General features: G+C 44.3%; 6 protein-coding genes across 10 annotated transcripts; 4 read left to right on the plus strand and 2 right to left on the minus strand.

Annotated features, from left to right (window-relative positions):
* Window positions 1–4,953: 4,953 nt before the first annotated feature.
* Window positions 4,954–12,209, minus strand: napab (N-ethylmaleimide-sensitive factor attachment protein, alpha b). Of its 2 annotated transcripts, none has more exons than XM_080512352.1 (11): window positions 12,007–12,209; window positions 9,795–9,874; window positions 9,555–9,671; window positions 9,296–9,342; window positions 9,128–9,205; window positions 8,776–8,831; window positions 8,536–8,620; window positions 8,347–8,451; window positions 8,200–8,268; window positions 7,180–7,230; window positions 4,954–6,133 (listed from the first exon to the last, which is right to left on the minus strand). In XM_080512352.1, exons 1-11 carry the CDS (start codon window positions 12,102–12,104, stop codon window positions 6,032–6,034), a joined length of 888 nt encoding a protein of 295 aa, XP_080368478.1. In that variant the 5' UTR covers window positions 12,105–12,209; the 3' UTR covers window positions 4,954–6,031. The 2 variants fall into 2 exon arrangements, with proteins under 2 accessions (XP_080368478.1, XP_080368477.1); XM_080512351.1 differs by having other exon boundaries at window positions 9,795–9,898.
* Window positions 12,210–16,446: 4,237 nt separating this feature from the next.
* bicra (BRD4 interacting chromatin remodeling complex associated protein) lies at window positions 16,447–29,308 on the plus strand. Of its 2 annotated transcripts, none has more exons than XM_080509103.1 (13): window positions 16,447–16,593; window positions 17,987–18,032; window positions 18,140–18,185; window positions 19,020–21,098; window positions 22,770–23,393; window positions 23,507–23,711; window positions 24,069–24,166; window positions 24,924–25,058; window positions 25,155–25,204; window positions 25,294–25,442; window positions 25,534–25,628; window positions 25,728–25,833; window positions 26,327–29,308. In XM_080509103.1, the coding sequence occupies exons 2-13, from the start codon at window positions 17,992–17,994 to the stop codon at window positions 28,099–28,101; spliced, it is 5,403 nt and encodes a 1,800-aa protein (XP_080365229.1). In that variant the 5' UTR covers window positions 16,447–16,593; window positions 17,987–17,991; the 3' UTR covers window positions 28,102–29,308. The 2 variants fall into 2 exon arrangements, with proteins under 2 accessions (XP_080365229.1, XP_080365230.1); XM_080509104.1 differs by having other exon boundaries at window positions 25,731–25,833.
* A 547-nt stretch (window positions 29,309–29,855) lies between these two features.
* ehd2b (EH-domain containing 2b) lies at window positions 29,856–37,429 on the plus strand. 3 transcript variants are annotated; one of them, XM_080512766.1, is made up of 8 exons: window positions 29,856–30,033; window positions 30,199–30,288; window positions 31,312–31,790; window positions 32,275–32,451; window positions 33,443–33,558; window positions 35,207–35,619; window positions 35,743–35,907; window positions 36,061–37,429. In XM_080512766.1, the coding sequence occupies exons 3-8, from the start codon at window positions 31,570–31,572 to the stop codon at window positions 36,607–36,609; spliced, it is 1,641 nt and encodes a 546-aa protein (XP_080368892.1). In that variant the 5' UTR covers window positions 29,856–30,033; window positions 30,199–30,288; window positions 31,312–31,569; the 3' UTR covers window positions 36,610–37,429. The 3 variants fall into 3 exon arrangements, with proteins under 3 accessions (XP_080368892.1, XP_080368893.1, XP_080368894.1); XM_080512768.1 differs by having other exon boundaries at window positions 29,857–30,033; window positions 33,443–33,540; XM_080512767.1 differs by having other exon boundaries at window positions 29,856–30,288.
* Window positions 37,430–41,992: 4,563 nt separating this feature from the next.
* nup88 (nucleoporin 88) lies at window positions 41,993–44,695 on the minus strand (the record flags this gene model as incomplete). Its single annotated transcript, XM_080512753.1, has 1 exon — window positions 41,993–44,695. The coding sequence occupies one exon, from the start codon at window positions 44,693–44,695 to the stop codon at window positions 42,539–42,541; it is 2,157 nt and encodes a 718-aa protein (XP_080368879.1). The 3' UTR covers window positions 41,993–42,538.
* A 1,148-nt stretch (window positions 44,696–45,843) lies between these two features.
* On the plus strand, window positions 45,844–49,061 carry psmd8 (proteasome 26S subunit, non-ATPase 8). Its single transcript, XM_080512795.1, has 7 exons — window positions 45,844–45,969; window positions 46,582–46,654; window positions 46,786–46,888; window positions 46,978–47,143; window positions 47,675–47,775; window positions 48,042–48,153; window positions 48,393–49,061. The coding sequence occupies exons 1-7, from the start codon at window positions 45,865–45,867 to the stop codon at window positions 48,528–48,530; spliced, it is 798 nt and encodes a 265-aa protein (XP_080368921.1). The 5' UTR covers window positions 45,844–45,864; the 3' UTR covers window positions 48,531–49,061.
* Window positions 49,062–59,839: 10,778 nt separating this feature from the next.
* On the plus strand, window positions 59,840–69,642 carry spred3 (sprouty related EVH1 domain containing 3; the record flags this gene model as incomplete). Its single annotated transcript, XM_080505593.1, has 6 exons — window positions 59,840–59,865; window positions 60,364–60,529; window positions 63,098–63,266; window positions 63,350–63,411; window positions 67,585–67,743; window positions 68,638–69,642. The coding sequence occupies 6 exons, from the start codon at window positions 59,840–59,842 to the stop codon at window positions 69,640–69,642; spliced, it is 1,587 nt and encodes a 528-aa protein (XP_080361719.1).
* Window positions 69,643–69,656: the final 14 nt, after the last annotated feature.

Here is a 69,656-nt window from a genome sequence, read left to right on the forward strand (position 1 = left end):
TGTGATAGAAGATTTAGATTTAGATGAGACCCGTGTTTTCCCAAGGGGGGAAACATTTGAAATACTGTCATTGGGTTGAATATTATCCTCCTGGTCAGCGTCTGGTTGCATCTCATCCTGGATTACAGACTCTTTGTCACGATGTTTTGGAGCATCCTTCAACCATTTATTCACATCACACATGAACATTTCATTAACCTTAGCTTTCTGTTCAAACCATGTTTGTTGCCTTTCATACTCTTCTTCAGGCAGTGGCATTTCCAACAATGTGTTGTGAGTTTCAGCAGCAGCATCACACAACTTGCAAAACTCCTTTAAAAGATTTTCAACACTGCTCCTTGTATCAGTTGTTATTTCGACAGATAACAGATTATCAATCTGCAGCTTTATTTTGGATGCTTGGTTTAAGCTTAATTTCCGGTTCTTTTGTAGATTTTCCAGAAGCAGTGAAAAACCTTTTGGAGTTAATTTTCGTTCTCTTTTTTCAACGTCACCTTTTGCAGTTGCCACATCATTTTTTGCAGTTGACTCCTCAGACATAACCTTTTTAACGTCAGCATTTTCCTCCATTTCCACATGGAAAATACGTCAACATGTGACGTCAACAGTAGAAGAATAGCATTCATTCACAGGTGATAATTATTCTCCTCCATTGTTCCATTGTCCAGTTTCCTTAAATCACTCAAACAGGCTCAGTTGCTTTTGGTCATGCAGTTTTATTGTCTGCGGTGATTCCTTTACCTTTCTCATCTGGTTCTGTCTGGTTACGAGGGGGGAGGGGTTGCAAGATCCAAGGCCTCCTGATCCAAGCAGCATCCTCCTTCCAATATTGCCTTTTTCTTGATTCCAAGGCAAACCTCCTTATTTGTCCTTCATCCAGGGCAAACAGTTTTACTTTATGTTGTGACTATCCAAAAAACCAAAACTTTATAGTCACATGAAATGGTGGTTGAGAAGGTGCTTGACTCAACTCCAGAGAAAAAATAAAAATGAAGATTTGCAGGTTGTCTCTTTGGGTGAGGTTCCCATTTATTGTAACAAAATTATAGAGGTAAATAACAAAACAGAAATTACCAGGTTTCTCGGTTCCTCTGGATCTAGGTAAAACTGTGTGTTTTCCCCACCACCATTCAACTCAAACTAATTACTTCCCTGATCTTAAGCAGCTGGGCACCTGCTGCTGGCAAGGAAACACAACAGAAACAACACCACCCCTTGTGGTTAAAAGTAAAATACATGCACAACAAAAAAGAATGGCTCCTACACCTATTCTGAATGTGTTGCTGAGCGCTCCTCCTTTGCCAAGCTGTAACATGTTAGTTTTCTCACACAGCAGAATGCCACTGATGTCACAAGTTTTGAAAGAGCGTGTTGTCCCCGTGCAGACTGCACAAAGAGCCGTTGCTTGCGAATTGAATATCCATTTTTCCTTGACAAGCCACACATTTGTGAAATATGGTTCACAGAGTTGTGAAACGTGTTTGAGAGAGATATTGTTTTTGTGTGTACATAGGAAAAGCGTGGGATATTTGACTGCAGCTCATGGAAAATGGGGGCAAAAAACAAATATCTTCAGTGTAATTGTTCAGGTATTTGTACTGCACTTGCGTATCTATTTTATGTCAGAACACTTTGCATCTCCTCCCTGATGTGTGTGGAAACAAATATTTGTACTTTCTACTCCTTACATTCTTGAAACTTGGTCTGTCATTTGTTTTAAACTCTTTTAGGGTGATCTACAGTTACAGTGAAAGTTTGGAAGCAGTGGAAGTTAAAACGTCCTGTTTCCATTTCAAAAGTAAAAAAAAATAAATCACCTAACATTAAAGTTTTTAACGGAATCGATGTGTTGTATGAACCCTCAAACAGGTTACAATCATTGTTGGTGTCATCATCAGTAATGACTAAGCTGTTGTATCCACACTGACAAACATTAACTTGTGATTGCAAAAAGCTATAGTGATGAGTGTGTCAGTTGTTCCTCCTAACCTCCAACCACCTGAATGAGACTTTTATTTCCCCCATTGAAAATGTAGTCACTGTAGTTTTGTGGATATCGTCAAATATGGTCATTGTGAAAAAGGTGAAGCAATTCCTCAAAACTTGCACAAACTGCATCCCACTGAGCAAAAAGTGGTCCACATCCAGAAGACCTCCTCAGGAGCCACAATGAAAGTTAGGTTTTTTTTAGACGTCTTTTTTGGACATTGCATATTCACGTCTTGTCTGGACATCAGATGGACTTCAATTAAAATATGTTTCATAAGAACGAGGACAGGTCAAAAGTCTATCACAGGACACACACAGGTGTAATTTAGCATTGTCAGGCATTTACTCTCATATGCACGTTTTCTGACTGTGGGAGGAAACCAGACTCACACAAGCAAAACTCCATAAATAGTTCCAGCTGGATTTGAAACACACAGGCCCGCCCCTCCCTACACGCAGAACACGCGCTGTGCGTAGGGCCCCGCGATCCATGGGGGGCCCCATTTTGCGCAAGTGAATTGAATTTCCCTCGGGATCAATAAAGTATCATCATACTCTGCAAATGCGCAAAGGATGCGCATGCATTTTGCCGAGAGGCGCGCGTAGAGCACCGCCACCAAGTCAGCCCGAGGCAGGAGAGAGAGAGAGAGAGAGAGAGACAGAGAGAGAGAGAGAGAGAGAGAGAAAAGAGACGCAATGATTGAAAGCGCGAAGCGTCACCATCTGACCAATCAGCGGTCAGATGGGCCGGCAGGCAGTTGTTTACAGGTAGAGAGTAGAGAGAGAGAGATGGCTTCCAAACGTCAATACAATAATAATAGTAATTGTTATTATTATTATTATTATTGGAAGGGGGCCCCCAAAATAAAATCCTGCTTAGGGCCCCCACTTGGCCAGGGGCGGCCCTGATCAGCATTATCAATTGATGTGGTCAGTTGTGTCATTGGAGCAATGGCTAGATCTATTGTCTTATATTCAGAAGGTTGATTCAGAAGCAAATTAATGAAAATAATGATTTATCACACCTGTTTTCAAATTCCAATAAAAAAAGATTCTTTATAGGTTTATGCCTGATTTCACTTCAGTGCAATACTAGATATAGTCCTTTACCAGAACCAGTAATATCAAAGAATATTACTGTAGAAATTTGGAGAAAAGTAATGTCAAACTTAGATCTGTTGGTCGAAAATAATGGTCTTGCCTTCATTAATTTGCTCCAAGTTTAAAAGTATTTTTCTCCGAATTCCTACAGTGATATTCTTTGATGCTGCTTGTAGTAGTAAAGGAGTATGTCTAGTACTGCCTGAAGTGGAATCAGGCATAAACCTATTAAGGATTCCATTTTATTGCAATTTGAAAATAGATGAGACCATCATTTTCGATCAACACATCCAAGTTTAAGAGTACTTTTCTCCAAATGTATAGAGTAATATTCTTTCATATTTCTTGTAGTAACAAAGGAGTATGCCTAGTATTGCACTGAAGTGAAATTGGGTGTAAACCTATGAAGGATTCCGTTTTATTACATTTTGAAATCAGACCATCTGTCTTTCTGTCAGCATTGCGGCCGTACGCTGGCCTGTGTTTTACCGTAAATGTGTTAATAAAAGCGCAGTTAAAATTGAGTGCCGGCTCACTTGACGGCAGTTTAATAACGCGTGGCCACGACTTATTTATCTCGTTCCCACGCCTTAATAACGCGTGGCCACGCGTTATTACACAGTAATATTTGTTTCACCAATGTCACCAGAGGGGCTCCGTAGTATTCACCAGATGAAAGGTGATCAAAGTGGCGAGTTTCTCCGTGGAGACTTGAAAAGTTCAATGTCTTGTGACCAAAACAATAATAAACGGTCATCACTCAGACATTAAACTTCACATGCGGTCTCCTCTTGCCTGTCATGATCTACTTCCCTCATCACTTTAATGACAAATCAATAATTATGCAGGCAGTTGAACTTAACAGAGAGCTTGTGACCTGTCTCTTTTAACCGATTCTGGGTGTCTTGGATGTCCATCATTTTTATAATGTCCATCATTTGTCAACTCGTTTTCGCTGCCAGATAGACGCCTAGATTATGGCTTGTTAAAACGTCTATTTTCGACTAGTTCTGGCTGTAAAATAGTCGTTTTAGACGTCAATGGACGTTGCTTGCTCAGCACCATTTGTAAATCACTCATGGCAGCTGTAAACAGTCACACGACAGAATGTGGACTTTATCAAACGTTTGCGAGGCAATACAATTGACTATGACATGTTCAACAATCATCTATATGTCAGAGTATTTTTTAAAAATAATATATATATATATATATATATATATATATATATATATATATATATATATATATATTCTCCTCTCAAAAGCAGGAGGGGTTACGGGAAGCCGCCTCTTTCATATGAGCCACAGGTGACCCTGGGAAATACAGCAGCCCTGCTGCCGGGGCGCACGAAGATGCAGCAGCTCTCTCTGGTGTTTAATTAGGAGCAAACTCATCTTGTATAAACAACAAGAGGAGGAAAACTCCCCCGTGGTAATCTCTCACCAAACAGAGCCACGGTGAACTGGGAGCACGAGCGCGCGCAACACGGGGACACTGACTGGCACTCACGCTGTGCGTAAATACGGCACGCATCCATGCGCGTACGCACACGCACACGCGCCGCTCTAAAAGCTCTGCGAGCACATGAAACCGGGTTCGAATTGTAAGGAGACAATACTCACAGGATCAATGGGCGTTAAAGTGAGAGGAAACAGGTGGTGAGGTTTCCACGAGCCTTCATGTCCTCCCGGCAGGTGCGTAAAACCGCATCACTTCGCTCCCAACCACATGTTTTCCTTTAAAGCGACCGACGCACGGGAGAGCGAGCAGCCAGCTGATGATGTGAGCCGCTCAGCAGCAGCGGGAGTAATGAGAGGAGGAGCTCTGGTTCATTGCGCACACACACAGACACGAGACAGGTGAGGTGGAGGCCACGCCCAGGATGCTTTATTCAAACTCTATTTGACAGGAAACATCACAAATTATTCAAGACCAATGTTGTCTGCTAAGACCAAAGAGTCATCAGGAGGGTAACAATGAGCACAGTGTTCAGATCAGTAAAGCTCGTTCCTTACTTTCTTCAATGTATTGCATCAATGTATTGCATCTCTTGGCTTTTAAAAATAGGATTTTCTTTTATTATTAACAGCCTGTGTACTATATGACGTAAAAACACAACTGGAAACAGTAACAAAAAGAAAAGGAGACACTCGTACACAAAGAAAAAGAACTGCTGCTTGGGGTTTCTCACTCATACCCACTTTTCATCTTCTTTCCTTGGAATAAAAGCACTTTAAATGGAAGTCACACAACCAAATTAATTACCAACGCTTACAAAAGCATGATTTCAAATCATCCAATCTAGCTGTTCACATCCTGAGAATCTATCAGTATATAAGGCAGAGGAGAGGGGTGTGTTTTGCTTAAATATACTGAAACTCTTGGCCTCTCTGTGGCTGAGATGAAGAGCTGTTTTTAAATAGCGGAGCCCTGATATGATCGGCTCGAGCACTCCGAACACCCAAAAACAAAACAATAAAGCCCAACGCGAGTGCTTCAGTCAATATTGGCTTTGTGGTTAGTTTAATTTAATGCACATTCTGGGAAAAGATACTTTATAAGTGTTAGTAAATCTGCATCTTGTAACTCATCTCACAATGCACAAAACACATCCCTTATTCTGCTAACGTGCTGGTGTGACTGTTCAGTACGTCTTATCAAGAGGCTGAATCAAAACAACATACGGACAACAAAGGGTGTGTGTGCCACATGCACTCAGGAAGGTAGTGTTCATCCCTATAGAGACCGTCACTTATTGAGGGTTGAGTTGACGGGGAAGAAAAGAAATACTGAAGGTGGCAGATCAGAAGACACAGTATCTGAGAAGGTAAATAGGGAAAATCAAGGTTGCTATCATGGAGGTGAGAGGCTCAAGGAAGAAAAAAATAAAATAAAGGAGGAAGCAAATTGTTTGCCAAGGGTGAGGAGGGAGGGCGATTCAGCGCAGGTCACTCTCGTCTTCTTGTATGGTTTTCTTGATGCGGAGGAGCATGGTGGTGAGCCACTGGTCCAACCGAGATATGGTGTCAAACTCCTTCACCTGAGGGTTCAGACACAGCCACGGATGATTTAGGGAATAAAACTGAAAAAACAGTCACTTTAAAAGCAGGAAATAAAAGGTAAAAACACACCAACCCTGACATACTTGATAATTGGCCTTTTTTGTTTTCTGCCTCCATCCCGCCTTGCCCCGTCTCCTCCTCCACAGCAACCACCAACTATTCACCAGTGAAGGGACCGATCCAGTAACGGTATCAGGTCCGATATGCATGGAATTAATAGATCGGATATCTGAGTGACGGAGCCGATCCAAATCCACCCCACTGCACCATGAAGACTGCAGTCATAATGTTGATGTTGATTGTTTTTCTACAATTATTTAATATATATATATAGTGTTTGAAAACCTTAAAGTTGCTTCTGCAACAACCCGACGTGAGTTATGCTATCCAGGGTAAGACTTTTTAATTTTTCTTGGGATAGTTAAGGTTTGTTCATTGTTTTCCTGCAGTTCTTGAATCTTTCATCTGAAAACCTTACTGTTGCTGTTGCCACCTGTTCTGTGTTTTCTAGTCGACAGAGGCCAAGTAACTTTGTTTAGAAAATAAATTCAAATTCAGGTGTAAAAGGGGATTAAATAGGTTTACACTTCATCCTGGTCCCTTTTGGGCTTGTAAAGCCAGATTGGCACAAAACAGATTGTGTCGCCTGTTCTACTTCCAGTTTGCTCATTTGAATGTTTTCCTTTTAGTTGTTTTTTTTGCTTTTTAGAAACAGGAGCTGGGTTGTTTACTACAGCCTCATGTAACCTCACACATTATACCAATAACAATATTTGCCATCTATTCTTTTTTTTTTTTTTGTCACCTTGAAATCATGATTCTGTCTTTCAGTTGGCGTCACTGTCTCGTCTCTGACCTTCCTTGCTCTTCTTCCTCCTCGCCATTTTAATCCCACCACCGATTACAACGCCACGTTAACTGATCATTTGACAGGAAACTAAAGCGAGTGGATGCAGATGACCGACAGCCGATGATGTTTAGAACTCACTGACCGATCTGCAGGCAAGAGGAAGCCTTGACTCACCGAATCAGTGTAGGCGTCCACGTTCTGTTCTTCATACGCGTCAAGAAGTTTCTAGTGAGATAAACAACGGTGTGTGAAAAGCAGAAATGTAGCTTATGGGCATGTAATGGTGATGACAGTCCATCACAGTGAGAGGATCTGAAGTTGATCAAACAAAGAGGAGAAGGTGTCATGGGCGGTTCTCTCGCTTGTCAGTTTCTGCTGCAGCACATTGATTTTACACATTTTCTTATTTTTGTAAACAGGTTGTGTTGAGATTGGTGCTGTGAAAAATATTCATGTTAATTTAAATAACTTATTTAAAACATTTTACTCGTTGAAAAGCTTCACTTGTAGGAAGTGAACGTCATTAGCACACTTTGTAAAGCTGAATTTAACGACCACAGAAGTGATTCTGCAGCAAAACAGCAGGGTGCCATGTTGACTGACCAGGAGCCGCCAAACTGCTAAAGCTGGAGGAAAGACTTGCAGGTAAACCTTAAAAAAATAGGTTTTGAATTTAAATATAGCCTCTGTGTGTTGAGTTGACATTAATTCCTTGGTTTTCCATGGAGTAATATGCATGACAAGCTTCAGTCTTAAATATAAAAAAGTGATATTAATCACCATTGATTAAAGAAAATTGTGTGACTAGTTGATTTTTTTTTTTAATCGATTGTCAGCACTCGTTGGGATGCATTTTCTCACTAATGTATTCAGGTGCAACACTTTACTCCGGCGTCCACATTGGTGATTATGCTTTTTGTTTTTGGTGTGTGTGTGTTATATGGTAAACTGATCATCACGTTACACAAGATCAATTTAAATCTGTATTTTTTTTTTTTTTTTTTTTTAATGAAAAATCCAACTAACAAAAAAGTGCAGATAAATCTAAAGCCGACGTAAGATGGGAGTAGAAGTGACGTCTTCAGTCTGTGGAGTGAAGCTGCTCTCATGAAGCCTCTGTGACAAATGTGGGACTACTTGTCTTAAAAGATTTTTTTTTTTTTAGCCAGCCAAACTAACAACAGCACAGCTTACCTTCACCAACTTGCATTCTCTCGAGTCTGAAAAAGCTGGGAACATCTCTTCATACTTCTGCACGGCAAGCTGAACAAACACAGGGCGCATATTAAGCAACGGGGCTCGTGTTCACGGTGCTCTATGCAAACACGGGCTGCGGCTCACTTTTGCATTCAGCATGTCGACGCAGAAGTGGCACAGCGCCGCCTTGAAGAAATGATCCTTGGCACTGTATTTCAGCAGCGTGCTGTCCATGGCGTGGGTCCCAACCTGAGAAGCACAGAGTGCGGTTTGCGCGTTGATTGGTTGTTGTTCCTCTAACAGCTGGAGACGCGCCGGTGAAGAGGACCTCACCTGTTCGTAGATCTCGATGGCTTTCGGGTACTGCTCCAGCTGAGCTGCGTAGGTGGCGACTTTGAGAAGGCACTTGTTTGCTGAACTGGGGGGAGGAATTAAATATTGATGACCTCAAACCTCCAGTAACAAAATGAGATATAAAAATCAAGACAAAATGAATTCAAAGCCTTTTGATACAACCGAGAATACAAGACATTGGCCACTAATGGCAAGAGAAAATATATTGAAAATATTTACCTTGTGGATTCTTCACCTTTGTAATAGTCTCCTGCCTGCTCATAATGAGCAATGGCCTGAAAGAAACATTAAAATGTAATTATCAACTAAAACTCAATGACAGTATTAATTCTCCTGACAGTCACTGCTCTTAGATTGTCATAATTTGATCGGTCGAATTGTTCCCCCTTGCTTTCTCTATTTTTAAAATGGTTTATTTGTCACTGTTGTTTTTTTGTTCTGGGGGAGGGGGGGGGGGGGTGTTTTGACATATGCCGTTATATTTGACACAATATTGATATTTGAATTATGATTATTTGTAATAATTATCTCTGTACTGGAGGAAAAAAGTCTTTGAACGGGTTATCGTCACCTTGTCAATGTCCACCAGCTCTGTCTCGTATATTTCAGCAATGGAGATGTGATGTTTGGCTGCGATGGTGAAGCGACCCTGAAACAAAGGAAACACAGGTTAGCAGATCAGTAAGAAAGTAAGAAGATTCATTGATTTAAAGCAACTGTGAACGACTCGAGAACTCACCATATCGGTGTAGATCTCAATCGCTCTGTTGAGGCAGTTTATCGCCTCTGTCGGAAAGAGAAAAAAAAGAACATGCATTTTCAAAGCGCGTCTGTAACTATTAGATGAACTCAAGCTGAAAAGACGCACAAATTATGGGGCAGTGCTACAACCTGCAAGTCCTTTCATACTGTGTTTCGGTGCTTAAAGCACCTTGTAAAACAGGCATTTCAAGGGACCTCCAATACTGACAGACCCTGAGGAGAGGAACATTAACCACCTTGCGGATCTGCTTTCTTGAAGGCGTTTCCAGCGTCTATGAAATTAGTTGCTGCATCGTGTTTGCTCTGCATCTGCAGGTGGAGGTGGGCGGCCTGGGAGAACGCGTTTCCTGCAGCTGAGAAGACGAAAAAATAAATCAATAAACGGCCGGTGGGGGACTCAAAGTCTCACCAGATACAAACGGGAATAAAAGTCAAACAGTTCATCTTTTCCAAAAAAAAAAAAAAAATCCTCTTACCACACCAATTTTTGGCCATCTTAAACATGTTGGCTGCCCTCACGTAGATGTCACAAGCCTCTTCCACCTTGGAGGAACCCCTGCGTTTCAGCACACGTTGTTTACTTAGAGGAAGATGATCAAGCAGACGAATGCACAGTGATGTAAAGTGTAGAGTCAGTGAGTCCACACCGACATCTGCTGCACCTTGCTAAAACCCTGAACAACGATTCCAAAAACTAAACCGAAATGTGAACAACGGGTGGTCCAAATTTTTTTTATTTAATTTATTAATCGAATTTGTAGCTAAAAACTATTTTTATTTTGCAAATTTGAGTTTGGTGAAAGTCAGTGTCTCACATGTTTTATCACATATCAATGGCACGCAAGACCATTTTACACTGATTTCACTGTAATAATTAAATAAGGCACTGGTTAAACTTTATTACTATTTATCAGAGAAAGTAGGACAACCATGACAGAGACTGGACAATAATATTATGATTTAAAATGCAAGTTCAGTCACTAAATCTGGACATATATTAGTAACAAATCAGACCAGTTTTAAATGCACCAATACATCTTCCAACCACAGATGGGAAATAACTAAGAGCAACTACTTTTGTTACTGTACTTGATTATTTTTCAGTCACTTTTTTTGCTTTGAGTGTCAATATTTCTGCTCCTTATAAACTCAAAGCTGGTTTGTTACTTAAGTAAGTAGAATGTATATATATAGCGCTTAACTTGGGCTTCTTGTGTTTCATAATAAATATGACCAGTTCAAACTGGACCACACGGTGTCGTGCTCAGCACTCTCGCTTCACAGGAAGAATATATGCACTTCAAGGCCTTTCTGTGTAGAACTGCCATACAACATATGGCAGTTGTGCCTTTATTATTATTGTACATATCTGTCCCTTTATATTTGTATATCTTCATTTAAAGAAAAGAAGTCAAGGGCAATGTCATCAAACATTGTATAATGACAATAAAACTATTCTGATTCTGAAATGGCATATTCTCTACGTGTGTGCATGGGATTTGTCTTGTTAAAAAAAAAAAGAGTTAAAAAAAAGCATGTGTTTCAAGTAATGGATAACTTTAATTTGTTTGTATGTGTGTGAATGTGAGTCTGTGTTACAGTGAGTTTGTCTGACAGTGTTCACTCACTCAGCTGGGATTGGATCCAGCCCAGGTGAGCCTGTACAAGTATGGAAGCGTAAAGAAAATGGATAGAAGATTTAAACTGACGATAAAGAAAATCTTGAGGAACTCAAGACACTTTTACAAGTTTTTAAAGTATTGCTAATTCTCGAATGTTGTCTTAAAGTCAATTTACCTGTTACACCTGCAGTTTCACACTGTAGCCTTGTTTCATAGCTATTACTTTGTCAATATCACACTTGTTTTCTTATTCATCGATGAGATTCATAGTTCTGTTATTACTCAAATGATTGTATTATTGTTACAACCATGGGCAGCATGTATATTCTCCACCCTTTTTTGAAAATACCTACATTTCAGAACCAGATTTCATTGAAGTAAACCCCAGTCTTCATGACATTATTATTCTGTACTTCAGGATTCTGCTGCCAACTCGACCACAGCTTTATTCCATAGTCATGTCGCTGCAGTGTCTTGCACACAAAAACCATAGCCCAGGGGCATGCAGGTGAGCTCCTCTGTTAATAACCTCACTTGAAGAGTAAAATGTGCTTTTATTAGAGTTGCACTTCTGCACTGCCAGTTTTATCACACCGTCGCTTTGTGATGCAACTTGAACAAACTGTACCATTCTGCTAAAACGTACTGACGTGATTGGATCCAGTGTGATCTGGCAAAATGTCCTCAATAGATGGCGCTACGGGAGCTCCAACTTGCACTCCGGCCAGTGGAAACGTTGCAGTTTTGATTACTACATATCAGTGAGAAATTATCGTGGGAATGGAGACACTGGCTTGCTTTCAGCCTGCACGACTGTTTACAGATCTGTGTTTACACAATAATAGTGAGGTATGAGCTACGTGTCGAGAGTAGGGGGGAAAATGACATCACAACTTTGACGTCAACTATAGAGCAAATCAGTCTGTGTTGGACGTTTATTTGTAGTTTTTGACTTCGATGTCGGTAGGTCCCCGGTCAGATCGCCACCTTCCGCGTCGTTGGCCCAGAGCTTGGGCAAAAAAATTAGCTAAACATTGAGTCGCCGTTAGCCAACTGACACACTCACCCGAATAGCGCTCCGAAAAACGACTGCGACGACTTCATTTTCTTGTCAGCCTCGGCCATCAAAGCCGCGGCTTCTTTCTCTTTCCCGCTGTTGTCCATTATTGCTTCACTTCTTGGACGAGCTTGGAGTAAATACGAAAGTCAACAAAGTTGCTAACAGGCGCTAGCAGCGGCTGTGGACCCGTCACATCAGCAGCTCCCGCGTCACGTGACACAGGAACTAGGAAGTACGTTGGCTGCATTCAGGGCTCTTTGGAATTATGAACACTCACTGTGGTGGATTCAGGTACAGTGGGAACAGGACAAAGCATCAAGACTCAGCTTTCTACCGCTGTCTGAATTTTGGCCACAAAAATGCATAAAGGGGGGGTCATTTATTTGTTAAAGAAATTAAGAACAGGAAGGAGGAGCACACCTCAAACCATATTGAAGAGTAGACTACAAGTTAGGCTTACACTGAGCACAAGAACTGTCAAATGAAGTCAGAGCTAATCTTTTTAGATACTCAATCCATTTGGTCCAGCTGCTGTAAAAGTTATATTTTCCTACCTTGGGGGAATTTTTCAACCCCCCCATTCTATAAATGTCATACACCATGTCAATCCATTCATCAATGGTGAGTGGTTCTATCTTTAACCAAATTTCCTAATGGACTTCTTACTAGCTGTTTAAAAAAAACCACACTTTTATTTATTTATTTGTTTGTTTGTTTGTTTATTTGTTTATGTGTTTGTTTGTTTGTTTTGTTTATTTATTGGGGGAAGACTCGTTGTTGTTTGTCTTTGTCGTTCCATGTGCCTAACATTAAATCTCCCACACACAATATAAAAGATTAGAATGGGATAACTGCACCAGAATCTTTTTTAAACAAAACAAAACAATTAGGCATATTTTTAAAGGCTTTATTGAGCTATCTTTGGGTTTGTTCTTTGACTAAGTGTCACCATTCATCCATCCATCCCCGATGCAGGTTTATTCAAATCAGATGGATAGAGATGATTATGGGTGTTGCACTAAAAGCATTTCAATTATACCTAAGGAAAACAACCACACATACCCTCACATTCACACCGAGTGGCCAATTTGAATTATTGCTATTGTCAAACATGTTTTGGAATTGTGGAAGGAAATGGTATTAGTCTTTTAAACAAACAAAGGGAGTAATGGCTTGAAGGACTCATACCAGGAATATTCCCATTATGAGGCAAGTGCATTAAGCACAACACACTGTGTCACTCAATATCACCAATTAGTAATTCTGTTTGCAGCCAGCAGTGAAAGCATGTGAACACCAACAACATACATCACATACAACACATTCACCACTTGTGACAAACGGAGTCAACCAATAACCTAACATGAATGTTTTGGGAGGAACTCAGTGTCCAAAAGAACAAGTGTATCATGGAGGCTCCATATAAAATGGACTTGACTCGAGTTCAAATGGGAACCTTTTTACTGGAAATAGACAGAACACATTATTTAACTCCAGGGGTGCTACCATTGTTTTCATATAATATGCTACAATAGAATATCTATCAGGTTTGTGTCATCACATAATCAATACAATAGGGTCTGAAAATTATACAGTGAGATTTGAGAATAATGCAAATCCCCCTACTTGTATATGCAATGATTGTAAAGAAGTATTTTGACTGAATAATAAGGGCCTGACTAATAAATATGCTAGATCAATGCATTGAAGAAATGACAATGGCCTATAATTTTGTTAGATTGATCACTTGATGGATTAATAGGTTCCTGACAAATGTATCAATTAATTGTTATATGAACAAGTTCTCTAATTTCTTTAACAGCTTAATCAATGGGTTGTTGTTGATCTGTGCAGATGATAATTATTGATTTTGAGATATTCATTTAGCCAACCACCCTTTGCTTAATCGCAGAGGCTTTAGTGTACCTGCAAGTTTCACTGTATCTTTAAGTAAATACAAGCAGTTATTTAGTTTTCCAAACAGAATGATGGGAATTATTTCTCTTGTAATTAACCTACATTGTTAAATACTATGTCTATCCTTTAAACATTGCTCTTTTCAATGATGTGCTTGAAGTTTATGTTCAGGTTAGAAAACCATTCAAAATTTGTTATGTCTACTTTTAATTACATTAACAATACAATTTCTTCTATGCTGATATGTTTTACCCCATATCAATGCACATGCATTCAGTGAGATTCAAATGTACCCAAAAAGCCAAATATACTTCTGGCATTAATCTATATTTTCTCATCACAGTTTGACACTCTGCACTTTTTAATGTCTATGATTGTTCTCTTGTGTGAAATACTGTATATTATTCAATTATTATGTCAATTTTAAAACACTACAAACACTATAATGTAGGAATGTTAAAAAAATGTTATGGTTATTAGCTTGTTTACATGTTATTGTGAATGTTGTTAATGTTTTTCATATGCATTATTATTGTTTATATTCTTTCCCTTTGCAAATCTACATTATAAGTTATTTACAATGGCTTTCTGTATCCACTTATATAAATAAAGATTTTATTTTGTGGTATGTGCCTAAATTATGATGCAGGCAATACAGATGTAAGAAGTCCTAAATGATAATCGTGCCTTTTCTAAGTGATCTGCAAATTGTCAAGGTTTCTCGTTCAAATGTACATTTTTGGATGTCATGGTTGCAGAATTTCATTTAAGAATCTCAATCAATTATGAGTTAAGAAAATGCAACATATTATATTTCTCAGATTTCATTATGTCCACATGTCAATTTAATTATTTGCCCTATTTGTAGATACTGGACATACAGGCAGATAGATAGATAGATAGATAGATAGATAGATAGATAGATAGATAGATAGATAGATAGATAGATAGATAGATAGATAGATAGATAGATAGATAGATAGATAGATAGAGATAGCAGGGCCAGAACAGGTCCCCATCTTTCTCTTTTGCAGTCCCTCGGACTTTATTTTCAAGACAGCAAATGACATATGTAGAGTGTTTTTCTTTTATTACAATAAATGATGAAACTAGAAAGGCCTTGCAATAGTTTTCTGTAATCATCCAGTTGTTGAAATATTTCGTTTTCGGTGTTTTTCACCGAGAAAAGCGCGGCCTGAAAAATGGGAAGAGCAGCCAATTATCACTGAAGATATCGACTGTGGAATCCGAGGTTTGTTTCAAACTCCATTGGCGCACACAGCATGTTGACGGAGTCGCCTTCTGTTATCGACGAGGAAACGAACACAAGGCGCCGCTTTGAGTCAGGCAGAGCGGAAGCCTCCTGTTTCCTGCCTCTGGTCGGGTCCTCTACAGCAGCCCGTGCGAGGCTGTCCTGGAGACCCCGCGCTGCCTGCACCTCTATCGTCTCGGGTGAGTTTGTTACAACGTCGCTAATTCTCAATAAATCCGCAAAACTGTAACAAAGCTGCAATAACCGCACACTGCGCGCAAACCGCAAACTGCACAGCTAACGCAATCGACACCACACGCTGCCGCAAGGCCCGGCAAACGTGCTCGTTTTCTGCCGAATTCCCAAGCATACCCCCCTCATCCAAGAGTATTCCAACATTAACTCATATTTTGCTTGCAAGGAGCGATAGCTAGCTGCGCAGCTGCGTTTACACTTCCAGGCACAAACAATGGCGCTTCGTCTCAGCCGAATGGCGATGTCAGCGTCGGGTGCGGGTGTTAAATTCGTATCGCTCGGTGGTTTGTTTTGAATGTCAAAGGCTCAAGCTAGCTGCACGTCTCAATATTGTTGATAGCCGCTCGGGCTTAGCAGGTTAGCCTGCTAGGCTAACGAAAGTCAATCCAGATGCATCAAAATATTCGAAAATGGAGTCACAGCGCGATTTTGAAATCAATCGTTTTAATAAATTGGAGTCGCAAGTGGGCCGTGTAGCCGCTGGATGCACTGTATTGAAAGGAATGGGCGAAATGTGCATGCAGGGGTGTTTAAAAACACCAGCTAGCATGTAGCCAGCCGCTTGCAGCGTCTCCATTCATATCCTGCGCACTGGCTCCGCTTCGGACCGAGTAATGGCTCCGATCCGCTGCCTGGCTTTACCGAGCTGCGGGCGGGGAGACGCTGTCCTCGCTGCGCCCGCATTGTGTCTGTCCTTTTAAACCGCGGTGGTTTTTATTTCGTGTTTGTGCGCGCTCGGGAGTGATGCCCACTGTTGTTGTGACTTGTGGTAAATCAGGTGAGAGTCCGAACTGGAAATCTTTACAGGCGCTGCGAAAACCGCGCGTTTTCAGTTTGTTGTCAAATCTCCTCCGGTGTTTCTCGGTTTGATGCCCGGAGGACTGGCGAACAGCGTCTGTGCTTCTTGTTAATTGGGATAAATGTGAAAACACGATGTACTTCTATCTGTGATCAATCGTGGTTTTTGTTTTAACTTTGCTGTAATCATGTTTAGATTTCACATGTATCGCACATATTTTAAATGCAGTTGTTCAAGACAAATGGTCTTCGATAGATGCTTTTTTGAATTCTCGCTCGACATAGGTGTACCAGAGCAGAGGATGATGTAATGTTTTGAGTCATTACCGGTAATTGAAAGTTGAAAAAACAACAATGGGATTTGGAGATTGGTGAGTGCTTATTATTGCTTTGTTTGGGAATTTTCTGTATTTGATCTCTGAAGACAATTTCGAGAAGAAAAAAAATCTATCATTATAGTCAAGAATAGTCCAGTTTAAAGCAACTTTAAACATTACTTAACTAAGTAGCATCCCCTTTCTGATCAACCCAATTAACACATTGTTTCCATGTATTGCGGTGTACTTTATAATAAAAACTATATTTTGCACCATTTAATGGAAAGCAAATTAAACACCAGTATGATAATGTCCAGATGGGATTGTGAGGGCTGACAATATCTGTCATAGAGCTTTTTTGTAAAGATGTATTAAATGTAATTAGATATATTTGACATTAAGTGATCATTAACTCATTTTATTTATGTATTCAACCATCAATTACCCTGATGAGTGAATAACAACAAATTCCTATTTGCAATAACAACCTGGCATAGGGCAAGAAGATGTGGAAGAAGCTAAAAGAGTTAAGATTACCAACTGATCATGTGTTCAAATATAATTATTTTGGGGAGAAAATCTGATGAACTATAACTAAACACGTAAATCAAGCAAGAAGGAGTGAGCTGGTCAGGAAGCATTCGTCAGTGCAAATGTTCCACGATCGGATCGATACCTCAGTTCAGACTTGGAGGTGAAATTGTGCCGTTTTAATGGTTTTTGAAAGTATTTCCAGCTTTTGGGGCCGCTGATTAGCATAAAGACCTTGAATAGTTTGTAGAGCATCTCAAAGCATCATGCGATGTGTCAAACTCCAATCAGACGAAAGTCGCAATACTATTGTTGAGTATTGTAACTTGCGACATGACTTGTCATAAATAACCTTAAAGTAAAACATGTTATATATAACTTATTTCTAAGTGACAGTGCTCTTTCTCCTCTTGGACTGATTTTCAACCCTATGAAACTGCACCATTTGTTTTCCATTTTCATATAATTGATCACATGCATTTCTGCAGGTCTCGCCAGCAGCATTTCAGAAGCTTTTCACTAGGTATAACGTAATGTTGCTATCATGAGATGAAACGCAACAGGGCTTCTTCTGACTTGCCAATAATGTTTGCGTGCAGAATATGATGCCATGCTTAGGTTATGGAAAGATACAGTTTGTTGCAGTTCAGTTCATGTTTGCAAAATGTAAATTAAATCACTCGATTGTGATCTATTGTTAAGCTCTGGCATTAATGTAAATACGGTTGTAAAAAGTCTCACATTTGTGGCAAGGAAGTGTGTTTATAATATAAATCTAGTTCAGTACCAAGTGTACCTGAAAATATGTTTTTCCAGGAGTATTGTTTTTCTTCTGTTGTGTTGTTATGCTATATGATGAATAAATTGATGATCGTCGTCATTAGACTTTAAAAAACAAACTCCTTATCTCTAACAGTTGTCATGGATGATGAAGACGGCAGGTGCCTTCTAGATGTAATTTGGTAAGTCATGACTGACATTGTTCAATATCTCTTAAAATGTTAAGAAAAAGAATTCGGGCATCCGTCTCGTCCTGCTGTTTTATGAATCAGTGTTTTTCTCCCGACAGTGACCCAGAAGCTCTCAATGACTTTCTTCATGGATCTGAGACCCATGTGAGTACAAGTGTGGGGAAAAAGCAGTGAATTGGTAATTGATGGGATGGGACTTTAATGTGTTTTAGTAAGCGCTCACATCAGTTAGAATTTGTGTGGCTTTGGATTTAAGTCACGCTCAGATTACATGTTGCTGCATCCTGAAGCCTGCATCCCTCACCGCTTTCATTTACCCTTTTAACTGCTTTCTCTACTTATTGATTGCCTCTGCTTTTTGATTGCACTCATTGTGGATTCAGCCTGTCCTCCCTTTTTTATTAGACTAATTCACAGAATGACAAATGCTAATACTAACGCCTCCCTACTCTGTGGTTCCTATCATTTTGCCCCTCTGTCGCTTATCTTTTTAACTGGTTCTTTACGATCTGGATTGTCTGGACTGTGTTCTGTCCCCTCCTTGCCCTCCTCTGTTTGATGGTTGGTTTGTATGTTTGTCTGTCCTGGTGACTTTTGCCTGCTTGTTTGGGTGCTTTTGGTTTCTGTCTGTCCTATCCTGGGTGGGTGTGTCTGTAGTTGGACACTGACGACCTTTTGGATGGTTCGAGTGACCCCTCCAGCTCGTTCTTCTCTACTACTGGGGTGAGTAAAATCCCCCAATCCTCTTCCTTCTGTTTTCTATCCGTCTGTGTAGCATGCATCTCCAAGTCCCCCCCCCCCTTCCTTTCTACTAACAGATCTACACTTTACAAGCTTTAATTTGCTGCGATTTCACACAAGATGTCCTCGTGGGGTTTCCTGTCTGCAGTTCTCTTTCAACACTCTATGGGAGGATCAGAAACTTAACATCACGCGGTTTTGTTTTCTTCTGATTTATATTCATCCATTTTCTCAAAGGGCCATGTTCCAGAGGTTCAGCCGGCGGTCCAGTTGTCGGCCAACGAGTCGACAGGTCTCCCCAGAGTCAGCGTTGACCTGGACTTCCTGGAGGATGATGATATCCTGGGAGGATCTCCAGGCGGAGAAGGTGGGAGCAATGGCATTGGGACAAATCACGAGCCATGTGACATCCTGCAGCAGAGCCTGGCTGAAGCCAACATCACAGAGCAAAGCCTACAGGAGGCCGAGGCCGAGCTGGACCTCGGCTCCTTTGGAATTCCAGGCCTCACACAGGTGGTCCAGACGCTGCCTGATGCCAGCCTATCCGGGGCCGGAGGCACCACGGTTGGCGTAGGCATCGGTGTCGGGGGGACAGCAGCGATTTTCCCTGGGTCGGCCCCGAGCACCACTGTGACCCCCCCAAATGCGACAGCTGACATGCTGGGCTCGGTGCTCGCTCAGCAGGGCCTTCAGATCCAACCGCAAGTCATGAACAAGGCCATTAGTGTTCAGCCATTTATGCAGCCCGTGGGCCTGGGAAATGTGACACTTCAACCCATTTCGAGTATCCAAGCTCTTTCAAACGGAGGTCAGTCTGGACATTTGGGGATCGGACAGATTCAGGTTGTAGGTCAGCCTACAGTCATGACTATCAATCAGTCTGGCCAACCAATCCTGGCTAAGGCCATGGGTGGTTACCAGCTGCACCAGTCTGGGCCAGAGGTTTCAGGAGCTGGTTCTCAGGCTGGGCTGGGAGGCTCGGCAGGTGGACTTTTGATCCAAAGTAACAAGGGCACTTTGGGATCCCCAGCTTTAAATGGGCCTGCTGTTTGTGTCAGCAGCACAAACAACAGCAGCAGTGGTGGTACAATGAGTGCTTCTGCCGGACTCGTGGGCTTTGGCAGCACCCCTGTAAGTTCAGGAATCGGACCGCAGACGCAAACCCATGGCCAAATCATGCAGAACGTGATCATCCAGCGCACACCAACACCCATTCAGCCTAAACCCCCTCAAGGGGGAGCCATCCAACCGAAGCTCTTTAAACAACAGCAGCAGCAGCAGTCACAGTCACAGCCAGCACCCCAAGCCCTGCAGAATGATGCCCATAAGGCTCTCGGGCTGCAGCAACTCCCAGTTTCTGCTGCTCAGAATGTAGCCTTCCTGACTGGAAAGCCGGGCTCCAATGTTGTCCTGAGTACACAAGCCACAACACAAGGCCCTCAGTTCCAACAAACCTTGTTCAAGCAACAAGCAGCACAAGCATCTGGAAAGCCCCTGAGTGTACATTTATTAAACCAACCGAGCAGCATCGTGATTCCCTCTCAGACTGTTCTACAAGGTCAAAACCACCAGTTTCTCTTGCCGCAACTACAGGCGGGTGGACAGATCCTCACGCAGCACCCTGGGGGCCACATCATAACTAGCCAGGGGCCCGGTACACAACTCATTGCAAACCAGATTTTAACGGCAAACCAGAACATCAATTTGGGTCAGGTGTTGACTTCACAGGGCCATCCTGGTGCCCACATCCTCTCCGGACCCATTCAGTTACAGCCTGGCCAGATGGGCACACCCACACTCTTTCAGATGCCTGTCTCATTGGCCCAGACTCAAAATCAGACGCAGACCCACACTGTCGCAGGTCACGCCCAGACAGTCATACAGGGCATGCCCATTCAGAACTCCCTGACCATGCTGAGCCAAGTGGAGGGCCTGAGCCCCGCCGTCAGCCTTCAGCCCGCCCTGCAGCCGCAGCCAGGTGGAGTCCCCAGCAGCACAGGAGCAGTAACCATGGCTCAAGGGCAGCCCGGAGAGTGCGTTACTGTGCTGGGAAGCTCTACAGACCAGGCCGCTCATCCTCCCCAGCAGCTTGTCCAGCAGTCCTCTATCCTTGCCATGCAAACGGCTCCCACTGTGTCCACGACGACCGCAGTTCCCTCCTCTTCTCCGTCCATGTCTGTTCCCACCTCCTCTTCTGTCACAGCGGTGGGGCTGGTCCCCCCTCAGGCTCAGCACAGTCCGGGAAGGTTGCTGTTCACCAACCAAGGTTCCAGCATGATCCTGAGTCAGGAGTCTCTGCAGATGTTCCTGCAACAGGTCAGTGTCCTGCGCTTTCCAAACAGTTTGCTGCATTTGTGTACTGTTAACATTTGTTTAAAGAAATACATAACTTGCACGGAGTGATATGTTGGTTGACCTCTTTGGTTTACAATTTTACTCCCCCTTCCTCCCAACCCCCCCCCCCCCCCCCCCCCCTTCCCTCCTTCCCCATTCTGAAATGGTAAATGTACTTGTATCAGGAGCAGCAGCATCAAACAGAGAATGAGTCAACCCCCTCTGTGGGCGTACCGGCATCTGTAATCGTCAGCAGCAACAGCGTCACTACTCCAGCCCCCGCTGTCCATGACAGCCAATTAACAGACTCATGGGTGGGTCAGAGCCACAGTCCTTCCCCCGGCCCCTCCCACATGACAACAGTGGGGAAGCAGGTAGAAATGCCCCTTTATGTTGAGCCCCACCCACTTGTTACTGCTGCCGCCACCACAATGTTAGGTTATCCTACCTTTTCCCGTCACTGCTCTGCATCTCCCTGCTGCAGTAGTCGCTGCTTCCACGTGGCTCTCCGACACTGCAAAATCAATCCCCTTGCTTGCAGCTTTTGTGCATTTCCTTGCATTGCTCCATCAGTGTAATGGCATGCTCATTCCAACTGTCCACACTTCCTCTGTGTCCTTCACAGTCATTTCAACTCTTTGGTTATGTACACCTTTCTGTACTGTATAGCTGGCAACCAAGCATCAGTCTTTTTCAAACAAGTTAACCATTCAAAGCATTCTGTTTGTTTTTCATAGTTACATGCATTTGCATTTGTAAAAAAACCCAAAACAAATAAACATCCATATTCATTATTAACTGAAGTGCTGCCAAGGTGCTTGATCACTTCCTTACTAACACTACTCGGTCAAATTCAATCAACTCACTTTCATCTGCTGGTTAACTAACTAATTGTTGATGAATCACCTCAAACCTCTTTGTCTTTCACTTTTCATTCAGGCTCATTTACCGTGCCACCTCCTTGTAATCAGTAATCCTTAGTGTGATCAGTGAAATGACCCCACCCTAGAAAAAGAAATTACACACTCCCCTGACCCCCGCTCCTGAAGTCTTCAGATCACCTGCTAATTTACCATCACAGATCCACAGATCTTGACTTCCTGCTTTCGTCGATAGTTTTCCCTTTTGTCTCGCCAAATGATCATTGCTCCTTCTTTATGTGTAATCCTCCTCCAGTGCTCAAGAAATCAGCCTTCTACTGCCTTTAATTCAGCATCTACTAGATTTTTGAAGTCTAACACTTTGCTTTTGTTTGGTGTTGTTCAGCTTGTGTTTGAGTGAACTGGGGTTGGGTGATATTTTCATACAGTCTCAATTTATTTCAATTCAACTGAACGAGATTATACGTATCTTCACCATTGTGCAAACTCGAAATATAAACCAAAGTGTTACAATTGTAACTAGTTTTAATGTAGTGTATCATAATACATTCTGATAACATTAACGTATACTGATAGAGTGTGCTAAAGCTGTATCGCCCAGCCCCGTTCTGTGTAAAATCTTTGATTGTGTACTAGAATCATATTTACTATACACTGTGCATGCAGAGATTTTTATGCGTTATTGCTTCCTGTCCCAATTTCTTGCTAGTATTTGATTAAACCCTTTGTTTTTGTACAAGCATGTCATTATATTATGATTACATTTCTTCAGGTTCCCTCCAGTGGACAGCAGTCTCTGAAGATTCAAAACATGTCCCCCTCGCCAGCCTTGACATCCCACGCCACAGCACCCCCAGTGGCAGAAAGTCCTCAGCCCTCGCAGTCCCCTCTCACTCTGAGCCAGCAGATCCAGTCGCCGCACCATCAACAGCAGTCGCGTCCCCCCTCTCAGCCTCAACCGCAGCCCCAAACTCCCTCCCGCTCTTGCACGCCTTCGTCCCACCCTCCACTCTTTATTGTCCATAACCAAATCGCGGAGTCCCCTCAGCCCGCCCCTCAAGGCCAGCCCCAGCAGACGCCGCCCCAGCAGGCACACATTCAAGTTCAGCTGCAGCCTCAGCCGCGGCCGGCTTCTCAGCCTGCCCCTTATCAACAAGATAGGCCTCCCATGTCACAGTCACCCAAGCCTCTCCCTGCACCGCCCGCGCAGCTCCAGTTCGTTGCGCCTCCAATCAGTGTTTGTGCTACCGCTGTATTGAAGGCCCCAGTTCCCATCCAGGGCCTGACGTCAGATCAGCAGCACCATCTGCAACTTATAGCGGCGCAAATTCAGACTCTGTCATCCATCGCTCAGCCGTCATCTCAGCAGAAACAGCTGCTGGAGAAGCTGCACCAGGTACATTTCAGTCGGTCACTTTTAATCTTCGTGTGGTTTTCCTGTGGTCCTTCGATGTATTTCACATTCCTGCAGACTTGGTATGTAAAGACATTGTTCTGATGTGTTCTCAGGTCCAGCAAAGCATCATGATCCAAGCCAAGCAGCCTCCTCAGCCTCAGCCTCAACCTCAACCTCAAGCCACCAGTCAGTTTAGTTCTCAGCAAGGTGTGCCTGTTGATAAAGTGGTGATCGCATCATCAGCCAGTGCTGCTGCTCCTGCTCAGCTCCCCTCAATGCTGCAGCCCACGTCAGTGCTCGTCAAAACTCCTGTTACAGGTGTGGCCCCAAACACGCGTATACAAATGCAAAACACTTGCACACGTTCTCTGCTCTGTTGTGGCTGCTCCCATCAGGGGACGCCACAGCCAATCTGCCTCCCATCTCACCCTGTCCCCTGCCTCCTTTTCTGGCCCATGTCTTCTTTCACTTCATCAATGAATCATCGCGACATCGTCCTTTTTTTCCCACTGTACATCCAATAATTCTCCTCTTCATATGTTTAAACCATCTTTACCTGTCTTCACACTTCTCAGCCTTAACTTTCCCTCTGCTCCATCTTCCTCACTCCTCCGTCCCAATGTTTCTTGTGCATGTTACAATTTTCCCTCTTTTAATACTGCTTTTTGTTTTTAGCATCAAGTGACTTACAGGTATTCTCAGGAGGCCAAGGGCCAGCTGGAGCAATGGTGAATCAGACTGTCAGTCCTGCCAGCCTTACTCAGCCTGTACAGGTCAGTGACATTTCAAACCTCGAACTCCTCGATGGCAGAAGTGGGAAAATGTATTTTCCCGACAGGCTTCACTGGTGGCCTCGATTAAAGAAGTGAGCTTGTGACTGTGTTCACCGGTTCAAATCCCACTACTGAGTCCCTGAGTGCAGTGACCCCACGGTTCTGGCCCTTAAGCCACAAATACTCCCCCCAGGCACTACATTGTGGTTGCCCACTGCTATTAATATGTGTAGTTAGTTTAAAGTATAAATTGGACGGGTTCAATACAAAGACAATATTTGGTCTGTATTCGAAAAACCTTTGCTGTGATATTGCTGTGGAGCCTTAAGTTGAAATTGGTTCACTACTCTAATGTTTCTTCTCTACGGCGCTCAGGTGGAAGTATTTTTTTTTTTTAATTGGGATTTGTTTGACGATGAGAATACCCTGCGCAAAACAGATCTTTTAATGTCCACATGTCATCAATAACTCAAATCTTAATGGTTTGTGTTTTTGTTTAACAAACATTTTTATGAGCTCACAGTTTGTTAGCTCTGCTGGCTACGACAATAAAAACAAATATAAGTACACTCATAAATGTGAAATAGGGCTTCCGCCTTTAAACTAAAAACAAATCTGTTGTGTTGCAGTGTTGTTATATCACAGGTTCAGATGGGACAGTCCAATTGGGGCCAAAATGGCAAATAGTTCTAAAATGGTTGTATTTTTAAACCCGTTTCCACAATAAAATATCTTTCTATCTTGTTTCCTCCCTCAGGTTCAGCCAAAGCCAGGAGTGATTAGCTCAGTGGGAGGGATGACTCTGGGGAAAGGTGGGATGCAGATACAGGTGTTGGGAGGTAACCTGACTCAAATGCCTGCTCCACAGCCCCCAGCCCCCGTGCAAACTCAGGTAAATGAGTGTGGCCCAAGACTTCAAATGTTGGTTTTTTTTGATGATTAGGATGCAGTGTGCAGGCTTTAATCCACCTCTTTGCTTACATCACAGACGACAACAATGAAAATGCCTTTCAGTGCGGAGCCTAGTAAAGAAGCCAGGTATGAGCCGCAGCTATTTTGAGGTGCATTTTACTGTTCATTAATGGCTTGTTTTTGAATGGTATGCGCTCCCTTTCCCCTCACCGCAGGATGCTCGAACAGCTAAGAAAACATCAGGGTTCAGCGCTTCATCCAAACTACAGTGCTCCTTTCCACTCTTTCGAGGACACACTGCACAGACTGCTGCCTTACCATCTCTACCAGGGAACTGCCAACTCTTCTCAAGATTATCAAAGAGGTAGCAAACTGTTTTATCTGCTGTTGCTGCTGCAGGTGTGCCGTTTAAAATCCATCAACCCCGTCAACATTTTGTTTCCCCTTGTGCTCAGTGGATGATGAATTTGAGAGGGTCTCTTGCCAGCTGCTGAAAAGGACCCAGGCCATGCTGGATAAATATCGTTACTTGCTCTTTGCAGAGTCCAAAGTAAGTATCTAAAGCAGCACTTCCACCAGACGCCTTCTCATTGTCTGCTCGGTCCCGAACTGATTTCGAACTGATGGGTTTTTGACGTTTGTACCTGAGCAGAGACTAGGGCCCTCGGCAGAGATGGTGATGATCGACCGGATGTTCATTCAGGAGGAGAAGATCGCATTAAATCAGGACAAGATTCTGGCCAAGGAGAGACCAGGTATTCGTCCATCTGTGGCTCCACTGGGCGTTGAGCAGTGTGAACTCAGTCTTTTGCAAATATTTGCTGTTCAAACTTTTAGTTTGGTCTTGGAAATGTCAGAAAGTGGTGGAAAAAAGTATTTTAATAAGCTGCATGTGTGCAGCGTATAACTTTTATATTGTCTTGTGCCTTCATTTTGGTGATGCAGGTAACCATATTTGGTAACTCTGCACTTATTCTTTTAGGCTTAAGACTAGTGATGCATGTAATCAAAGAGACGCTGCACATTAAGATGGGTAGGTAGCTTGTGCAGCATTTCGAGCTTTGGTGAAAATTATGAACATGGACGTCGGCTCGCGTCACACTTCTTGTGAGGTGTGTGCGTGCGTGCGTACCTGTACTGCTGTCAGTCGATTAAAAAAAGTACTAATTATTTGTACAATTTGTACGTGACGACAGCTCAGGTGTCTTGTATTGTAATGCTGATGTCACTGTGTTTCGTTCCTTGCAGAGGAGTTTGTGGCAAATGTGCGAATGTTGGAGAGCGTCCTTTCTCAAAAGAAATCGTCACCTGCTGAACCCACGCCAGTGAGGACAGGCGTCTTTGCTGCTGCTGCTGCTGCTCCTGCACCTGCTGCCCCAGCCCCAGCCCCTCTCCCAAATCCTGCACCCACCCCAGCTCCAGCTCCAGCGCCGGCATCCCTGCCCCCTCCTGCTGCCGCTCCTCCTGCCGCCCCCTCTGTTTCCCCTTTCCCCCCGACCAAACTGGTCATCAAGCATGGCGGGGGTGGAGCTTCTGTGTCTTGGTCCAGCAGCTGCCCCCCGCCGCCAGCTGCAGCAGCCAGGCCGCTGACTGAGTCCAGCAGCCAGAGCTCCTCTTTCAGCCGTCCTCCAGCGGCGTCCTCCTCCTTTTCCTCCTCGAGCTCCAAAGCAGCCGACGACGACGACGCGCTCCCGCAGCGAACCAGCAAACCTCCCATTAAGACCTACGAAGCTCGCAGGAGAATCGGCTTGAAGTTGAAAATCAAGCAGGATCAGACCGGGTTCAGCAAGGTGGTCCACAACACTGCCTTAGACCCAGTGCACACACCTCAACCTCAGCTGAGCAGCCAGTCCACAACGCAGCAGCAGACTCAGCCTGAAGCAGCTGTACCACATGCAAAGCCCCACCCTCTGTCGTCCGCCCCGCCCACTGTCATCAGAACTCAGTCACCTGTTTGCACTGCTTCTTCCGGGCTGTCGGTCACAATATCAACCACTCAGTGTAACGCCCCGTCGAAAGGCAACAATCCCCCGAGTGCAGCCTCATCCTCCTCCCACACCTCCTCCTCCTCCTTGTCCTCCTCGTCCTCCTCGCAGATGAACGGGACCTTGGATCACCACGACACGGCTGGGTTAAAACACAACCCTACCTCCACTGCCACCCCCTCACAGACAACCTGCCGCCTGCCCCTTCGGAAAACCTACCGGGAGAACATCAGTCCCCGCGTCCGACCAGGCGTCCCAGGCGGAGGAGATGAAAGTTTGTCCTACCCCAGAACTACACCGTCACCCCCCAGACACGAGGCCTCCACCCCTCCCTCAGAGCGAACAGTCATAGCCAGTGTGAAGGTGGAGAAAAGAGACAGGGAGGCCTTACACGCTCGCACAGAGGCGAGCCACGACTCGGGCCGCTTGGGGAGTGCGATGCAGGGGCTGAACGAAATGGACGAGGTCTTTAACCGCGGCATTAAAACCACCCAACACCATCACCTCCCGCAGTTCCTCGACAGGGAGGGCGCGAAGGAGAGAGCGGAGGATCACACAGACCAAGAGACCGATGTAAGTACTATTAAACGATTGAGTGGTAAAAATAGACACAGGGTAGGAGGGACATTTAGGATGGACCAGCATGCACCTGGGCCTCCCTCCCCTGAGTCCTCCTTCACCCGAGACTCTTTGCTTCCTGCCAAACGTTGCAAGTCAGACTCCCCCGATATGGACAATGCCAGCTTCTCTAGCGGCAGCCCTCCGGACGACACTCTGAACGAGCACCTGCAGTGCGCCATCGACAGCATCCTGAACCTGCAGCAGGAGCCGTCTGCCCGCGGCCACCACATCAAGGGGGGCAACAGCAGGACCCACCAACACCAAAGTCAGCGGCCAGGGGGCTCGGCGTCCTCGTCCCACAGGTCTGCGGTCCTGCCCCCTTCCTCAGCTCCCGCGTCCTCCTCGTTGGCCCAGCACCCTCAGGTTGGTGGCCGCGGCCACAACGGCAGCCTGGTGCCCCAGACTCAGAGCAGATAACAGCCCCTCCGCCTCGGGCCTGGCAGACGAGGGCAGGACTGAAAGGACAGTGCGGGAGGCAGGGGAAGGGGGCGCTGTGAACACAATATCACTGTACTACTCTGCCAAGCTGTGTTGGCTTTGTTTGTCCATTTGAATTGTCCAGACATTTCTTTACCATTCACTTTTAAGTAAGTGGTCGAAGGTAAAACGGTGACGTTGCAGACTTGAAGGTGCCTGACAGGCTGTGTGTGGGTTTTCTACCAGACAAGAGAAACGACACGAAAACTATCTGTAATCCATTCGCACCTTTACTCCCCTCTCCTCAGTATTTATACATTCCTTTCGTGTTGCCTGGTCTCCATTCACAGTGGTTTATCTCCTGGTTGTCCTAGCAAACATCAGGCAGCTTGTTTTTAAAAGTCTTCTCACTTAACTATCTTCATTAGAAAAGGATCAAAGTCTTGTAATTATGTGCCTACTGCATTAGGTCCTCTCACCACGATGGTAACGCTGCCCTGCAGATGCAAACAAAACAGGTTGAAATGATGCAGTCCACCTTTTTCTCAATAATGTCTTTATATAGCATTTAAACACACGATCTCAGTTACACGATTCTCACAGCAGCTACTTGTCTTTAATTTGCAACAGTCACAAGCCTCACCCTCCACCATGCCTACATTTTATGTAGACGTTGCTCGATGCTTTTAAGTGAAACATGTTGAAGGGTTTTCCTCTTGTCTGCTTGGATACTATAGTACTGTTCTGTCAGGATGTAAATGAAATTAGATTCTTTCCTGCTTTCAGTGTCGGAGGATTTTTCCCGAATCGTGTGTTTAGACCACGCCTCGACACACTCGAAACACCTGCCCTGCCGGTTGCTTTTCATGCCAGGTTCAGTCTTTATGCATTTCAGTCAGCAGGGGTCAGGCAAGTTTTAACACATCTGTTCTGTTCTGTCTGTTCTGTCTGTTCTGTCTGTCTGTCTGTCTGTCTGTCTGTTCTGATCTCTTTGCCACGGTGTCCCTGCCTCCCATGTATGTTCTTTTTTTTGTGTGTCTTTGTTTTTATAGCCTGGTGGACAATTCAAACACAAACACAGCACAAGCATTGAAATGGGGAAAAAAAAGGAACAATAATAATGTACAAAAAAGCCCGGAAGAGAATTTGAAGTATAGTATTACAGATTAATTTTGTATTGTATTTATTGTGTATAATGACACTTTTTAAAAAGAAATGTACATTTAGTAAAACTGTAAATTAAACCTTGCTTCTTTTATGAAATGCTTCTGCTGCTGCTTCATTTTTTTCCTCTACGGGTTCTGCCCCGCAGTTTGAAGCGTGACGCCTCCTCTTAAGGGTGCATTCCTGTGAATGACTAACGTGACGGAGGAGTGCTGTGCGGTACTGGGTGGGAGACGGTGGGGTTGAGGGCGGTGACGGGGTGTGTTCTCCCATCAGACAGCCAGCAGGTGGTGCACGGATGTGGATTGGGGGAGCTGGTCTGTGTTGCCTTCTGGCCTGGAGGGTTCACAGAGTTTGGGAGGAGCAAAAGACTTTGACTGATGAAGGGAAAAATCTGTCACATCTGTAGAGTATGGCATACTGCTGTACAGGGGAGTAGGGGGGGGGGGGGGGGGGGGATAAACAGCTGGCTGCTAGGGGGTAGGTTGTGTCACCTTAAAATATGCAGAAGTTGTCTGTGAAGTTATGTCATTTTCTAAAAAGTGGACCCCCCCGTCCCCTCCCCCCGATGTATTCATAGTCCTCCTCCTCCTGTCCACGCCCTCTGGTCACAGTGCAGCTCATCCCTGCCCTGACTGGAGCGTCAGTGCTGCCCACAGTGCTGCCAGGCATCCTTGGACGAAGAGGAGGAGGCGCATTGGACTGGGAGAAGCAAGCAGAGGGAGAGAAAAATCTGAGCGTGGCACGCTGTGTGCGCTTTCACTGAAGGTTTGTTTGCCAGGGCTGAAGCTCATCTGAAATACATTAAAGCCTGGAGACGAGCGATCCCCTCTCACTGCGTTGACGCTCTGCTGAAGGCTCCTATTTGCTGTCAGAGGTACACCCATACATGTAGCAGCAGCTCCTCCAAGAGACTGTTTGTGTCTCTTTCAGTCCAAATATTTTCCAGACTCCAGAGGGCAAGACTGGAGAGCGAGAGAGAGAAGAAATCCAAGTACTGCAAGAAGGAGCCATAAGAACTTGGTAAATACTACTTTTTAAACTTAAAATGTTGGTTTGATGCCTTGGTGATATTTGATCTTGGATAACTTTCTATCAGAAGGTTTATTCTGTGCCTGTGATGTTGAGAAAAATGCAACTTAACTGAATCTAATGCGTGAAAGAAGGATAACTTAATTAGAAACCTTTTCTTTTCTATTTTCTTCTCGGTGTGGGTGCTCATGAAAAGACTCCACTGATACTTGTAGCTCCTGCAGGCTAAAGATTCTTTCTCCAGGTTCTTACATGTGTAGCAGTTGAGATCCGCACAAACCCACAGGGCATTTTTCTGCCACCCTTACACTCTATAGATTGATCACAGTGTTGTCAGATTCCTACAGAAATCCCATAAATTGCTCCTGTAGCTCGGCTGGCAAACTACTTGTGGATTTTAATGAGTCTTCTTCAGATCTCTAGGGTTCGCCATTTTAACAAATACTCCCTCCACACGGGTCTTGTGACATGTCAGGACTATGATGTCTGTTCTCCTCTGGGCAGATTTCTCCCTTCTTTCTATTTCGGTTTAAATGAGGATTGCCGGAGAAACTCTCCACAGATGACTTTCTATAATGAGCTCCATTTTCGATTCCTAATCCCGTGTTTCTGCGTGCAACAAGATGTGAGATTACTGGAGGGTTTAATTTGTTTTTCCGTGTAAACAAAACCACCAAGGAAGTTATTTCCCTTCCACGATCAGCTCTTGCATGTATGCGACGTTCCACTGGGAGGAACCACAGGGGATGAAAGGAACGTCTTACTCACTCCACTGTAAAGAAGTGAGCTGTGCCTGTGCAAACCAATCCGCAGTGCGAACACCAGCTTTTTCCAGGCATGCTTGGACAATGCTTGGCAGACTCCTGGTCTGCTGAAGTCTGCCTCAGATTCCACATCCGTACTTGACATTGTGACTGACTTTGATCATCAAGAACACAAAGATCTCTCTTGGGCTGAGGATTAATCTCGTGTTTTTCATTGTATTTGACTTGTTTATTTTTTCTCACGTTTCAGAGGCCAAAGGTTGTCGGTGTGGCGACTTTTCTCAGAGGATAAACCCCCGACTTCAAACGAAACCTCGGCTCTATCGCTCGTCCGGGCGTGTGCAGAGGAGGCCTCAAGGACAAGTGAGAAGTCTTGGCATAAATACAGGAAACACCTGAACGTTTTCCACGGTGCGGCTGCAGGAAAGACGGCTCCAGACAACTTATTCTGACGCTGGTGTGTGTTTGCGCGTAAGAGGCTCCCCCGTCAACTCATCAGTCAATCAACATGTCACGCTGGGGCAGGAAAAATGTGAAGAAGACGCCCGAGGTGATCCACACTGTGACGGAAGGGCTGAAGTCCCTGTATCGGAAGAAGCTACTGCCTCTGGAGCAATACTACGGTTTCCATGACTTCCACTCCCCCAGTTTGGAAGATGCAGATTTTGACAACAAGCCAATGGTGCTCGTTGTGGGACAGTACTCCACCGGAAAGACCACCTTCATCAAGTGAGACCCTGCAGCGCCACATGGCACATTACTTTACCTTTAAATCAGAGGTTCTCACACTGTGGGATGACGATGATCATTATGAATGCTAGACTTTTTTTTTTTCACATAATATATGACGGTGAACAGCTGTTGAGAATCCCAGGCAATAAAAAGCAAAACTGTTCTTGTGCGGAAGACAAGTTTATAGGTGAAATCTGGGAAGTCTTTATAGGCAAGCAGCAACCGTTTCAATTAATCAACAACAAATTCAGTGTCAAAAGTGTCTGATTTGTGAAGATAAATGTAGGTTTTGCGCTCATTAAATGCATTTTTATTTGTTTTTCCTTAATTCTTCCAAAAAATAAAATAAAAAAATGATGCTGGGGATAGGTATTCCCCTTGGCCCTGCCCACCCCACATTTTGAGAACCACTGCCTTAAATTGATGGCAAAATGTGTTTGTATAGAGCAAATCACAAGCTATATATTATGTGACTTTTCAGATATCTACTGGAGCAGGACATTCCTGGGAGCAGGGTGGGCCCTGAACCCACCACCGACTGCTTCACCGCCATAATGCATGGGGATGTAGAGGGAGTAATCCCAGGGAATGCCCTTATTGTGGACCCAAACAAGCCTTTCCGTAAGCTCAACCCATTCGGAAACACCTTCCTGAACAGGTGAGAGGAGGATTGCATTCACACAGGGTTGTGTAATGTTTCCACTGAGCGATATCAGCATGATATGTTCAGACTGGGCGAGCAGGGAAACAGGCCGAGAGTTTGCTAAAAGTGTTTTCACGCTTTGGAATTTCAAGCGCTTGTGCCAAATTTCAGAGAGGGGAGGCACTTGCCTTATTTGTGGAAAAAAACCGGAGAAAGGGAGCGATATCACTGGAGAGACTGATGAAAGCTAATGTACTCAACAGGAACTGTTATGTACGCAAGTTCAAACGCAAGGTCAGAGGTCCCTGCAGCCTCTCGGGGCAAAGACAAACGCATGAAGTCACAGACTGTGAGCGGCTCGGTGGAAACTGTACGGGAGGCTTGATGTCCTTTCATACCCGGCGTACAGTCTGGACTGCCAGATTCCTGTGCGTGTTTTTCCACTCTAACCCAATAGGAAACTTGCATGTTTCACAGTGAAGTGCTGTTACCCACTGAAAGCATGGCCATTCAGGACATGAGTGACCGGGAACACGCAGGGGTCCTAATGGGGCTTCACCGTGAAGTTGTGACGCAGGTTTTCCAGCGGGGTCCCTCTCTCTCCCCTCGACAGGGTGTGTTTCTGAGCGTATTTGCGTCTCTCCTTTTGCTTGGACTTCCTGTTCTGGGAACCGGTGGACTCGTTAGGCTCATAAGCTGCAGGAAGTGCTGTTGTTGTTCTAGGCCACACATCGTTAGCGAGGCCTTATTGTTTGATTCTGGCAGAAGTCGTCATTTTCCTTCAGGAAACCCCGAGCAATGAGAGTCCTGCCTGCACACAATGGCCTGCAAGTGGGAGGGATGGATGCGTGGAGAGGGCAGCCTCAATCTGCTCCTTAGATCATTGGAGCTCCATTGAGAACCGTTCACCACTTCTACATGATTTAAACTCTTTCCATTCAAAACAAAAGCGACCTCTGTGAACCTTTTTATGAACCTTCTCTTCCGGTGTGCATAAATCCATCAGGTTCCAGTGTGCCCAGATGACCAACCAGGTCCTGGAGAGCATCAGCATCATCGACACGCCGGGGATCTTATCCGGGGCAAAGCAGAGAGTGAGCCGAGGTGAGCGAGGTAGCAAAGGTGAGGAGAGGGCATGGGGGGGTCCTGCAGAGGCGCACATCCCTGACCATCCGCTCACAAACCCATCGCCTTGGCACGCCTGGCTAACTCATGGCATCGGTTCGCTCTGTCACAATAACAGTGGGGCGTTAAAAAAAAACCCAAAAAACAAACTACCTCAGCAGTACACAGTGCTGCCAGGAGTCATAATCCGGAGCAGAAACAGCGCGGGCAAAAAGTCTGTCGGCACATCTGGAGGAATGTACTGTTGAGAAGCAACAGCCATTACCGTCACCATCATCATCGTCATCTTCACTGTCGTCATCTCACGGACGTCTGTTAATTTCCTATCCGCTAAATGCTCCAAGTAACTCATCGTTCACGTCGGTCTGCATGAGCAACTAACAAGTTTAATTAAAGGTTCAGTTCATCCAAATTTGTAAAATGAGAACCCACATGTCCTCACTTAAACTTTCCTGGTATGCGACTGTGTGGAGAGTTTTGGTTTTGAACATCATCACATGAAAATCTGCAAGAGCCCCCGCCCCCCCAATCCTGAGAAGAATAACTGAAACAGGATGTTGTTCGTCAGGCTCAGAGAAATCAAAGCTTGCTTTGTGGAAATACGCTAATAACACTATGTTCTCATTTTTCTAGATGCAATAATTTCTCCCAATAATAAGAAGCATAAGGAATCTGAAAGTATTTTTTATTTTTTTCCCCAATTGTGAATGTAGCCTCTTTAAAAACTTTTTTACAACAAATTCCATGACAGTCACTCATCCATTATGGTTGTGCAGTGCACATAAATTCAGTTGCTAATTGACTTCCAATGTTTGCTTTTGGAGTGTAGAATGAGACCAGAGTACCTGCAGAAAACCCATGACTGTACTGCATGGCTGTGTTTTGTTTCGTAAGTAACAATTTTGCGTCATGAAAGCGTCCACAAAGCTTGGAGAAAATAGAATCCAGGAGTAAAATGTCCATCCATGGACGCTGGAGCCGATGCAAGCTGACAGGATGCACACACTCACATTTACACAGGCATATTTTATAGCACCTGTGTTGGAATTGTGGAAGGAAACTAGGATTTCAGACAACGTGCATAGAGAGAGACAGAGCCTGCAAACTTCACACAGAAACCAGAAATATTCCTAATTCAAAAACTTTAACAATCTAATCCAATCAGAACTGTTGATTATTTTCTTTCTTTTTATAAAAATCTGAGCACAAGAAGGGTCGTGTCATGCGAAAACATTTCCAAAATGCCAATTTGAAAAGCAAAGAGGATCAAATTAAAAGTAAACTATCCTCAATTCCACTGCAAGGAAGTTGTGAAACGTGTTTTTCTCTTTTCTGTGAACTGACTTTCACGTTACTACCACAACCATATGGATGAAAACTGGTAAAAAAGTATGAGGATTTTATCGGCTTTCCAAGCAGGCTGAAATATTTCGCACGTTAAATCAGAGGCGGGTTGTTCAAATGGAGGCGTCTGCTTCATGAGGTGCAGCTGTTGGGGTCTGACAGATAGGATAAGATAAGAAGCGAGAAGGGTTTGTGTCTGTGTTGACCTCCTCCCCTCTCCCTTCCCTGTTTTCCCTTTGGTGCCTACTGCACATTTAAAATGATGAATGTCTCAGCCATTCCGCCTTTTCCGCTCACACAGGCTACGACTTCCCGGCTGTGCTGCGCTGGTTCGCCGAGCGTGTGGACCGCATCATCCTGCTCTTTGACGCCCACAAGCTGGAGATATCGGACGAGTTCGCCGAGGCCATCGGCGCCTTGAAGGGCAACGAGGACAAGCTGCGGGTGGTGCTCAACAAGGCCGACATGGTGGGCACCCAGCAGCTGATGAGGGTGTACGGCGCTCTGATGTGGTCCCTGGGGAAGGTGTTCGGCACCCCGGAGGTCCTGCGGGTCTACATCGGCTCCTTCTGGTCGGAGCCGCTGATGGTGACGGACAACCGGAAGCTGTTCGAGCTGGAGGAGGAGGATCTGTTCACAGACATCCAGAATCTCCCTCGCAACGCGGCTTTACGCAAGCTAAATGACCTGGTCAAGAGGGCGCGTCTGGTCAGGGTGGGTGACTCTGTGTTCACGTCTTTCACACGTCGGCGTTTGCTCTTTAACCGGCCAGTGGCAGGTTGACCCCTGTGCACTCTGTGCTGAGAGCGTTAAAACTCTGCTCTGCTCTCCTCCCAGGTCCACGCCCACATCATCAGCTACCTGAAGCAGGAGATGCCTTCTGTCTTCAGAAAGGACAACAAAAAGAAGAATCTGATTTATCAGCTGCCGGTGATCTTCTCCAAGATACAGCTGCAGCACAACATCTCCGCTGGAGACTTTCCAGACTGTACCAAGATGCAGGTTCGTCTGCACTGGTGGATTTCACGACTATAAGACATTCAATTCATTTTATATCAGATTTTAAATTGATCAACTACTCATTACATATTTATTCATATTCTGTGGCTCAAATTGACCACTTACAGTATTTTTTCTTCTTCTATTTTCTCAAAGGAACAACTGATGGTTCATGATTTCACCAAGTTCAAAACCTTGAAGCCGAATCTGATGGCGGCCCTGGACGAACTTCTCTCTGGAGACATCGCCAAGCTGATGCCCCTCCTGCGACAAGAGGAGCTGGAAGCAGGCGACCAGCTGGGCGTGCAGGGCGGCGCGTTCCTCGGAACCCGCGGTGGGCCGTTCTCGGAGGGCGACCCCTTCACAGAGGAGAACGGCGAAGGGTGCGAGGAGGACGAAGACTGGGTGGTGAACAAAGACAAGCCCAAGTACGACGAGATCTTCTACAACCTCGCTCCAAACGAGGGCAAACTGAGCGGCCCCAAGGCCAAGGACTGGATGGTGAGCTCCCGCCTGCCCAATTCGGTGCTGGGTCGCATCTGGAAGCTGTCAGACGTGGACCGCGATGGCATGCTGGATGATGAAGAGTTTGCCCTGGCCAGCCACCTGATTGAGGTGAAGCTGGAGGGTCACGGTCTCCCGCCTGAGCTGCCCGACCGTCTGATCCCGCCCTCCAAACGCAGGCAGAAGGGATCTGACGCATAAAGCCCCTCAAGCAGGAGGAGATTCTCCACCGTCGGCCGTCACACCTCCGCTGCTGTCTGTATTTACTTTTCATTTCACCCCCGACCAACATTTCGTCCGAGGCTGAGTTCAATCCTGCACAATGGGGCATACTGTATTTAAATGTAAGTTTTAGCTTTCAGACTATAACAAGGGCTCACTATAGAAGATTGTGTATTTAGAAATCATACAGGTCCGGCTGCTTCTTTATTTTTGCCCCCCTCCCCACACACAGAAAGTTTGCTTTTTTTTTTTTAGCGACCAGCTTTTTAAGATATATCCACTTGTGTTTGCTGAGCAGAACTAAATAAAGGTCAGCGCCTTCTGAATGAGCAGTATTCAGCATGTATTGGAGAGGACACAGAGTTTCTTTATTAAAGTCTTCACAACGCTTCACATTCCTGCAGCGACTCGACTGAAACGTCTTTTATTTACAGACGGTCACCCCAGTGAGGCTCTCGTCTACAAAATGTATTTTACAAAGGTTTATTTTGCTCTAACAACTTGTGTATAGCATTTTCTACCACAAAAAAAAAAAACTAAAACTCTGCATATCTAATAGCCAAAACGCATTTCACTATGATGCTTTAAATGCCACATTTTTGTGCAGACTTTATATGTTATTTTTGTATTTGTTTGCTGTTGTTTTGTATGTGCAGGAGCGAGACCTCAGTTACATCAAAGAACAAAACAAGCTGAGATGAACTTTTCTAACGAGACTGAATGGTGTATCATTGACTACTGTGCACGGCTCCACCAACTGTTAAATGTTATTGTAACCAAATAAAGTTCTCTGACTGTGTTGAGTCTGTCTAATGGGGTTTTTATTTTAAAATAAGAAAAACATTTTTAAAAAAAAGCTTGGAAATATTAACATTGGAAACACCACTCAATCAAACTTAAGGCTGAGGTAGGCCAGCCCATCACAGTGTAAAATCAGAAAGACACAATTTCACATCTCTGGGCAATTTAGAGTCACGACTTAACTCCCTATAAATGTTTTCACGCTGTACGAGGACAGGAAGAACATGCAATTTCCAGACAGAATAACCTAAAAGCCCGGACTCGAACCAGACATACTGTGGGGAAATGGTAAGAGTGTAACTAAACGCTACCGCAGATCCTTTTGAGCTCAAACAGCGAGCTGTGTGTCCTTAATATATGACGTTTAACAGAGGAATTGCTTTTATAAAAGCAATCCAGCTGCCATGACTTTATTCAGCAAGATGCTTTAATTGCTTTTATTTTCACGTTTTCACAACTTGAAACATGACTCAAAACTTGACCTTTTGACTAGTAATTGTTAGCTGAGAGCAGTTTTCTTGGAAGATTTGCATTTTGTTTTGAATCACTCTTTCAAGCGGAGAAGAAAATCTGTCCTCCCTCCAGCCGGCAGCTTCATTGTGATCGAGGCCTCTTCAGCAACAGTCACATATTCAATGATCTAAATCAGAATGTAAAAACATACGACTCTTGGTCCATAACTGGCAAACCCCAACAAGCCTGAAATGCTGTGTCCTGACAACTGACATGCTTTTGTAATGGTAACTCTGAAGAGAATTACTGTGGCAGACAGGATTTCCTAATACGGCATAAAGCTATATGATTGATAGAATTTTATTGAAGCTTAAGACAGAGTTGTACATTTCAGTGTGTTTTCCATTAGAAAGGCATAATTAAAAATAGTATAATGTTGAAATTGTGCTTATTTTCCTAATAAGTTAATGTTTCATTTTAAAAAAGTATCTTTCATGATGTATTCGTACTAAGTTGTAGTAAGACAACAAGAAGATTTACAAGGTTTTATGCTCTATTGGTCCTGTTCTGGCCCATCTGAGATGTTTGAATAGAAGTTGTCCTATTTATAGTTGCTGGAGAAAATCCTTGCAGGCACATGGAGAACATGTAAACTCCACTAAAGCAGGGCTTTAGTTTTTGTCCCTTTTCGACCAAAACAAATTTGGTCAAAATTGGAGACGCAAAACATGTTTATCCTTAAAATGAGGTGAATACGGCTTAAAACAGTTCACGTATAGTTTTGATTAGCAGTAGGCATACAGAATGTGCATTTCAAGTTTCAACCACAATTCGGGACATTTTTTGATTTACCATTTTTTCCCCATTTATGGTGGTTTCAGCTATTTTTTTCCCCCATTTGAGTTATTTTGAAACGCCCCTTCACTTAAATGCATAGTAATTCTGTTTAATAATAGTTCTTTTAATCAAAGTTTCTCATAATACCCTTTGTGTTGGTTTTAAGGAATAACATCTGCATGGCAGTGACAGTGACACAGTGTAGTGGTTCGCACCCTCGCCTCACAGTTTACATGTTCTCCCTGTGCATGCTTGCATTTCCTGCAGTTCCTCTGCTTTCCTCCCACAGTGTAAAAACACATCTGTGAAGTTAATTGGTGACCGGAATGTGTAAAGATGAGAATGTGGACAGAGCATTATAGAGAATGGATCACTTTCATCAAGTCCAGGGCATTTCTGGTTGGAGTTTGCATGTTGTCACTGTGCTTGCGTATGTTTCCTGTCGTGGTCCCGTTGCAGGACGATAGCAGGTCTGTGTGAGCCGAGTCTCAGTGTGTGCAGGCTGCCGGTTGCCCTGGTGATCTGAGTTGATGCAGAATTAAAGGCAGCTGGCCAGTGTCTTCGCATCCTCCATATTGCATCCTGTCGGTCTTGGCTCCCTCTTCTCCCGCCACCACCTCGGTCACTTTGTTACTTTATCGTTTAATTGACATTAAGTGCAGGCTTCAGTAGGATTCTCTATGTCTGTGCGCTATAGTTTTCTATTTGCTTCCATTTTAGTTGTTTACTAAAGTTTTCTTTGCATTTCACCCAACGTCTTGCTTCCTCTCGGTGTAAATAATGTGTGGCTGTCTGGTCTGACTGAGTTTGCTCGATGATGGACTGGACACTTGTTCAGGGGTCAGCTGGGATCGGCTCCAGAGCTGTGCCACCTTGATAAAGCAGCACAGAAAATACATGGACTGTTTGTACAACTTGAAATAATTGCATGACGTGCTCTGGATAGAAAAAAAAAATTAGGAGATAAGTCAGTCATCCACATGTTATGCTTAAAAAAAGAACCCTCAAAGAAACGCAAACTCCCAGCTTACCTAAACTTGAATCAACTTGTTGACTTTTACACAAAGAGTAAAACACACACCACAAAGCTTACAGTGATTATATCTAATTTGGCTCTCGTTTAATAACATTTTCTCTTGTATGGAGCTCACTTGGTCTCTCAGTGACGGGCCAGATAAACAGTGAGTCACTCTCTCCTCTGCCAAGTCCCCATACCACCATTTTCCGAGGCTCTCTGCACTCTCATTCCCACAATCTGAAGCCTTCTCTGCTCCTCTTTCCACACACACACACACACACACACTCACACGCACACGCGCGCGCACACACACACACACACACACACACACACACACACACACACACACACACACACACACACACACACACACACACACACACACACACACACACACACACACACACACAGTCTCCCCTCAACCTCTGCTCACGTCCATACTGCTTGTAAATGTTTGCTTGTGGTGTAAACCTTGCAGTATGTGCACAAATATGTGTGTGTGTGTGTGTGTGGCTGTGAAGTGTTTTGCATAGGGCTTTCAAGGTTTCCTAAAAGAAGGGGTGGCCTGCCCGCCTCCCTTCTTCCACTCCTCTATGGAAAGAAACACAAATGAGAAACAGAGGGAACGCAGCCCTTTCCTCTCCCGGCTCTCCAGTGACTCACATGTGAGGAATGTGGTGGGCCGGCACAGGAGTTATTAATATCCCCTATTCTAGGGTCCACTAAGTTTCCTCAGGATTCAGACACTGTACCTTTATGAAAGACTTTAACAACACCCCCTATTTGGAGTGTTTCAGAGTGAAAACTCGCAGCTCACCACACCTTCTCCTGAGCATTTGGGAGTGAAAGAGGGAGCCGAGATGTGAGTAAGTCAACTGAGGCGACCACACTGAGCCATGATGTGGAGATGTAGTTTCTGAGATGCTGCGCTCTTGCATGTTTTAAAGTGACAGTAGATAACATCAATTTCCCCCCCCCCCCAAAAAAAAAAAAAAAATCCCCATGTGATCTTGAACAATGCCCTCCTGTTACATAATCAGCCCACAGCTGAGTCACAAACCATCTTGGACATTTGCTAATCAAACGAAGCGACGCGGCGGCCCCGGTCACCTCGGATGACCGCGCCGGCACCAGAGATCCCCCAATGGGGGAGCTTAGTCGACAGAACCGGGGTCTCCTTGATACGTCACCCAGTGTTTTGTGCGGGGGGAATTCCTCACCAGCAGACCCAGAGGTGGAGGGAAAAGAACCCAGCAGCCCCCTGCACAGGCCTGACATCTGCTGGAAGCTGGAGTCCAGGGCAATCTGAGCCGCTGCAGCAGATCCCAGTAGCAGATGGCAGAGTGGAAGCAATGAGGCATCCAACACAAAAACACAATCCATCCATTTGTTGTTGTTTTTTTTTTTTTTAAACCCATGAGTCAGCAGCTGCTAGATTTAAGAAAAAGCATCGGAAAGCTAAAAGTAGTCATGTTTCTTTTAGTTAAGGTCAGATAACTTAGTGGATTTAACTTCTATTATTGATTAAAACAAACGAATACAGGTTTTTAATCGCATTCAAAAACAAAAGTGAAACGTGACCTTCAAATATCAATATTTTTAAGCGTTTCCTGGTCGTGATGCGAATACTCATCAGATATATGGGCCACATACAGCCTCCATCCCCATTCTGTGTGGCCGCTGTGACAATTATGAAACGTTTAGCTTAACTGTGTCAAAGGTTATAGGAGGAGGCGGCACAGTGGTGTAGTGGTTCACACTTCCACCTCGTGGCAGGAGGACCAGGGTTGAGCCTTGTTACAACCAATAATGTCACAATTTATTCCCCATTTCCAAATAAATAAGAGCAATAATGTATGAAAAAAAGCACAAGATTTTTTTTTTTAACAATCATAACTGGGTGTTGCATTGTAACAAATGAAGATGACAATTACATTGTTGGCTATATATTACATTTTAAAATGGGCAAAATTATTACATTGCTGGCAGCTATGACAGGATTGTTTTTGACAGGGCATTGTTTACATGTTGTTTCATCTCACACTTGAAAACAAACCCCCCCAAAACCATTTGGGGACTCTAGACACATGTGAATGAGTGATTCTGACATGTGATGGACTGACGACTCGCGCAGAGTGAATCCTTCCTTGGCGGTCGGCTGCAATCTGCTCCAGAAAATAATATTTGTTCCTATAAAGATGGAAAATTTAAGAAAATGCTCAATCACAACTTGGCCCCTGCTGGTGAGGATGAAACTACAGCGACTTTTACAACCAAAGTTTGTCTATGATCTTCGATATAAGTGTAGGTTCATTTAGAATTTCAAAACAGTAACAAATTCCCAGTGTTTTTGATTAAAACATCGTGGCGCTGAAGTCACTTCTATATAGTCGCCTGATATATGAATTCACTAATAATGGACAACATTTACAGTTTATCACATCAAGATTTATTGTCTCAAAAGTGTTTAAACCATGTTGAAAATATCGTAGAAAACTCAGTTTAACTGCATTTCTTTATTTATGTAAACACAGCATGTTGTGTCCCGAGTCAGCAGATTTAATGGACTGAAATATCAGAAGAGCTCAAATGAGGCCAGAAGGACAAATTCACTGTATTAGAACAAAACCATTGTCTTGGAGAAAACTATGAAGTCATACGAGAGTATCGAAAATATCTCTTGGCTTAAATGCCACATTCGCGAGGAGCTAAAGTTTTCCGCAGCTTCTTGTTTAAGCTTACAAAAGGAAATTCAAAAAGAGAATCTGAAACATTACAAGCCGTTTGCGGAACATCTGCTCAGAAACTGAAGTGGTTTTTGACGTCTTTGATTTGTTTCATCATGTCACCGATCTGCTGGCCCTGCTCTCGCAGGACGTCCTGCACCACCTTCTTCTGGTGGGCACTGAGTGGCACCGTCGTCTTGTCCGCCGGCGTGTCCTTGTCCACTTGTGTCTTCTGGTACTCCATCTTCATGTTCACCTGCCGGATGCAGTTGTCCAGGTACTTCAGCTGATCGCTGATGGCCTGCAGCTCCTTCTTCATGTCCTTCTCGCTGTTTGACAGCACGGGCAGCTGCCTCTGCAGGCCACACAACACTTTTTTCACCCGGTTCATGATGGTCTCCTGGCGATATTTTGCGTCCTCGTACTTGTCGGCCAGCTTCTCGGCGGCCTCGGTCAGACTCCTCCTCTCCTCCCGGCACAGCGTCATCTCCTCCAGCTGCTTGTTCTTCTGCCCCGTCAGCAGTTTCACCCTCCTCTGCAGCTCCTCGCGGGCCATGTCCTGCTTGAGGATGTACTCCTCGCGGAAAACCTGCGTGGCTCTGCTGAGGAGCTGCAGACACTCTGGAGGTGGAGGCGACGCGTCTTTCTCCCCGGCCTTCAGCACCAGGGGATTGGTGGAGCTGCGGGCCAGGATGTTGCGGATGTGCTGCTCGAAGGAGTCGTCGGCGAGGCCGCGCAGGGGGGAGTTGCCCAGGCCCGGGCCCGGATGGGAGCAGAGCAGAGGAGGAGAAGGGGGCCGGATGGAGCTCAGCAGGGGCAACAGGATGCACTCGTAAGTGCTGGTGATGCAGATCATGGTGGCGCCCAAGGAGAGGTCAGACACGATCAAGAAGCCATGAACCGGAGCAGACTCGCTGGTGACGAGGGGCCTGGTGCACAGGATGTGCTCTACGATGCAACGCCTCTCTGCGGCCAGCTCCTGGAGACCGTCCTTTTCCTCCTCGCCTGACTGGAGGAACTTCTGCAGCTTGTTGACCCAGATGAGGCCCACGCTGTGCACCCCGGCCTCGTGGGTGCAGTGGTACCTCTGCTGACACAGCGGGTCCCTGTGCAGCCGGATCGGGCAGGTGAAGTCAAGCTCCTGAGGCTCCTCATCCTCCGCCGTGGCCACCTTGAGCGTGAGCTCCAGCTCCACGCATTCAAACACGTACAATGCCGGCACTGCCTCCGCACCTCGGATCCACCTCTCCACGGCCCCGGTCTCATCCTCTTCCTCGGACTCCATCACCACGCAGTGGTACAGCGTGCCCGTCTCTGTGGCGATGACCAGGATGCTGGGAACACACGGCAGGCACAGGATGGCACACGCGTCGTAGCCGTAGTTGTCCTCGGCCGCAGGATACATGGGGAGGGGGCCCACGGGTTTACTCAGGCTCACACCGTTCACTTGGCTTGTGTAGCTCACGAAGGTCTCCCCATTCTCGTAGAGGATATAGAGCGGGTACACGGGCTGGTCCCTGGAGCTCAGTGCTGCCAGCTTCCGAGGAGGTGATGAAGCGGGCCCGAAGTCGAACGCTACCGCGATCTCCCCCAGAGAGGCCGCATACGACCGGACCGGACGGTGGACGCTGCTGTCGTCATCCGACTGCGACACCGGCAGCAATTTCGCTGGCGTCTGTGGCGACTTCAACCCGTAAAACCTGATGGTGTTGTCCGACGTGAGCAGCACCAGGTAGGGCTCGCCGGCCTCGCTGGGGAACCAAGCCGCCTGCCGGAGAGTCACCGACGGGGAGCTGGTGAAGAAGCGCTCCGCCACCGGGATGGTCTTGCAGTTGATCTTGCTCCGCCCGCCCTCGAACTCCGACCTCTTGCCCCACCGCTGCGGGAGCTCCAGCACCGACACCCCGCGCTGGCCGACCAGGGCGACGTGGTTCTGCGTGGGGCTGAGCAGCACCTGACACACCTCGAACAGTGGAGGGTTGATGCAGAGCAGTGTCTGCAGCTTCCCGCCGTTTGGAGCCTCATCCGAGCTCAACTGCCGCAGGTTGGTGGTGGAAAACACGCGGTCCTCGTCGTCCCACAGGAACAAGTCCCCGCCCAGACAGAACGCCAGGTTCTTCGCGACCTTTCCACTCGGGCCGGCCTGCGACTTCAACTTTTCTCGGATAGTTTTGAAGATTTCGTGGTTCGGGAGCTCGTTCAGCCACCGATCCGTGCTGAACGCCGCCATCTTCCTTCACAGATCACTCGCGAGAAGAGTGCTGCCTTCAAGTGTCCATCGGGAGTCACGTACTTTGTCCAACTTGCTTGTCGATGAAGATATTTGTGTACAAGTTGAACTTCGATGGCTCCTGTTCTAAATGTAACATATGTGTCAAAAGACAATTGGATAGTGTTTTAAAAGCAGCCGCTCACGTTATTATTATTTACTTTAAAATATTGTAAGCCCATCTCTTCCCCCACTCAACGATCAAACGTCCAAATTACAAATGTGTATACATTTTCATAAAAGAACTGTAATTATTTTCATCTAACAGAGTCTCAATTACCACATTTTTCGAGTTTCCTGTGGCCCCCCGAAGTGAAGGAAGTTCACTTTAAAGTTTAGTCATATGCTTTTTCGGTTGTCTTGCATCATTCTGACCTTAAAAAAACACGTTTATGTAAGTATATATAATTTGAATTGGTGGAAAATTCTATATACACAAGTAAAATATGTAAAAATAAAACAAAACCTTCACACTTTCCAGAAGCCACTATGTCACTATATTTTGTATTTGAAATGTATGGAGATTACAGTTCTCAAGGACTTTAACCAAACATATAAACCTGAGCTTATTTTCACACATTATCTTTCAGTCATGGGTTATCCTGTATTTTGTGACACTTGTCTATTGCCTAGCAGTTGCAGATTATGTAAAACAATGTGACAGTGGCATAATTATTCAGTAAATTGCTGTTTTGCTCATAAAAAAAAAAAAAAAAAAAAAAAAAAAAATATATATATATATACACACACATATATATATATATATCTCGATCTTATTCCTACTCCTTTTTAGAAACTGTTGAAGTTTGTATGCGTGTGTTACCCTTCTATTCTACATGTATCTTGGTGGGTATATATGCACGTATGTCAATGTTTTAATTTTTGTTTTGTTTTGTGAACTAAAATATAGTTTGTTAGAACTGTTCAATATCTTTGTTTTGCTAAAGTTGTAATGATTCAAAAGACAAAAAAAATAAATAAACGAACAAAAAAAAACCCCAGATGTGTCTCCTAATTTTTCCACACTTTCCTAGCTTCACGTGAACGCACCGTCTGCCGTAACGGAAGCGTTTCACGACAGCGGCCTACCGTATTCCGTCAACCGGTGTCGTACATTTTGCAGAATCACCATGGCGTTGAAAGAGACTGCGGGGCTGTACGAGACCCTCAAGACCGAGTGGAACAAGAAAAACCCAAACCTCAGCAAATGTGGAGAACTCCTCACTAAACTGAAGGTGAGCTCGCTGATGTCGCCATATATGATGGGTTTAATGCGCCAAACCGAGGCAGTCGCCACTCTGTGAACGATGTCGCTGTTAGCATGGGGAGCTAGGTATGCTAACTGACGCTAACAGGGCTAACAATGTTTACTGGTTTATTTTCGGTTACGTTTGACTTAAAGCATTTGTTCGGTTGTTAATATTCGGAGGATGAAAGACTTTTTGAGAGGTCAAATTGTTTATCAATAAGATTAGCCATTGTTGCTCACGTTGTTAGACAGCTGACGTCCATAAACCAATGAAACTAGACATTAACCTTTACTATGAACTGTAATCGTATATAAATCTGGTGTTATCAATTGACTGAGTAAGTTTGAAATTGATTTGGTATCTAGTTTATGTTGTGAATGTAATTTCTGAGCTTTCTGATCAGTACTATTTTCTCCTAAACAATCTTAACAACTCAGTAGAAGTACTAGCTTTTGGCGTTACCTTTGTAAATATTTCTGTTTTTTTAAGTTTGTCTTCTCAGCTCTAAAAAAGTAAAAAAAAAAAAAAAGGCATTCTTGTATTCTAATCTCTGACATTGAAATGGTTTATTTAATGATCACAATGGTCTTTTTTCAGATTTCATTACTGGAGTTGAACTTTCTACCAACCACCGGGTCTGCGCTGACCAAGCAGCAGCTAATTTTAGCTCGTGAGTACAATGACGCTTCTGTCAACATCAATAATAAACTCCAATGAATAATATGTATGCCATTTACTGACACGTAAATGGCATACATATTATTAATACATAATAAACAACCTTATCCCTCTGTGTCTCAGGTGATGTCCTTGAAATCGGAGCTTTGTGGAGTATCCTGAAGAAGGACATCCCATCCTTTGAGAGATACATGGCGCAGCTAAAATGTTACTACTTTGACTACAAGTAATGTCGTTTTGTTGATGTGTGAGAATTTATCCGAGGCTGTTCGCTAAATTCTTCTAACATGTTTCTCTTGGTTCTTTGTCATTGAGGGATGAGCTGCCTGAAGCCGCCTACATGCACCAGTTACTGGGGCTGAACCTGCTGTTCCTGCTCTCACAGAACCGTGTGTCTGAGTTCCACACCGAGCTGGAGAGGCTGAGTGCACGAGACATTCAGAGCAACGTATACATCAAACACCCAGTGTCCTTAGAGCAGGTCCGGACATTCACTGTTGGACAAAAGACAAATGTTGTGTTGTTTTTATGGGATTTTTTGTTGTTGTTGTTGTTGTTTTTAAAGATTTTACAGCATATTTAGTAAATTAATCAAAAATATTGCTCTTGTTAAGTTAAATCAACAATGTAGGTTTGAAATTTATTCAAGTAGACCCTTAAATGTTATATGGATATTTATATGGACGTATTTCAACATTTTAATATCTTGTATAATTCTTATATGTATATACTCAAACTTATAAACTCAAGTTTCTAAAATATAAAATTTTGTGTTTCACTTTAATTAATGGTCATCAATTTTAGTATGAATTATAGAAAAATAAACAAAAGAGGATTACAATGTTCAATTCATGTAATAATGTAAAATTAATGTAACTTTCACTGTTTCCATCATGGAAAACTTTCCATAGATGCACTACTGTTTGTTCTGTTCTTTTTTTTTTTTTTTGCATATTGATATATGCCAGTTGACTGCGACTGACACCATTTATATCCTCTCCTGCACTTTCAGTACTTGATGGAGGGAAGCTACAACAAGGTATTTCTGGCCAAAGGCAACATCCCGGCGGAGAGCTACACTTATTTTATAGACATTCTGCTTGACACAATCCGGTAAGAGCACAGCAACCCTGGATAGTCATTTATTTCCTTATATCTTCGAGTAAGAGGCAGTTTGCTGCTGTTTTGTTCTTCCTGTTAGAATGTGGTATGGGATGTTGTTAATGTGATGTAATGGCCATGGAAGACATACTGGTAAATCATTAAGAAGGTCTACCAGAAGGCGTTATTTCTTAGTGTTGTGCTGATCAGCAGCAGGTTAACAAAGATGATGTGAGGAGTTCCTCTAAACCAGCGATGTATTTCCGTTGCACTCACAGTGGTGAGATTGCTGGCTGCATAGAGAAGGCCTACGAGCAGATCCAGTTCGGCGAAGCGACCCGGGTGCTTTTCTTCAACACCCCCAAAAAGATGACAGACTACGCCAAGAAGGTTTGTATTTGTTTCAAGAATGAGGAAGGAAACAATCGGCCTCCTGTACTCTCAGTAGTTGTATTTGAATGTGCATGATGGGAAGGGTTGTTTTTATCTGTGGGGGAAATGGAGGCTTAAATAGGTCGATATTTATTCATACGTTCTCACTATAAAGAGAAGAAACTATTTCCCTCTTGGATACAACGAATGGAATCTGCAAACATGGAAATGTGACTGGTGGTTTGGTGTGATTCCAGCGCGGGTGGAGTTTGAGCGCCGATGGTTATTACTCCTTCAGCAGTCAGCAGCAGCGGACAGAGGAGGTGAACATCCCCTCCACGGAGCTGGCACAACAGGTCATCGAATACGCACGACAGCTGGAAATGATTGTGTAATCCGCCCCCAGGAACACTCTCCAACCCGTACCGATGCACTCAGACAAACACGACTCCGGTCCGGCATATAACACACACACACAGACGTGCGTTCCACAGTGTTTCGGGGTTTTTGGTTGGTTTTTTTTTTGGTAAGGTTTTTTTTTTCTTTTTTTTTTTCCAGATGTGTAACATTTAAATTGATCTGTTCATCAGCCGTTCCCTGAAGGTGACTGGGAAACAAAAACTCTGAGATACTACATGTAGACATTTCAGAACTTGTGTGTTTCTTTTACAACTACCAGAAAAAGGAAAAAAAACTCTTCATAATCATCACTCTGGGATTTTTTTTTGCTTTCAGTGCCACACAACCTCTTTTTGTTTCTGTAGGTGAGACGGTGTGTTTTCTCCTCAGTAGCACTCAGACCAACACCCTGGCTTTGTACCCACCACTGAGAGAATTGCCATAAGTTGTTTTCTATACAGTGTTGCCTCTTCCTCTCAAAAGATTAAGTTTGTAATCCAGTTAAGCTTACAAAGTGAATCCTTGTCTGCAATAAATAATTCAAAAATATACTTTATTACATGTGTTTTGTTTTGTTTTTAAATGAAGTCTGTATACATCCATCTTCTACTCAATCATCTGGGACAGACAACATTGACACACAAGCAATTCAGCATCTGATTAACCTCACATGCATGTTTTTGGACTGTGGGAGGGGGGGGGGGGGGAACCACAGAGTACATGCTCCATACAACAAGCCTTGAAAACCACGACTCAAACTGGGATTTTACTTTACAACATGAACCACTATCTGATAGTTTTCCTGCTGGTTGAGGAAAACACAAAGAAGTTCTGTGAGGCGTCGTTTCCCTGGTCCCGTCCTGGAGGAACCGGTTGGTTTTCCTTGGTTGATGGGAGAGCAGACTGGGCGCTGGTCTGGATCAGGGGAAGGTCTGACCCTCGTGGTCGGGTCAGCAGAGGAGTTGAGGAGTGAAGGCCCCTGGTTGCAGGCCTTTTGTGGTAGCTGTCTGCTAACGCTGGGTGAGTTGAGAAAATTCATATGTCATGACTGCGTATCAGAACAAATGAATATTGTCTTTCCCCAGAAATGAACAAACTTTCTGTGGTCGTGTGACATCCCAACACAGCAGTACATGAGTGACTATGGCCTTTGCGACGCTTGGCGCACCTCTCATCCTACTCTTAAGGAGTACACCTTCTACTCAGCAGTGCACCAATCCTACTCGCGCTTAGATTACTTTCTAGTGAGTAAATCACTGATTAAAGACACAACGGACACACAGATTCACCCCATCACTATCAGTGACCATGACCTGTCACTATGACGGTCACTAATAGAACACTTTACTGCTCAAGGATCAAGACTTCCTCACATTCTTTAAAAAACAATGGACATTCTTTTTAGAAACAAACGATCTGCCTGGTGTCTCTCCCTGTGTCCTCTGGGAGACAGCTAAAGCTGTCATGAGAGGCAAAATTATTTCTTACTCCTCATACAAGACCAAAAAGGAAACAATAAAGGAAAAATAATTAGAAGATAAAATCAAGACTATAGAGACAGCTCACGCTGCTTCCAAAGATGACCGTTTATTAACGGAGTTAAAGAGATTAAAATGGATTTGAATGAAAAAATTTAACACAAAACACAATTTCAACTACAGAGATTACGCTGGGAGAACTTTGAACATGGCAATAAATCCAGCAAACTCTTAGCCAATCAGTCAAAACGAAATAAAGAAAAGTGTACAATCCCCTCAGTTAAAACTCAAAATGGTGAAATCACTTGTGACCCTCAGGAAATAAATACTACTTTCAGAGAATTTTATAGAAAACTTTACTCTTCACAAATTGACCCTTCACAATCTGAAATAGAGACCTTTCTAAGCACAGTTGACCTCAGAAAAGAAAAGACGAACAGATCCAAGGCCTAGAAGCTTCCATCTCAGTAGAAGAACTGCATGAAGCTGTCCAGCACATGCCTGATGGTAAAGCTCCAGGAGCTGACGGATACACCACTGAATTTTACAAAGAATTTTGGCCTTTACTCTCACCAATTATTTTTAGAACAGTTGAGGAAATCAAAAAAATCTTCATATCTCCCCCCACATATGAACTGTGCAAATATCAATCTTCTTCTTAAACCGGATAAAGATCCTACACTACCATCTAGCTATCGCCCGACATCACTAATCAATGTAGATCTTAAAATAATTAGTAAAACATTAGCAAACAGAAGAGAAAAAATGACACCCCACATAATACACCCTGATCAAACAGGGTTCATTAAAGGAATCAGAATCAGAATCAGAATCAGAATCAGAATCCTTTTTATTGCCATTGTTTGTAAACAGGTTCACAAACTAGGAATTTTTCTTGGTGAGATGTGCATTAAACATAAAAACATACACTTGGTTTAGATAAAAGAAAAGCTAAAAACTTTAAGCTATAAGGCTTAGGAATATAAAAATAAATAAGCTAAAAATAAGAGGTAAAATATAAAATATGGTACACGGCAACAATGGACATAGAACAGCAGGAACAACAGGATGGAATTACTTACGGTGCATAAGGTGATGGAGTGATAAAAAGTGATACAGTGATAAGTGGTGCAGTGGATCTTAGAGTCATTAAGTCTCTGTATTGTTCATGAGTCTGACAGCGGTGGGGAAAAAACTGTTCAAGTGGCGGGATCTCTGGGTCTTGATAGACCGCAGCCTCCTGCCTGAGGGGAGAGGGGTGAATAGTCCGTGTCCAGGGTGAGAAGGGTCAGCAGTGATCCGACCCACACGCCTCCGGGTCCTGGAGATGAACAGGACTTGGAGAGATGGGAGCTGACAGCCAATCACCTTCTCAGCAGCACGCACAATGCGCTGCAGTCGGTACTTGTCCCGGTCTGTGGCCCCGGGGTACCACACTGTGATGGAGGAGGTGAGGATGGACTCGATGATGGCCGTGTAGAACTGCACCAGCATCTTGGTCGGCAGCTTAAGTTTCCTCAGCTGCCGCAGGAAGAACATCCTCTGCTGGGCCTTCTTGATGAGGGAGCTGATGGTTGGCTCCCATTTGAGGTCCTGGGTGATGGTGGTACCCAGGAAACGGAAGGAGTCCACAATGGAGATGGGGGTGGGGGAGTCTGTCAGGGTGAGGGGGGACGGAGGGGCTGTGTCTTTCCTGAAGTCCACGATCATCTCCACTGTCTTCTGGGCGTTCAGCTCCAGGTTGTTGTGGCTGCACCAGGACGCCAGCCGGTCCACCTCTCTCCTGTAGGTGGACTCATCACCGTCAGAGATGAGCCCGATGAGGGTGGTGTCGTCCGCAAACTTGATCAGTTTAACGGACTGGTGACTGGAGGTGCAGCAGTTTGTATACAGGGAGAAGAGCCAGGGGGAAGGTACACAGCCCTGAGGAGTCCCAGTGTTTGTAGTCCGAGTGTCCGAGACGATCTTCCCCAGCCGCACGTGCTGTCTCCGGTCCGTCAGGAAGTCGGTGATCCACCTGCAGAGGGAGTCGGGCACATTGAGCTGGTAGAGCTTGTCTCGTAGCAGTCCAGGGAGGATGGTATTGAAGGCGGAGCTGAAGTCCACAAACAGGATCCTGGCGTAGGTTCCTGGGGAGTCCAGATGCTCCAGGATGAAGTGGAGGGCCAGGTTCACTGCGTCGTCCACAGACCTGTTGGCTCTGTAGGCGAACTGCAGCGGGTCCAGGAGGGGGGCGGTGATGTCCTTGAGGTGTGGCAGGACCAAGCGCTCAAAGGACTTCATGACCACAGACGTCAGCGCCACCGGCCTGTAGTCATTAAGTCCTGTGATCCGTGATTTCTTGGGAACAGGGACGATGGTGGACGATTTGAAGCAGGACGGCACGTGGCATGACTCCAGAGAGGTGTTGAAAATGTCTGTGAAGACGGGGGCCAGCTGTTCCGCGCAGAGTCTCAGGGTGGAGGGGGAGACCCCATCCGGCCCGGGGGCCTTCCGCGGGTTCAGTCTTAGGAATTGCCGGTGCACGTCCTCCTCGCGGATGGAGAGGGCAGAGGGGGAGGGGGGGTCCATGGCGGCCTTTGATGAAGTGCTGGGGTTGTTGACGGTGGGGGTGGTGATGGGGGGAGTGTCTGCAGAGGTGTGAAGAGCTGATGGTTGCTCGTGGCGGCAGTAATGTGTATTCAGGCCCTGCGCGAGGGACAGGTCGTTCAGAGCCCTGGGGGCCTTGGGCTTGTAGTTGGTAATAGCCCGAAGCCCCCGCCACACTGCCCCAGAGTCGTTGCAGGAGAATTGTTTTTGGAGTCGGGCTGAATATGCAGATTTGGCTTTTCCCACTTCCCTGCCAAAGCGGTATTTGGCCTCTCTGTACAAGTTCCTGTCTCCACTCCTGTGCGCTGCCTCCTTCTCCTTTCGTAGCTGTCAGAGTCTGGGTGTGAACCAGGGCTTGTCGTTGTTGTAGCAAACCCTGGTGCGCGTTGGTATGATGCGCTCCTCATTGAACTGGATGTATGAGGTCACAGTTTCCGTGTACTCGTCCAGGTTGTCAGAAGCAGCCCCAAATGCATCCCAGTCAGTTGTCTCCAGACATGAGCGCAGCTCCTCCACAGCCTCAGTAAAGGACGACACTCCACTAACAACACACGCAGATGAATTAATTTTATAGACCACTGCCACCAGAATAAACAAAAGGCCATTATCACCTCCTTAGATGCAGAAAAAGCTTTTGATAGGGTAAATTGGAAATTTCTACTCGCTACACTACGGAAATTTGGATTTGAACAAAATTACCTCTCCTGGATTAAAACATTGTACACTTCACCCAGTGCCTGTGTTAAAACAAATGATCAAATTTCCTCAAGGTTCAATCTCAAGAGAGGTACCAGGCAGGGGTGTCCACTCTCACCATCTCTCTTTGCAATTTTTATTGAACCATTAGCAGCAGCCATTAGACAGAACAATAACATAAAAGGAATACGAACAGCAAATGTAACCCATGAAATATGCCTTTATGCAGAAGATGTATTACTTTTCTTACAAAATGCACAGACCTCTCTTCCACAAACAATAGAGTTAATAGGCAGATTCTCTGCAATTTCAGAATATTCTATAAATTGGAATAAATCAGTTGTCTTGCCCATTAACTCTATTTTTCAGCACACATCAAATACCCCACTAAAACCAGGGAACATCAAATACCTCGGCATTAATATCTCAGCCAAACTGTCAGACCTGGTGCACTTAAACCACACACCCCTTATTAAAACAATAGAAGAAGACCTCACTCGGTGGAGGACACTTCCTATATCACTTATGGGGAGAGTAGCAACAATTAAAATAATGGTCCTGCCTAAAATTAACTACATCTTTTCAATAATCCCAACAAAAACACCAAAAACATGGTTTAATAAATTGGATTCCCACATCTCAAAATTCTTATGGAAAAATAAACCATCGTGTATAAGTTTAAAAACACTGCAGAACACCAAGGACCAAGGTGGCTTAGAACTTCCAAACTTCTATAATTATTATCTTGCCAATAAATTACTTTACGTTATAAAATGGATTAATCAGAAACCCTTAGATGAAGGCTGGCTGGACATTGAAAAATCCTTCTGTGAAGATCTCCTCATCAGAGACCTTCCTCTCTTCAGTCCTGTCATCAAAAAACACAACTGCTTTAAAAGCATCAATATAAACACATCGCTCACAGCTTGGTGGGAATTTCTTAAAATGAATGGATCATCACTCACTCCCTGCAAACTCACACCCATCTGGAACAATCCTGACATCCTGCAAAAAAAGAAACCAATAAACTTCACAAGATGGCAAAACAAGGGAATAAGAAACTTGGAACACCTTCTCTCTAATAACTATTTTATTCCATTTAAAGATCTAATAGAAACGTATGGTATCAGTCAAAATAACTATCTGGAATATCTCCAGCTTAAGTCAATAATACAAACAAAGTTCAAACGAGAAGAGATGAACCTGAACTGACCTCAGACAGTGACAAACCTCCTGAAGATCTCAGCACCAAAACCACTTTCTAAAATCGTTTCAATACTGTCATGTTCCAATACCACAATATCCCTTCCCACCTCCAAATGGGAAGAAGATCTAAACATTAACATAGACCCAACGCTTTGGTCACAAATCTGTAGAAATACATTCAAAATGAGCAAAAACAACAATATACAGCTTATACAATACAAGGTCCTACACAGAGTTCATTACAGGACAAAGGATGTTCAAGATGGTCTCACTTCATCTAACATATGTTCAAACTGCACAGCTAATCTCCCTGATACCTACCTACATGCACTCTGGCAGTGTACGCCAGTCCAAACATTCTGGCAAAAGATCTGTGAAGATTTATCATTATGCCTGGACCCCCCCATTCCAGTTTCACCTGCACTTTGCCTGTTAGGTGATCTCACAGAAATTAAAAGAGAGAAAAATGAATCCTTCACACTCCTGGTCTCCCTAAGCGTCGCAAAGAAGGCAATCCTCATGAACTGGAAATCACAACATAATCTTAATATAAAGTTATTTAAAAACTTACTCCTAGACCACATCACATTGGAGAGAATTTCTGCTTGTAGGAAAAATCAATTGGCACAATTTGAGTTGACATGGTCCCCAATAATTAAATACACCATGTCGCCCTGTGGGGGGGTGGTAGTTCCGCCTTGGGGCTCTTGGGGCCGTCTGTGGCTGGGGCGTTGTGGCTTGGGTGGTCGGCGGCCCTGCGATCTGGGGGGGTGCTGGCATCTATCCTGGGGAGTGCCCCGCTGGGGCAGGGATGGCCCCTGCTGCTGTGCTCCGGGTCTGGCTCACCCCTGGATCGGGGGGAGACGGGGAGCAGTGGGGCTCCGGGCTTGGATGGACAGCTGACTGGAGATGACCCAGCACCTCCCGCTGTGGTCCCGCCTTGTTCCGGGGTGAGTGCGGCTGGAGTACGGGGGGCACGCTCGCTCGGGCGTGGCACCCCGGGGGGGCTGGGTAGTGGTTCTCCCTCCCTATTCACGGTCAGATTGGTGGAGAATGAGATCCTGCAGTGGTCTGGTAAGGGCCTGGCTGGCGGCCTGGGGAGTGGGGGGCACCCTCCTCCCAACCAAATCAATGTATGTGCGTGTGTCTGTGTATATGTGTGTCTGTATGTGTATGCGTATGCTTTGGTGTGGGTGTGTCTGTGTGTGTTAAAAACAAAGAAAAAAAAAAGACCTGTAAATCTATCGAATTGATGTCAGGAGGACTAATGTGGTCATGGTTACTATTATGCTCACCCGCCAGTAAATGGAAGGTTACTTGTAAATACAAGTACATTTTAATGAAATAGCAGTCTGGAGGTTAAGGATTCTTCAGAAACTCTGGTAGTTTTATCAATTATACCTTAGAGGTCCCATAATATGAAAAAATCCCTTTATAATGGTTTCCTAACAGTAATATGTGTCCCAATCACCTGCGTATGAGGCCACTGGAAGTGAAGAAACTCTGTCGTCTCCCTCACTTGCTTGCTCCACTTTTTAGCAAATGTGCTCATAGGGGTGAATCAGGGATTTTCCCTTCATGGCATCATGCGGGGAAATAACCACTCCCTCTTTGACCCTCCCACTGGTAGACCAAAACTAAAAAAGGTTAGTGATATCCCGAATCAATTCTGTATAATATGAAAATCCGTATCACTTACCCTTACAGCTAGTGGGAGCTACCGTTAGAAACTTGCTAGTAACACTAACATCATGCTAATTAATCTGAAAATAAAAATGTTGATATACATAATAAAGAAGATGTCATAAACACATAACTGCACTAAATAAAGACAAAAGTAAACACAAACAGGCTCCATAAGAAACCAAATTGAGCAGAAACCCACCCAATCTGTCAATAATGATTGTCTCTCTGACAGTGACGTGGACGTGGACGTGGACGTGGACGTGGACGTGGACAGACACAGAAACAGCCTATTCTCACTCAAGGGACTTTTGAACTGCTGGAACTTCAGAACTGAGGCTGCATTTGGGGAAATACACTTTGAATACAGTTTTATTGGACCTCTGACATCTCTGTCAAATTGTTGAAAAACAGTACAATATGGGGACTTTAATATTTAGTCATTATAGCATTAAGAGCAATGGCATTACACACACTCCTAATGAGCAAGTCTAAAGCTTGTATGATTCAAAATATGTAACACTGTGATGTTTGCATTTCAACCGTCTTTAACAGTAACAGTTAAATTATTATTTCATATTTAAATTTTAGTCTTGGTAATTAAGAATACTTGAAAACACAGCATAGTTTTAATGCATAGTTGCTGAGAACAAATTACATTTGCACCAAATATTTTGTGTGCATTTAAATCAATTTGCGTCAAAAGGAGGAGTGTTGCTGTCCGTGGTGCTGAAAGGTTTTGCTGCGTGTGGTGTTTTATCCCGGTCCTGGTCTGCAAGGTGCCCAAATGAAACACACAACAATGTGCTAAACTTACTCTTTGGGACAGCCAGACGGCAGGTATGCAGCTGTTTTCACAAGAGGAACTAGTCAAGAAGCTACTGAAACTCTGGCAATTGTAACTGCTTTAATTATTCCAGTCTGGTGCTTCATAAAATAATGGCACTACTTTATGAAATATAACAAAACCCTGTAATCCAGGTTTTAAACTCATTGTAGCATGTTTGCATTTACATTATGTGAAAGTCTTCGCAGTAGTCAGCTAGATGGATGGATGGATGGATGGATGGATGGATGGATGGATAGATAGATAGATAGATAGATAGATAGATAGATAGATAGATAGATAGATAGATAGATAGATAGATAGATAGATACTTCACAAGTAATCAATAAATTAAATGTTGATATTTACAGTATTTATACATTTCAAGGCATTACGTGCAGTAAACAAGGTGGCCAGATACTCCCCAATCACGATTCTTTTTTTCAATCAATCATTCATTCATTCGTTCGTTCATTCATGAATTCGTTCAGTCATTCATTCATTCATTTCAAACATAATAATTAAAAGACTACACTGAAGTTGAAACCCTAACATGTTCGAAAAGGAGTAGGAAGAAACACAAGCTTGTTAAATCCTATCTCCGTCAATCTATTTGCACCCTGTGTGCGTGTGTTTTAAACCAATCACGTATTCACAACCACAAAACAAAGCAAAAGAAAACCAACCAGTAAGTAAGCAGATATATAAACAGGTTGTAACAATTAAAACATGTGTTGGTACCTCTGTTTGAACTGCTTCCTGCTTGGACGACGGATCAGTCCCTCATTTACATTATTCTAAGATTTGCATTTGAAAGCGCTTGACAACTGTGACTATTTTTACCACACGATTGTGATACGATATGTGTATGCAAACGTAATTTGCATACACACAGCTTTTTTTTTGTTGCGTCAAATCCTAACTTCAGAAAGTACGTGTTGCTGTCCGTGGTGCTGAAACGTCGGCAGCCCTGAGCGCCAACATTATGCTGGTTTATCTTGGTCCCTTCAAGACTTTAAAAAAAACTAAAACAAAAAATACAATTAAAGTGTAGTTTGTGTAAATATATATACATATTTGATAAGTGGAGTTTGTTTGCCCCCTAATTATCCGGGCACCAGGCAGAGGTCATTGATGGTGTACGCAGCTTTTCACTTGTGGCCCACGTCACTGCATACATCAGCAGCTCGGTGCTCTTTCTCAATAATTTAAAATCACATGGTCACATTGACAAAGCCCACAGACCACCGAGCCGCGATGCTGTCAATGATTAGTGCGGATGTGCTGGCACAAGGCAGGTAGAGAGAGGGGGAGGGAGAGAGAGAGAGAGAGAGAAAGGGAGAGAGAGAGGGAGGGAGGGAGGGAGGGAGGATGCTGCCAGCGGAAAATGGCTGCTGCAACCTCAAGCCTATCCTGATACACCAAAACGACATCAAGGTGGAGAGAGAGGGAGGGAGGGAGAGAGAGAGAGAGAGAGATTAGGAAAATGAGAGCAGATAGAGGGAGAATGTGAGTGAGTCTGAGTGTTTCCTGAAAGGAGGATAAAAAGAGAGAGGGGGAGAGAGAGTGAGGAGAGGAGAGACCCTGGGGTGGGCTGCTGCAAGAGGCGGGCAACTCCGAGCCATGGATGGCGAGTAAGTCCTTACATTTTCATTTTTAACATTGCACATATACATATTGAGCCACGAGAGAGGACGCCAGCAGCGACCGGCAGTGTTACACCGACCGAGCACCAATGCACTGTTACCACAGTCATCGGTGCTCCAACAATCTCGCAGGCAGCCGGGAATTTAAAAAAAACGAACAAAAAAACAAAACAAAACACCATTACGTAGTCTTGAATCAACAGCATACACCCCGTTTCTGTTAGACCCATGCCAATATGTGAGAAATGTACAGCCAAGCTTTTACATGTGGACCCGAGCTTCTTCTGGATGACTGGCAACACACAATATTCGCGTAAAAAGCTAATTAATAGCAATATAACGACAGCCAAACGATTCAAATGCGTGGTTAGATATGGCGGAAAAAAAAAAAAAAAAAAAAAAAAAAAACAATCACAAAAATCAGTGTGTAAAATGTATGGATGGGGAAGGGAAGGAGAAGGAGAAAAAAGGCGAAATATGGCGAGTTTGGTGGCCAGCATCGCGTCATTCAAGACATGGCTACAGTGAAACGAGGGAGGGATGGAGGCGTTGTGATTTTTATCAACGTGTCTCAGGGTTTCATTATGATTTTTAAAGCCAAACTTTATGAATGAAATGTGATTTTTCTCTCCCTCTCTCTCTCTCCGTCTCTCTCTCTCTCTCCCTCATCCTCACCCCTCCTCTCCTTCCTTCCCTTTTCTAATCGGCCCCCTCCCCCCATCTCTCGTTTCCTCTCCATCCTCTCACCCACTCGTTCCTTTTCTCTTCTTCTTCTTCTTCTCCTCCCTTTTCCACACGCGATTGCCTTTTACTCGGGCCTGGTTTCATTTTGTTTTGGGTTTTTTTCCTCCTCATCATAAATATATATATTTACTGTTGAATGCCTCCGTGTATGTAACGCTGCAGTCTCGCTTCGTCCCATTCATAAAAAATATAACATAATATCGGGGTGTGTTAATGAGCGCGTGCAGCAGGGGCGGAATGGAGAAAAGGAGCGTCTGGGAAAATAAACGCAACAAATTAAGATTCAGTTTAATAACACACTGGGAAAAAAAAAAGAAAAGAAAAGAGGAACACGCGTTCCGTGCACATGTCGAGCTGCGGTGCTGAATTATTCAGCCCGTCGTTCAGCTGCTTCTCTCTCTCTCTCTCTCTCTCTCTCTCTCTCTCTCTTTGTAAGAATGCCGGGGCCTCTGATGGCGAATGGGTGCGTTCATTGATACGTCTATCTGGGAAACACTCATTCCTCCTCCCTCCTCCTCTTCCTCCTCCTACCATTTCTCCCCTTCTCTTTCCTTTCTATCCATTTCTTCCACACTGGAAGTCTTAAAGCCCCTGTTGCATCACAAAAAAAAAAAAAAAGAAAGAAAGAAAAAGAAGTGACAATTGCGCACAATTCAGTCCTGGCGTGCGTAAAGCAGACTTTCCCCTTCTCCTGTGGTAATTAAAATCAGATTCACCTTTTCGGTCACGTGTGTGTTTGTCTTGCATGTGAGTGGACGGTGGAGCCTCTGAGCTGTCATGTTGCAGCGCCACTCACCGGCCAGAGCTGTCGGTTCTCTGCGTTTTTACATTTTTTTCTGTGGACTTCATTTTTTTTTTTTTTTTTAATTGAGACAGTTGAACATTTCCACGTACGTGCACCTGGATGACTGTGCATACAGCATTCACCTGTGTTTAACTCACCTACCTCTTCCTCTGACAGTGTGCGTGTTCGTGCGGTGGTGATGACACGTGACGACTCCAGTGGCGGTTGGGTGCCCCTCGGAGGTGGCGGCCTCAGTCACGTGGTCATATGCAAGGGGCGGAGCCACGACGGCAGGGGGCGGAGAGAGTACGTCATACGTGGAGAGCGGCTGCGAGACCGAGCAGTGAGTGTGTGCGTGTGTTATGGCTGTCCTTGGTGCCACGTGGCCTGTCAACACCAGCTAAAGACTGTAGGTCCATGTGCGGGTCGTGGCTGTCACACCTCCTCAAACTACAGCCCGCTTCCCAACCGCGGCCGCGGGGACTATGGTGTCAATCTAGTCACTGTCCTGACTAGATTGTTCTGTATGTGGCCCTCAGTGGAAATAGGTTGGACTTATGCTTTGAAGACACTGTGAAAAATATTCTCGTCGTTAGATGCAAATATATGGCCCATGGACTAAAACATGGCCAACGAGAGGCGTCGATCTTGCCCTGTGTGACACGGCAAAGTGTAAGAATGATCATCACTGGAGGTCTCAGGGTTAAATGTAATGAACACAACACAGAGGCCCGAGCTGAGACCTCAGCAATGCAGTTCAAGGTTGTTTTGAGCAAATTAGCATCAATCACTGTGAGGGTGAATTTCTACAAAATAAAATGCATGCTTGGAGGATGTGCTTTTTTTTTTTTAATGTATTACTATATTTCACAGGGACTTTGTAAAAATGTGACAGTTTTGCGACAGTTTTATTGATAGTTCCCACTCTAAGATCTCATCAGCTGATCAGATTACGAACCTCCTGTTTCACAGTCAGAGATGCAGCAGGAAAGTACAGAGAGGAGAGAGCACAGACTACATAAAGTTAATGGATTGCAATAGTTCCCAAAGACTCTACGGAGAGTGAGAAGGGTAGAGAAACATGTGATAATGAAGGTCTCCCAGCAGTCTAAACCTATAGCAGCTCAACTGGAAAATAGTTCAACCTGAGCCAGTCTGAGCTCTAAGTTTTAGAAAGCCTGATTTTAAAAGTAGAAACTCGTCGAATCTCCTGGAAGAAAGGAGCACGACAGCTAAAAGTTTTGTTTCCTGTCCTACCTTTTGAAACTTTATCAACCTCCAATCAGCAGGACCCTGAGAACAAAGTGTCCTGGCGGTATAACGTGGAGGTCACAGCTCTTTAACGCACGACAGAGCCGGATTATTAAGAGCTTTGTGTCAACAGAGGAACTGTTAGATTGAACCGGAGTGGAAACTAAAGTTGGACTGAGGACAGACTGGATGATAGAGCGAATCGCCACCAGCATCAGTTCATGCACAGAAGTATCATCAATACTTCAATCGTGCATGCTGTACCTGTGAAAATGCACAAAACTCACCAGCTAATGATAAAGTATAATGTCAATCATATACGGGCCAAGCTTTGATCGGTAACGTGGACAACATATGCGTGCAAAATGATTGAAAAAGAGTGAAAAGCCACGCCGGTAACAAAACAAGTCTCAGGTTTCTGCACAGTTTACAGAAGTCTACCGTTCTCCATTTGCTCAACAAATGTAAAGTAATATTTACGACTTGCTCACTGTTAGCCCCACGAACTGTACAGAGTTACACAGTCCGAGTTACTTAAAAGGTCAATTATGTAAAATCTCGTTGTTTAATTGGTTCTGTTTAAACTCACAAAGCCTTTAAATAATATAACGTGAAGAAGCCTGATGAATCAGAGACTATGATCTGGTTCTTGATTATTAATTTGCTTGATTGAGACGTTTTGAACACAATAATGGCTGAAACTAAAACTCCCAAAGCTCCGAGAGCTGGACTGAGGACAGGCTGGACAGATTAGAGAATCACCGCCAGCAGCGGTTGGTGCACAAAAACATCCTCACTACTTCACTCTTATCAACTGCAGCTGTATAAATGCATTTCTGCGCGGATTTACTTCCTTAGGAAAGTAATCAGTTACATTATGTTTGCATGACTCTGGAACATCACTCCAGGTGCATTGTAGAGTCATTAGTAGCTCACACCAGTTTAAAAATAAACCTTTTAAATGTCCATTTGTGAGCTTTAATCTCTCTGTTATGAGTTATCTCGAGGTCGTTATATACAAAATCAGTCTTTTTGTTATTTGTTATACTGTTTTACTTCAAACCCTGTGATAAAATCAACAGATACTCCTGATACCAGCTCTGTCTGTTTTAGGTTCATTATTATCTTATCAGAAAAATCAGTTCACACTCTATTGATTGGAGGTTTTCTTTTAGTTACCGTGGAAGAAAGTTAATAAACAGTTGAGAAGAATTATTCTTCACTGACTGACAGGAACTACTTCTTCATCCACTATTTATAGTACTGTTAACAACATGTGCAGTGAGAATGCTCCACACCTTTGCATTAAAATCCTTAAGTTTGGACTCCTATACGCAGCTTTTTCTGAACTGAAAACCAGATCAGGGCTATTTTCCAATATGTTGCATGTAAATAAGAATACGCACATTTACTGTTATTCATTGTTACAGTTAAAAAGCATTTACTTTTCTGGACAAAATAAGCTGCGAGACAATGTGCTAGTACTGACAATAATACTTTAGTACTGAATTGGATTGACGTCTTTACCACAATCAACAGTTTTGCTTGATTTTGTTGTTTCAGTAGCTGAGCACATCTAATGTAAATAGAGAAATGAAGTCCCGTCTTGGTGAGTGAACGATTTTCTTGTGTTGTGGTTATTGCTTGCTTCTCCCTTCAGCCGGTGTTGGATTGTGCGGTGCAAAGGGGGTTAGTGTACAACAAGGTGAACCCCATCTTCCATCACTGGCGAGTTGAAGATAGGAAGTTTGGCCTTACGTTCCAGAGCCCTGCCGACGCCATCTCCTTTGAGAAAGGACTGCAGGCTGTCATAGACAAGCTCGACCAAGGTACACACTCTCCGATCGAACTGCATTTACGAAAAATGCAGAGGGAGTCTGAATCTCTCCTTTTTTCTGCCCATGTCACCAAGGCTCGGACTCGCCCTCGTCCTCCACGCCAGAGGAGGCCGACACAGAGGACGATGGACAAGCTGTGAGTATCCGAGCAGGTTATTACACTGAATTGACCTCTGGTTAAGCCCCGTCCCCATTAGTTACTGTCGCTAGATTGCTAAGATTATACAAGGCATTACTTTACTTTGGAACAAATGTAGACATCTTTGTTTATAGTTGTCGCATTGAGTTTGTGTATTTTGCCTCACAGCATCTTCTACAGGAGACATTTGTCCACATTTTGTTTGGGTTTGGATTTTTGTTTTTTTTGTTTTGGGTCGTTGAATGCAATTGGTTCATTTGGGGGCGGGGCTTAGCTAAAGGTCAATTCCTCATCCTGAATGTTACTTACCAGTCGCAGTAAGAAAAACTGTACTTTAAAGGTACAGTAGGCAAGATTTAATCAATGCCACCTCGAGCCACTGGGTGGAAATAGTGAGTTATTGATTCTCTGTTTTCATGCTCTTTTCATTTCCTGTTCTGACTCGTTCTTTCTATGACTACAAAATATAGGCAGAGATACAGACACTCGCTCAACCATCTTGTGCTTCAAACTGATCTGACAAATAATATTCACAACACAAAATGTCTTTCCCCATCACATACTGCATTTAATCCAAAAGTCACAATTTCTTCGCAGACATCCTAGATTTGCTCAATAAAAATAACAAAACCTTCATTTACTTTCACAGGCCAGCGTTTTGCTGACATCTCTGTTCCTCACATTCAGGGTTTATTAGAGTGAGTTATGGGTCCGTGTACCTTCCGGCCATTCGATTTTCGTTTTGATGTCGAAGAACGAAAAACCGGAAACAATCCGATTTTCGTTTTTCCATTTGATATTGGGAAACGTTTTTAAATTGAAAATGGAAAAACGTAAATCGGATGGTTCCCGGTTTCCTGATATGCATTTCTGAAACAAAAATCGGGAAATAAAATCCAACCGTAATTCTTTATTTAAAGTTTGAGTTTCCGGAAAACCGGAAGTCGAGTCTCTTCTTCGCTTGATGGGAGAGTAAACAAAGGCACATTGCGTTGAACCACAGAACCACACACCCCCACCCATCCACTGACCATCGACACCCTCCCCCCCAGTCCGCTGCCCCGGGAGTTTTGAACGTGGTCCGAGCTCTTTAAAGGATGGAGTCATTCGTTTTGTTTCGTGGTGGGAAAAGAGTTGGCAAAGACAGTTTCTGGAGTTCCAGAGTGGGCGGCGAACAAAAAATGAGGTAATGCAACATTTGATCTCAAGCAAAATCTGATTTAGGTTATGAATTATGTTGTGTGCTTTCATATGCACTTATAGAGAAATCTTAAATTATGGCCTGTATTATCCTTTATTCTCTTCAGTTGCTTCTTTTTGTTCTCACATGTAAGTCAAAGAGCTGAAGACGGCCATCTCCAGGATGTCATTCAAAAAACAGATGACCTGAAGCAGGCTGCTGAGAGCAGAAGCCTCCACTTCAACAGCAGCATCCATGCTGTGAAGGGTCTGGATGCTGCCTTGGATTACATTCAATTAACTTGATTATGTATTTTTGAGTGGAGCACTTTATTAACCTTGCTGTTGTAGTTGATTTTGATGTTTTTATGTACATGGTTTTTTCCTGCTGTTGCACTCAATTTTGATTAGACATCAAAGTTTTTTCCTGCTGTTGCACTACATTGTTCCAAATTTGACTTACCTTTACCATGCACTTTGAGCCTGCTGTTACACTTTACTGTTTAATTAAATTGAGAATAAATGAATGTTTTTTTGAAATAGTATGGAATAAATTCATATTTATTTCAAACCCCAGGCATTGGTTAAATATGTTGATTTTGATTCTTTACTAAATTCATGAACAAAGTTTGTCTTAATATTGTGCTGCAAAAAAGAAACAAGATTTAAAGACAAAATAGAAATCCAACATTTCTTTAACTACCTTTATTGGTAGGTCACAGTAAGAAAAATATACAAACCTCGACCCAAATCCTCTCAATGCGGTGGTTCTGAAAGTAAAGACAAAAAAACCAAACATATTTGAGTATCATGAATAACATGAGTGCATGTAAACAACAATGCAGTCAATTTCTCAATGTACTGTTCGGAAAAAGAACAGCAACAAAGATAACCTACCGATGTTGATGGCGTCTGCAGGAAGGCTGGCCTTTCTGTGTTGAATCTGTAGCCAGATAGTTTCTCCTGCATGAACAAGCTCAGGTAAAACTCAGTCCCACAGTCTGCTCCAAGTTGATCCCACAACCCGTACTTCAACACTGCCTCCCTTTAACAGCGACATAAAATAAAAACAATATGAGATGTGAATATGCTTATATGTTTGTGTTTCGGGACAAAACAAAACAGGGTCTAACATCATGATGACTTTTCACATGTTGGCATAAAACCTCAATATAAAATCCTGTCTCCGTTGGAACCAAACCAATTTGGAATTCCTTGCAATATGTAATACCATACCTGTACACCTCCTCATATATTTTGAGGTTGTTTTTAACTGCCATGGTGGAATGGGCCACCAATTTCCCACTGTATCCATCAATGGCTACAACATGGGGAACTCCAAACATCACCAACTTCTCATTTTGGTCAATGTGGAGTTTCTGACCAAAGTAGTCAGCCCTGTGCGGGACGGGATTGAGGTTCCAGGCTCCCTTAAAGAAAGAAAAATAATAAAAGCTTTAGAAATCTGACCATTTCAATAGTGATTATTTTGAAAAAAGGCTTACATGTTGACGAGCTTCATGGTGTTGAGGGTAAACCACTTGCAAGGCGGCTCCCACTCTCCTTTCACTGGCATGTCTGCCTTTAGAAGAGAGGAACCCTGTCGTCATTTTCCTCCCATATATTGGCCCAACCTATCAACTCAAACACATGAAGTAGAAAGATGATGAAAATGACACACAACTGCATAAAGAGCTGTATCAGGTTGTTACTAGTAATACTATCCAGGAGAACACCAATATTACATTTGTGTATTATATTATGAACCATTAACGAATATACAAAATGGTATCATTAGTTGTTTGTTTTTTTTAGAATGTGTAAAAATCTTATTGGAACTACAAATTAACAGTGAGAACGTGTTCTCCCAATAAAGGTAGTTAAAAAATGTTGGATTTCTATTTTGTCTTTAAATCTTGTTTCTTTTTTGCAGCCCAATATTAAGACAAACTTTATTCATGAATTTAGTAAAGAATCAAAATCAACATATTTAACCAATGCCTGGGATTTTAAATAAATATGAATTTATTCCATACTATTTCAAAAAAACATTCATTTATTCTCAATTTAATTAAACAGTAAAGTGTAACAGCAGGCTCAAAGTGCATGGTAAAGGTAAGTCAAATTTGCAACAGCAGGAAAAAACCATGTACATAAAAACATCAAAATCAACTACAACAGCAAGGTTAATAAAGTGCTCCACTCAAAAATACATAATCAAGTTAATTGAATGTAATCCAAGGCAGCATCCAGACCCTTCACAGCATGGATGCTGCTGTTGAAGTGGAGGCTTCTGCTCTCAGCAGCCTGCTTCAGGTCATCTGTTTTTTGAATGACATCCTGGAGATGGCCGTCTTCAGCTCTTTGACTTACATGTGAGAACAAAAAGAAGCAACTGAAGAGAATAAAGGATAATACAGGCCATAATTTAAGATTTCTCTGTAAGTGCATATGAAAGCACACAACATAATTCATAACCTAAATCAGATTTTGCTTGAGATCAAATGTTGCATTACCTTGTTTTTTTGTTCGCCGTCCACTCTGGAACTCCAGAAACTGTCTTTGCCAACTCTTTTCCCACCACGAAACAAAACGAATGACTCCATCCTTTAAAGCAGAGTTTTGCAACCACTGTGCCGCGGCACACTGAAACTCGTCGCTCTTCTTAAAGCTGCTCAGTGAAGAAAAACAAACACGGCCGTGAAGTGTGACGTCCTTCAGCTCGTCTCTCACGACTCCTGAACTGTCCTCTGGGCAGAGACTCACCTCAACCAAACCCTTCTGCATCAAAAGCCAGCGACTGGGAATATATAAATTTTTTCTTTTTCTTTTTATGCTCGTCTCCCGTTTTTCATTTCCCAATATCAAATCAAAAAACGAAAATCAGATGGTTTCCGGTTTTTCGTTCTCCGACATTAAAACGAAAATCGAATGGCCGGAAGGTACACGGGCCGTTATGTGACTCGTGTGGTGACTTGTGACCTGTGCCAGTCCCATACAGGGAGCGAGTCGTCGTCCAACAGCAGAAAAGAGATGCTTCCCAAACCCATTACCATAGTGACGAGCGAGTCGTCGTCTACCTGCTTCGTCCGGTCGGAGGAGTTTAGTTTTGGAGCCAGCCATGCTGTTACCACGCAGACACCTGCTCAGGTAGCACCACTTACCACCATACCCTGCTGAGATTACGTAAAGAGATGCATTTTGATTTGATTTCAGTTCATTTTGGGGGGGGGGGATGTTTTCTTTTTAATGTCAGTGAGAAGGAAAACCCAATGCTGTAGTGGTTGGTACCTTTACTTTAATGCTTGATGACCCTAGATTGATCCTGAGCTCCTTCACCTATCAGCCTGCCGGCTTGAGTGTATTTGTGGTTATATGTGTGTGTGTGTGTGTGTGTGTGTGTGTGTGTGTGTGTGTGTGTGTGTGTGTGTGTGTGTGTGTGTGTGTGTGTGTGTGTGTGTTAGCCTTGTGACCTCGACACGATGTCGCTCACCTTTTGCCCCAACTAGGATCAAGTTGTGCATCATCTGGGACTGATGCCACCACCATGGCACTAAGATTGATTGATGAATTGCTCCTAAATACATTTTCTTTTGTAAATTGTTGACTATTTTTGGTGCTTGGTGTTTTTGTTTTTAATGGACCGGTCACCTGTGCTGGTTGTATACCTGGTTGCACACTTCATCGGGGTCAGCCAGGGCCCCATGGGTCCCTTGGATAAAGTGGTGAAGTAAATGGATGCAGGGATGAAAAGTTTGCGAGCTTTAATGAAGGATGGCTCATAAATCATGGTCTTTTAACTGTCTTCTTGTGCATTGAGGGTCTGTGATAGAGTCAGCTGTAAGTGATGGATGGATGTATGTATGGATGGATGGATGGATTGGGATGTTCTCAGCCCACCTCCAACGATGCGCTGACATCAAAAAGCTTCTTGGTGATTTGTCGGATGACTTGATGAATTCTGGAGATGAAAAACGTTCTGTGAGCGCTGCCACAGTACGCACTGTTCCTGACTCACTGTGTAATCCTACACCCTCTCCACAGATCCACACCAGGTCAGGACAGCACCAGCTCTCACAAATGACGGCTGTGTTGAATCCCCCAGCGCCCCCGCCCCCACCTCCTGCTCCACCCACTCCTCCCGTGGGCCCCCCGGCCTCATCCCCCCTGTCCCCCCTCCCGCCCACTTTCTCGTTGCTGGAGGGGGGAGACCTGCGCAGCGTGGACCCGTGCAAAGACCTGTGGGGTTCCCGAGGTTATGAGGACTACAGACGGGCGGGGGCCACCAGGACTATGGTTGGGGGGCTGACTGGGGGCGTGGTTGTCAGTGGCGGAGGGAGTATGCAGGACAAGTCGGAGCTATGTGTGGTTCGCTTTGAGAAGGAGCTGGCAGGAGTGGGGACGGCGGGCTGCGAAGTGACCGTGAGCCTGGACAGCAAAGCCTCCCAGCGTCTGTCCTCGTCGTCGCCCACTTGCATGTCCATGCCCAACGCCGTGTCGGGCGTGTCCTCAGGTGCTGGCTCGCCCCAGGAGACGGGCAAAAGCTCGCCTTCGCCCTGCTGCATCCACACCTCACTAGCCACGCCCCGGTCGCGGACTCGTAAGAGAGGGGGAGGGGCCAGCAGCAGCGGCGACCCCGGGGTGATCTCCCCGGACGACGACAGCCCGTGCCCTCAGGCGTCGTCGTCGTGCTCGTCTCGCTGTGTGTACTGCCGCTCGGTTTTCAGCGCCTCGGAGAACGGGCGGGGCCGCTGCAGAGACGCCCCGGACCCCGCCCTGCACTGCCTACGCCAGTGGACCTGTGTGTGGTGTGCGGAGAGTCTGCTCTACCACTGCATGTCGGACTCTGAGGGGGAGTTCTGGGAGCCTTGTTCGTGCGATGACTCGATGGGGGGCCACCCGCACCCCCTTTGCTGTGCCCGCTGGCTGGCTCTCCTGGCCCTGTCACTCTTCGTGCCCTGCATGTGCTGCTACCTGCCTTTGCGCGCCTGCCTGCGATGTGGGGAGAGGTGTGGCTGCTGTGGAGGAAAGCACAAGGCGGTCCGATGAGGCCAGGCTCGGGG

The sequence above is a fragment of the Blennius ocellaris genome (genome assembly GCF_963422515.1).
Source record: "Blennius ocellaris genome assembly, chromosome: 2".
Lineage (NCBI taxonomy): Eukaryota > Metazoa > Chordata > Actinopteri > Blenniiformes > Blenniidae > Blennius > Blennius ocellaris.

Coding starts and splice junctions, on each gene's coding strand:
- napab (XM_080512351.1), bottom strand. CDS start 12,104: ATGGACAACAGCGGGAAAGAGAAAGAAGCCGCGGCTTTGATGGCCGAG. Junction 9,672..9,794: donor GATGGCCAAAAATTGGTGTG/GTAAGAGGATTT, acceptor TCGTCTTCTCAG/CTGCAGGAAACGCGTTCTCC. Junction 8,452..8,535: donor CCATCGAGATCTACGAACAG/GTGAGGTCCTCT, acceptor TGTGCTTCTCAG/GTTGGGACCCACGCCATGGA.
- bicra (XM_080509103.1), top strand. CDS start 17,992: ATGGATGATGAAGACGGCAGGTGCCTTCTAGATGTAATTTG. Junction 25,205..25,293: donor GAGCCTAGTAAAGAAGCCAG/GTATGAGCCGCA, acceptor CCCTCACCGCAG/GATGCTCGAACAGCTAAGAA. Junction 25,629..25,727: donor TGCTCTTTGCAGAGTCCAAA/GTAAGTATCTAA, acceptor TTTGTACCTGAG/CAGAGACTAGGGCCCTCGGC.
- ehd2b (XM_080512767.1), top strand. CDS start 31,570: ATGTCACGCTGGGGCAGGAAAAATGTGAAGAAGACGCCCGAGGTGATC. Junction 33,559..35,206: donor AGGTGAGCGAGGTAGCAAAG/GTGAGGAGAGGG, acceptor CCGCTCACACAG/GCTACGACTTCCCGGCTGTG. Junction 35,908..36,060: donor CAGACTGTACCAAGATGCAG/GTTCGTCTGCAC, acceptor ATTTTCTCAAAG/GAACAACTGATGGTTCATGA.
- psmd8 (XM_080512795.1), top strand. CDS start 45,865: ATGGCGTTGAAAGAGACTGCGGGGCTGTACGAGACCCTCAAGACCGAG. Junction 45,970..46,581: donor AACTCCTCACTAAACTGAAG/GTGAGCTCGCTG, acceptor GTCTTTTTTCAG/ATTTCATTACTGGAGTTGAA. Junction 48,154..48,392: donor TGACAGACTACGCCAAGAAG/GTTTGTATTTGT, acceptor GTGTGATTCCAG/CGCGGGTGGAGTTTGAGCGC.